The 68,983-nt window shown below is 28.4% G+C and overlaps 5 protein-coding genes across 8 annotated transcripts; 3 read left to right on the top strand and 2 right to left on the bottom strand.

Moving 5' to 3' along the window:
• Positions 1 to 9,174: 9,174 nt before the first annotated feature.
• On the bottom strand, positions 9,175 to 17,541 carry LOC127263073 (V-type proton ATPase subunit C). Its single transcript, XM_051292013.1, has 11 exons — positions 17,263 to 17,541; positions 17,065 to 17,133; positions 16,845 to 16,972; positions 16,645 to 16,744; positions 13,060 to 13,127; positions 12,073 to 12,214; positions 11,787 to 11,903; positions 11,486 to 11,611; positions 10,248 to 10,331; positions 10,059 to 10,138; positions 9,175 to 9,779 (listed from the first exon to the last, which is right to left on the bottom strand). The coding sequence occupies exons 1-11, from the start codon at positions 17,380 to 17,382 to the stop codon at positions 9,683 to 9,685; spliced, it is 1,131 nt and encodes a 376-aa protein (XP_051147970.1). The 5' UTR covers positions 17,383 to 17,541; the 3' UTR covers positions 9,175 to 9,682.
• A 4,843-nt stretch (positions 17,542 to 22,384) lies between these two features.
• On the top strand, positions 22,385 to 23,257 carry LOC127262896 (uncharacterized). The gene has a single exon (XM_051291761.1). It carries the CDS (start codon positions 22,385 to 22,387, stop codon positions 23,255 to 23,257), a length of 873 nt encoding a protein of 290 aa, XP_051147718.1.
• An 8,858-nt stretch (positions 23,258 to 32,115) lies between these two features.
• LOC127263172 (ARM REPEAT PROTEIN INTERACTING WITH ABF2-like) lies at positions 32,116 to 34,021 on the top strand. Its single transcript, XM_051292180.1, has one exon. It carries the CDS (start codon positions 32,253 to 32,255, stop codon positions 33,900 to 33,902), a length of 1,650 nt encoding a protein of 549 aa, XP_051148137.1. The 5' UTR covers positions 32,116 to 32,252; the 3' UTR covers positions 33,903 to 34,021.
• A 10,502-nt stretch (positions 34,022 to 44,523) lies between these two features.
• Positions 44,524 to 46,561, top strand: LOC127262787 (ubiquitin-conjugating enzyme E2 27-like). The gene is made up of 5 exons (XM_051291610.1): positions 44,524 to 44,782; positions 45,336 to 45,384; positions 45,790 to 45,949; positions 46,084 to 46,162; positions 46,292 to 46,561. The coding sequence occupies exons 1-5, from the start codon at positions 44,605 to 44,607 to the stop codon at positions 46,333 to 46,335; spliced, it is 510 nt and encodes a 169-aa protein (XP_051147567.1). The 5' UTR covers positions 44,524 to 44,604; the 3' UTR covers positions 46,336 to 46,561.
• A 4,915-nt stretch (positions 46,562 to 51,476) lies between these two features.
• LOC127263137 (pyruvate dehydrogenase E1 component subunit beta-1, mitochondrial-like) lies at positions 51,477 to 57,742 on the bottom strand. 4 transcript variants are annotated; one of them, XM_051292114.1, is made up of 15 exons: positions 57,594 to 57,742; positions 57,283 to 57,353; positions 57,127 to 57,186; positions 55,265 to 55,345; positions 55,142 to 55,168; positions 54,984 to 55,046; positions 54,816 to 54,902; positions 53,710 to 53,835; positions 53,483 to 53,616; positions 53,337 to 53,409; positions 53,190 to 53,255; positions 52,594 to 52,632; positions 52,383 to 52,507; positions 52,186 to 52,300; positions 51,477 to 51,821 (listed from the first exon to the last, which is right to left on the bottom strand). In XM_051292114.1, exons 2-15 carry the CDS (start codon positions 57,331 to 57,333, stop codon positions 51,744 to 51,746), a joined length of 1,125 nt encoding a protein of 374 aa, XP_051148071.1. In that variant the 5' UTR covers positions 57,334 to 57,353; positions 57,594 to 57,742; the 3' UTR covers positions 51,477 to 51,743. The 4 variants fall into 4 exon arrangements, with proteins under 4 accessions (XP_051148071.1, XP_051148068.1, XP_051148070.1 ...); XM_051292111.1 differs by having other exon boundaries at positions 54,816 to 55,046; XM_051292113.1 differs by having other exon boundaries at positions 54,816 to 55,046; positions 57,635 to 57,709.
• Positions 57,743 to 68,983: the final 11,241 nt, after the last annotated feature.

Genomic DNA, 68,983 nt, shown 5'->3' with positions numbered 1-68,983 from the left:
TAAGCTGAGTTTGCACATATTTATTTTTTGACTTACTCCAAAAAGTTTCAGACGGATAAAATTAGATATAAGATGTGAGTTCTATTAATCTTCCAATATGAAGCTTGATCTAAACCCAATATTTTTTTATATTATAGTTTTATCATTATAGATTTCAATTTTTTCCTTTTTTTCCCTTTTTTTTTTTTTTTTTGTCCTTTTTAAGTATTAAGATAACATTAGAATAGAGTGTTTAAAAATAAATAAATAAATAAATCGTTATATCCATAGGTGAGGAAGAGAAAAAGAAATTCATCTTCTCCACTATGATGTCGTTATTCTAGCAATAACTTCATCCACCTTGTCATTGTCAAAACAATATGTCCTTTTTTCCTTTATTACATATTCAAACAAATGATTTGCTCTCTTTTTTTAAAATATATATATATATATATTTATAAAATTAATTAATTTTTTGTTTAAATAAAGTATAGATATGATAATATATATCTACTATAAAATAATACTTTTTATTTTTCAATTTTTGTGCTATTATTTTTTATAATGATGTCCCAAAAATTTATATATATATTTTTTTGATTTAGATATGTTTTTCTTATATTATCATATTCTTATATAAAATTATACTCCCTCCCTCCGTAGAGAAGAAATGTCTTGTTGGGAGTTGGCACGGGAATTAAGGAATAATAGTATTTAATTGAAAGTATGTATAAAGTATGATGTAAAAGACTATAATGCCCTTACTTTTTGAAAGATTTTAAAAAATAGATTAGAGTAATAATTAGGGGTAGTTTGAAAAAGTAGGAATAATTTTGTTATAAAGTGGAGACCACAATTACTAAATAAGGAAACAAAACAATCATTTTGGGACGGACGAAAATGGAAAAACAAAACAATTCTTTTGGGACGGAGGGAGTATATTTTATGAAATTAAATGTGATTAAAGTGTATATTTATTTTTTTTAAAATAAATATTTTACGTGAGACGAAAGAAATGTATATATATATATATCAAAATTATACACAGGGCAGTGACGGATCTACATTAGAGCTTGGGGGGTCAACGGACTCTCCAAGCTCTTCCCAATTTTTTTTTAATCAATATTCTACATAAACTTCTATATTATTATTATTTTAATTTATAATGATATATAATATTTTTATTTATAACTTTATTATATAAAAAATAAAATTTTTATCTTAAATATTGTTTACGTTCATTTTTTTCTTCTTCGCAATCACATTATGGTGTTAATAAAAATTGAAAAAGATGACATCAAGTTGGTAGAATGAGTCGACGAGAAAGTTCTTATATTATTTTTTGTACACACAGAGACAACCGAATGTCTGTTTCAAATAAAAAAAAAAAAAACGGGCTCGAAATAGGTTGAAACTAAAAATAAACGGTAAAAAAATGAAACAAATAAACATAACAATTTTGCCCCCGCCCCCCACCCCCGAGCTGCAAAGCTGGTTCTGTCGCTGACACAGGGTGTATTTGTTTGGGGATTTGGATTTTGAGTTGGGATTTGAATAGTAAAAATTTTGAATTTGAATAATTGTATGATGTGATATAAATAGGTGTTGATGTGATGTTTTAAATGTAAAATTAATTTTTAATATAATATAAAAAATGAAAAATAAATGTTTGATTTAATATTTTTTGAAAAAAAAAATATAATGAATAATATATTTAAAATCTAATGCCCGTACAAACACACCCAAATTTAAAAACTATGTCAATAATAAACATAACAAAAACCATAAAAATGAAATAATATAATATTATTTTATGTACATAATTTGCATAATAATAATAACAACCAGGACCAAATATTAAAAGACATATACATATATGTACATATGACATTTAAAGCTCAAAACATTAGGCCCCTCAACTCAAATATTTATTGTGTCAATTGAATTCCTCAATAATATATATATAAATAAATAAATATTACAATAATCCAAGAAATGGGACATTCAAGTAGGGCCTATGTGCTACCATGTGTTGGTGCTTCTTCATACAAACTATTCAATCATAGAACACATCAATGAGATGCACATTTAATTATTTTTATAAATTCAATATATATATATACAAATATATACATATTTTTTATTTGATATTTTTTAAGTGAAATAATTTTTCGAAAAACATCGTCAAAGCCCGATTGAAGCATCTTGTACGCATACGATCATACATACGGTTACATCGATTAAATGTGCCATTGTTCCTCGTCGGGAATATATCGATTGGATTGCCCCATTATTTGTACTAAAAAAAAGAAATCGATCTCTTCGAACTTCTTTGTGCTAATATATTTCAATGTCCAATTAGTTATAATTAAGGATCTTGCGACAAATATACTGAATATATTCTATTTATGTAGTAAGAATTGCATAGTAAAAATAAAATAAAATAAAATAAAAACTAAAAGCATATTTATTTACATGTATTTTCATTTTTTTTATTAAAAAAAATATTATTTTTCGCTAAAAATACTATGTCAAACATTTATTTTCACTTTTAAAAAAAATTAAATTTTAAATAACTCAAAATATCACAATAAAGATAAAAGGAAAAAGAAATCTAGTAAATTATTATTATTATTATTAAGTTAAATTGTACAAAATTCACATGTGATTTTACGAAATTGCGCTAAATCCCTTATACTTTTAAAACTGCGTCAAAGTTTTTCGTAGTTTTATAAACTCCGCATCTAACCTCGTCGGCGGTCCTTATTTAACGGTATTTAACCTAAATGCGCCCAAACTGAGATTAAATTTTAGAATTTTAATTTCTAAACCCCTAAAATTACAAATATATTTATTTTTCTTATATTTAGCCTAAAAAACAGTAAAAATATATTCTTAAAACCTGAGAAAAATTATTATTTTTGAGTATATTTATTATTTTTTGAGGTTAAATATAAAAAATATATTTTTTTTTTAAATTTTAGGGGTTTGGAAATTCAGATTTTAAAATTTATTCGCAGTTTCGGCGCATTTAGATCAAATACCGTTAAATAAAGATCGTCTAGATGGTTAAACGCCGAGTTTATAAAACCACGAGTGAATTTAACACAGTTTTAGAAGAATAAGAATTTGACGCAATTTCATGAAATTACATGTAAATTTTGTACAATTTAACTTTTTTACTCCCTCCGTCCCAGATACCGTGTCTGCTACACCGTAGACACGGATGTAATTAGTAGATAATTAAGAATGTATTAGTGAAAATAATTATCCTATAATATAAATAATTATAAATTAATATTAAGATAACTAATTAATTTAATTAAAATTTATAAAAAATAAAATTAAAAAATTTATAATGAGATTAAAGTGTGTAATCATTTTCCAAAAAAAAAATAACATGGTATATAAAACGGAAAGAAACGGCAATATGGACATAGTATCTTGGGACGGAAGGAGTATTATTTAAGGGGTTGGGTAGGGTACCCTTTGGGCTTAGGTTGGACCAGCAATGACAGAAATAGGCATGATGATGAAGAGTTGCAGAGATTAGGTTTGTTATTTAAAGTTGAAGAAAAATAAAATAAAAGTAAAAATAAAAATAAAAATAAGGACCACTGGCATTAAAATGAAACAGACAAACCATCAACATGTCCTAACCAATCTTTCACCTCATATGCATATTTAATACTCCTCCATACAAATCCCCTATCGATTTGATTTATGACACAATATTTAGTATTATACTCCCTCCGTTCTAAATAAAATCCGCGCATTATTTTAAATACGAGAATTTAGGTAAAGTATAATTAATAAATAATTAAAAAGTGTATTAATAAAAATAATTATAAATTAATATTAAGATAATTAAATAGTTTAATTAAGATTAAAAAAATTAAATTTTAAATTTTAAAATATGATTAAAATGTATAATCAATTTTCTAAAATATGAAAGGACAAATTATACAGGGCAAACGAAAATAGAAAATAGAGACAAATTATGCGGCACGAAAAGAGTAATTTTTAATTGATTAATAATATTGAATTGCAATATTATTTTTATATGATTGATATTATTAGTAGTTTAAAAATAAAATTTAATATATAATTTTAAAAAATAGCATATATGTTTATATATATTTTTTTTTGTCTTAGATAATTTGAGTCAATTACTGTAAATATAAAAATTTATGTAAAGTATAATTAGTATATAATTAAAAAGTGTACTAGTAAAAATATTTATAATATAATAAAAATAATTATAGATTAAAATTAAGATAAATAAATCATTTAATTAATATTAAAAAAATTATAAATTATAATATTTAAAATATAATTAAAGTGTATAGTTATATTTTCAAAGAAAAAAAAGAACAAATTATATAGAATAGACGAAAATAGAAAATATGGATAAATTATGTTAGACGAATAGAGTATTTTAAAAATTGTATCTCAATAAAATATATTCCCTACATCTCATATCTATCTATTTATTTACTTTTTGCACATATTAGTATTATATTGATATATAGTAGAAATAAAAATAAAAAGACTAAACTAACCTTATTAATATTGTATAATACGAATGTAATGACAATTGTGTAATATATTGTAAATTGGAGGGTATTTTTAATGTTATGTAGACAGTACAATTACTAAAAAATGAAATTGATAGACAATTAAGCAACGGATCAAAATAAAAAAATAAATAGATTATTAAGGAACAAAAGGAGTATAATATAGTGTTTTGGTTACGGTGTTGATTGGGCCAGATCAATATTATTATGTTGATCTGACCCATTCGACACATATTTAGAAAAAATAATAATAAAAAAAGAGTAGAACATATAAATATCATATGTAATACTCCCACATATCATTTTCATATTGCCGTTTTTGTTCATCTCACATTCCATGTCACTTTCCTTTTTTGGAAAATAATTACACACTTTAATATCATTTTAAACTTTTTAGTTTATTTTCTTTTAATTTTAATTAAATTAATTAGTTACTTAATTTTCATTTATAATTATTTATATTATAGGATAATTACTTTCAAGTAATACATTCTTACTTATCTACTAATTACACCTCTCCTAAAATACTGTGTCTACAGTATAGCAGACACGATATGTGGGACGGAGGAAGTAGATATTTTGATAGTACATTATATAATTACATGTAGCATATATTGATTTGACTCAATCGGCACATATTTATATATATATATAAAATACACACATTAATATAATATATAACACATGTTTTAATAGCATATTATATAATTACACGTAACACAATATATTATAATTTTAACACAATAAGTAGATTGTACAGTACAACGCAATATATAACACACACAACAAATGCTGATATAATATATAGCATAACATATTATATATTTCCATGTAATACAATATATATCTCACATAACACATATTTTTATATAATACACAATATGTTATCTACTCCTTCCGTCCCATAACAAAGTATTTATTTTTCCATTTTAGTCTGTACTATAACAAAGTATCAATTTCTTTTTTTTTAAAAAAAAAGTAATTGTACTATTTACCTAACATTACAAATACTCTTACAACTTACAATATATTACACAAATGTCATTACCTTTCTATCACACAATACTAATTATGTTATTTTAGTCGTTTCAACTTTATTCTACTACATCCCAATATAATAATAATATTTCTAAAACTCCGTGCAAAAAGCAAACGGATACATAGTTATGGGACGGAGGGAGTAATTTGTAATAAAATATTAATTGCTTCAAATTAGTGTGTTAACTTAGTCATATGTTATATGTCTTGTGATAAAATATTAGGTATCTCATATTAATATGCTAACTCGATCAAATTAGTAGAACCGGCAATGGTTCGATTCGTGTCGGGTTGAATATTTTAAACGAGTTAAATTATTCAACTCTAACCCAGCTTGTTTATTATCGTGTCGGGTTCATGTTAACCCGTTTATTATCGTGTCGGGTTCGAGTTGACTCGTGTTGACCCGTATATATAATTAAGTCTAATTTCTTGATTCAAATTAAATAATTTTTTATTTTGTTGTCATGTTATGTTAGTTTTTATTGGTTCGAACGTAAATTAGGTTGAATTATTTAAATTTGAACTTAATTTAAATTAATTTATGAAAAAATTATTAAATTATGATTATTATATATATAATAAATATATTAATCAATATTAATATATTATAATCGGATTGTCGCGTCGGGTTCTTGTCAACCCATATACATAATTTGGTTGAAATCTTTGACCCAAATCCAATTATTTCGTATCAGGTTGTCGTGTCGGGTCAGTTTTTGCCGACTCTACAAATTAGTATGAATTTAAGTTTATGGTCAAATCTACTGTATGCAATAATATAATGTACCGTTAAAACATATATTCTATATTATATTGTATTATTTTATTTTTTTTATAAATATATACTGATTTGATCAAATCAATATGTATTATATACAATTATATAATTTATTATAATATATATTATATTAATGTGTATTATTTTCTTTATAAATATATGTTACATTAAGTAAAATCATTATAGTATTAATTTGAACAAAAAAACATATATTAATATAATGTAAATCTCGAGTAAACTTCCTTACCGTACTAATTCAACAACTCTTTTCGGTAGTATTTATTTGAATATATGTGCATGTTTTTTGTATGTTATTATTTTTATTTAAATTATTACTTATAAAAAATTGTTTCCAATCTTTTTTATTATATAATTTTGTTATTTTTCAATTAAAGTATACTTTCAATATAAAACACCATTAAATTATTATTTCATATAAAAAATAACAAAAATTAAAATCCATAAGATTTAAAAAAAAAAAAAAAAAAAAAAGGAACACACCCTTATTTTAGCGTATTGAAAATTCTCCACTTATGGCTACATTTATTCCCTTATTGTAATGTGTATTATTTTATTATTTATTTATTTAATATTTCTACTTAATGCATTATTTTGGATTTTTATAATAAATTAAAAAATATTTTATTGATTAGTAAAAATTTGTAAGATAATTTTAATATTTGTCTTTTGTACTTTATATATAAATTAATTGTACGTATAATAATATAATTTTAATTTATATAAAAATTAAAAATAATTTATTATTAATATATAATTAATTTTATTATAATAGAAAATTAATACTTTTGAATTATGTTAGGGTGTGTTTATTTGGGGGATTGGATTTAATTTCTACTATTTATTCTATTTTTTTTCCCCAAAAATATCAAATCAAACACCTATTTTTCATTTTTTATATTATACTAAGAATCAATTTTACATTCAAAACATCGCATCAACACCTATTTATATCACATCATACGACTATTCAAATTCAAAACTTTTAGTATTCAAATCTCAATTCAAAATCCTAACCCCCAGACAAACACACCCTTAATATATATATATATACTTTAGGTTGAGAGTATCTAATATTTATTTTTCAATCAAAATATAATATCCAATAATTATTTTACTTTAATGTAAATAATAATAACTCAAATGGGGAAAAAATAAGGTAAATAACCGTGAATTTATGGACTATGTGCCATGTGGTTTTTCAAATATATTAATCCTTTTTTTTTTCATAAAAATCACATTAAATATTATTTAAACATAAATTTTAAATGAAATATTCTTAAAGCAAATTCAAAGAACCACACAATTTTAATTAACCATGTCCCTGGAGCACAAAAATCAATATCCGATCTAATACTACCTTCGTCCGGCTTTAAGGATCTCATTTATTTTTTGCGTATTAATATTTGAATATTAATTATTATATCAAAATGTAATACAAATTAAGAAAAAATTGCAAAAATATTTTCATTAGTGTCTTATAATACTAATAAGAGGACTTTTTTAAAAAAAATTATGCAAATATACAGATTTTTTAATGTTAAATACAATAACGCAAAAAGTAAATGTGACCGTACGGATGGAGTATTAAAAATTTAATACTCTCTCTGTCCCGGCTACCGTATCCTATTTACTATAGACACGAAAATTTAAGATAAATATAATTAGTAAATAATTAAGAATGTATTAATGAAAATAATTATACCGTATAATAAAAATAATTTTAGATTAAAATTAACATAACTAATTAGTCTAATTAAAATTACAAAATCATAGTAATAAAAAAAATTAAATTAAATTAAAATGTATAATTTAAAAAAAAAAAAAAAACAAAAGTGGCAAAGGTAGTAAGTGAACCAGAGTTTATATATATATGATTTTATATATTCAGTGTTCAACAATATTTATCCACAAGTTACATACTCCCTCTTGACCTTTTATGTTATATTATTGTCAGGTGGCAACAAAATTTAAAAAATAATAATATTTTAATATAAAAATTAATAAATAAAAAACAACGTAAAATATTATAAAAATTTAATAAATTGTAAAAGTAAAAATAATAAATTGACTATTATTTGTTAAAATAGAATTAACTAAATTATAGACAATTTTTATCCGTTATCACTTTCCGTAACACAACATACAATTTTTTTATCATAAAACAAAAATGTCAAAACATTTTACATAGCTACACTAACTAATAATATACTGCTTTCTCCGTCCCACTTTTCATGTCCATCTTTCCATTTACATTCATCCGTCCCACTTATTTTGTCTCTTTTATTTTAATTATACTAATCGATTATCTTAATCTTAATTTATAATTATTTTTATTATATAATAATTATTTTCACTATACATTTTAAATTATTTACTAATTATACCTCTTGTAAATTCCAGTGTCGAAAAGAGTATATAAATTCAACAAAAAAAAAAAAAATGATATAGTTATCCGAAGTATTATCCCTCCTTCCCCCTAAATCAAAATTTCAATTATTTCATAGACAAATTATTCCAAGTCTTTTCTTCCTATGACAAGAAAACCTCCGAAAACTTGGCTTCGAATGGACAAGAGGACATCAAATTTTTAGAGCTCACAATCACAAGTTCATCGTCTATCGAACCAGTTTGGTCATTCTGCACCAAATTATTCTAAGTTGAACATAAGAGAGAAAGAGAGAGAGTAGAACATCAACATGTGCAGTGTAATTATAAGAACAAACCAACCAACTTTGTGCCACAAAAAGAAACATACACACACACACAGAGCAACTACACTAATATTATTAGAGTATTATTTCTGGCCCCAACTTGTTCTCTCTCAGACATACACTCCCAACATGTCTCATCACCCAATATATAACACACAATGTAAGAAAATAGGGATAGAAACATAAATTTAATCACTTTCAATGACCGCCGGGACACCATCCAACCCCCGCCAACAGGTGAAAGTGGTTTATTATTATTTAGGATGGAAAACAATAATAATAACAATAATACATTCAATGCCAATAGCCCAAACACAAGTAGACAATCAAAGTATGGAGCATAAATGAATCTTGCTAAGGCGCGGAAGAAGCCCGGCAAGGGTGTGACAAAAAAAGAGTTATCGATGAACTGAGAGTGTAGTAAGCACAGGCAGCAGAGCAGAGCAGCACATGTTTCCAAAAGAAGAAAACAATTTGGATAACTTAACTCTATTTATACAGTGGCAGAATGTCCTTATTTTCGAGGGGGCCATGAAAACATGTGCAACGCAGCAGAGAGAGCGACGCACCTGCTTTTAAATGAGGTTTATGGTGAAGCAGACGTAAGGATGAGCATCTGCCTCGCCTGCGAACCCGCCCACCCCTCCTTCGTCCTCAGTTTTCCAGTATGTGCTGCACCAACATAAACAGAAACTCATGAGGGATTCCGGGACTATACAAAGATGTGACCTACAATTTTTTAAACTTGCAAAGATCTGTAGACTTGTCTTTATATATATAATGTTAAAAATCAAGGGTTCGTAAGTTGGATTTAAGATCACATGACTTGCTAAATCAAATAGGAGTCTAAGTCGCAAAAAGGTCGAGCAGCATTCAATAACTTTATTGAAAGAATGATACACAAGCTTAACACGACGAATCAAATAGATCAGAAGCAACGGAATATTGTACCTGTTTGAATTTCCAGAAAGTCCCTCGAGAATGGATCGAACTTTCTTCTCACTTTTCACAGACGGTGACATTACAGTAGACTGAAAAGAGAACAAGTTTACACAATACCTCAGAAAACAAGTACTGTTGTGAATTGCAATCAAGGTGAAAATTCTCAACGGTAAGCAAGCAGACATATTTGAGGTATACCAGAAACGATGGTGGCAAACCATATCGCAGAATGCTTTCACTAAAGACACGAACAGCACAGAAATGCATCCAGGAGCTGAAAACCTGTATGAAAATAAAGGTCAATGCAGCTACAAATATATTCCAATTTATAGATGCAAAAGCCTATCCTTACTCTAACAATGATTTCCTTATCGATGAAATTTCTGTGTTTTTTCTAATTGTTTTTTGTTGAGGGTGAGAGGTTACTGATATAGGAACTTCATTGCAGTGCAGAACTGCACCGTGATTCAAGGATGATAACAAAATACTAAGCGTCCATGGAGAAAATTGTTGAAGGAAAACAGTGATTGGCTTATTGAATAAGTGATGCAAGAGAATCGATGCAAGGTGCTATAGGAATGATTGATCACACCCGAAATTGCAAATAAAATTGATCTTTACTAATTTATATGAAATGATCAAGTCATTATTATCAAAGTATAATAGTAATAGATGAACAAATCCAGATTAGATACTACCCGAGGAGCTAAAAAAATAAACTCCAACTGAAATATGAGTACTATGTGAACTTACAATCCTCCATTTGTATTTAAGATCCTAAAATGTCTTTTGTACATATATATGCACATCAACCAACTACAATCTATGGTCAAACTAATCGACATCTGTAATATTACCCTAAATTGATAACACATCCATCATTGGAGAAACGGCAATACAAAATATTAGAAAAGGCCAAAAAGGCCCTCCTTGCAAGAAATGCAATAGTTAACCAAGTAACTTTTATACCACCAAGGACATGTCATATGTTACACAACAATGGTCTCTATCTCCACGATATGCCACCCCTCAAGAAAAATAAAAAGAACAGAAATGTAATGAATACATGGGGCGAATTGTGCCTAATAAACTACTACTGATTCCTAAGCAGCCGTTTTCAATACTGATCGGGATTTAGGTAGGTGTCATGTAATGTGGCAAATCTATTCTTATATATAGGGAAAAGGTTTCTCATGAATTCCATAAAGGACAACATTTCCTTTGCTATTAGATTTTTAATTGCAGAGGCTTCAGCTATACTGACAAAGATTAGTCAAACATGGAGCACCTATGCGTGATTTCTGTACAACTTTTGTTAAGACCTTAGGGGCTGTACATATAGTAATATCACAAGTTAAATTTATTTGAAGTTTATTAACTAACCTCATGGGAATAAAGTTAGAAACTCAGATAAATATAAAGGTAAAAAGTGAGACCTCTCCGTAACTGGTGTAGCACCATTGCAGAAGAGAACTTCTGAATGTTTCCTGGTCTTGATTCAACTTGTCGAGTTCCTGCTTCCGGCTCTCTTGAGTTTCTGGATTGTATTCAAAATCACGAATCTAATACCACAGAACAATGGCGTATATTGTCAGATACTCTGCTAACATGCATTGTTCTAATTACAAAAAAAAAAAAAAAAGAGAGAGAGAGAGAGACAGAGTGAGAGAGAGTGAGAGACAGACACACAGAGAGACAAAAAAACAAACTGAATATGTAATGGGATGATCCACTCACTTGGAAACCTCTCTCTCGTGCCTTAGTTCTAAAATTGTCGGCATCACGATTGAATAATGTTACAGTATAAAGTGCATATTCATTATCCTCATGCAGTTTCTTGGATGATCTCGGGACCTGAAACAATTGATCAACAAATCAAAGGTGAACACACTAATCCAAAGAATATACAAAGCGTTTACATGCAGTATACCACATTTCAATGTTTACCGAGAAGTAAAAGTGATCCAACTTTTATAGATAAATAAGCCCAAATACACAAACAAGTAGTAAATGGAGTGCTTACCACGTATGCAGTCAAAGTCTCATAGCTTGATAGCCAATCTTTCTGAGAATATTTTGAGACAACAGCGAGGAGGGTTGTCAAGTGTTCTGAGCTAACAACATCTTGTGGTTTCACCAAACTGGAAAGATCACGAACAGCTAAACTGCAATGAAAATTCACTTGAATCAATTCAAAGTCAAACAGTATTTTACGAAGTGTGTGGGGGGGGGGGTTTTGTAGATTTTTCACTATTCATAAATTTTTTACCAGAAAAATCAAAACAAATACTTATTTTTCATTTTTGATATTACATTAAAAATCAATTTTACATTCAAAAACATCACATCAACACCTATTTATATCACATCAAAAAAACTATTCAAATTTAAAATTTTACTATTCAAAACCCAAACTAAATATTCAAACCCCTCAACAAACACGCCCATTGAATAATGAGTAAAAAGATACACACATATGAGCTGTTTTCCGTATTTATAGATGTATATAAGATTATATAATGATAAGTAACAATCAAGCTTTAGAAACATATTAACTTGATTGATTGTGTTACACACAGCTGTCAAACATTGGAAGAAAATAAAGATTGCATGCAAACTCTCAAAAGAGTACTCAGAAACACATGAATAAAAATACACCTTAGAAACACATGCCAATCCTAAAAATTTTGTTGGTAACAACAAATAGGCTTCCAGAAGACAAGGTCTGGGCGTTTACCCCTGATTTAGCAGGGCACCTGCCTAAAAATAATTTCAGTATACATCACACAGCTCCGACATATGAATGGAAGCAACTATGTAGGCCCACCCACCAGTCAGACACTTAATGAAGTGGGAAAGGGATTGATAGTTGCATTTCACAACTCATTCAAATTATGGTTTAAACTTAACAAGTTGTAATGCACTTTTGGAATGTATAATACCACATCAATCTTTATCTATTAACTTATCCTAAAGCAAGTATAATTCACCCTAATAATAAATCACATACCTTCCAGCCTGTTTTCTATTAATGGCATTAAGTTGGCTGCGCACATTGTTATACTCAGCAACGCGGACCTGTGAAAGAAAATCCAGACAGCAGAAATATGCTCAGCAGCTGAGGAAGTGATTTAGCACATGACACAAGCATGAAAGCTATGCATTGATTCTAGAGGCTCGTCTCCAGGATTATTTGAAATTCAGACCAAGTAAAAGTCAAGAAGAAAGTAACCAGCACAAACACAGCGATACAGAGTAACCCAAAAAAAAAAAAAAAAAAAAAAAAAAAAAAAGTATTTACTGACAAATTATGTTGTAAAACATGCATGGAGAAACATGATTCAACTTGTCAGTTACTAAACTCAGAACTTAACATCCACTCAAGAACATTTGCATCAAAAGAGGAGCTGTTTTCTTAAGCATTTCCTACTTTTAGCTATATATATATATATATATATATTATAACGGGAAACCTGCAGCCGCTATCCTTCGGGTGCGCTCTGGGCAATCCCGGCCGAACCTAATAGCTTGCAAATTAGGCCCAATAAGACAAGTCACACTAGGCGAACCATGTGTCATAAGCAAGACTTGGAGGTGTCGAGGTTTGAACCAATTCTTTTGCTCTTTTTCCCCTTTTTTCCTGTTCATTACCCACACTCCCCGATAAAAATTTATTATTTTCTCTCACAAAACATCGTATCAAACTACTATTTAAACCCAAAACACAAACACACACACACACACACACAAACCAAGGACAAGATTTTACTAGGCAGAAAACGTCAACTATTCTAGTTATTCCTTCTCTGATTGGGAATATGACAGATGATGCGTATTCTAATAGCTTAAACTTTTAGATGAGACGGTCATTTATATCATCTAACAAAGTGCACACCATAATGCACACCAAGCTATTAAACCACATTGCACCAACAATATGTTCCTTCCCCCATATAGATAGGCAAATTCCAGCTAACTCAAAGTGAGGACCCAAGGAGAAACTACCCACATTGAACCATGCAAGCACACACCACCACCCCTTCAATATATTTACTTGACACAAATGAACTTACCCTCTTAACAATCCCTACTAGCCTCTATGGCTCCTAGCTCCTCCACCTCAAACACGTCAAATTGAGCCTTTAACTTGGTGCCAAAAAATATTGAAGAAACACTGATTGAGGATGGATCTCAAACAAACTGATACCATGAACTCATTAAGCAAGAAATTCAAATAAATGTAGATTGAAGGAACGAACCAGAATTTCCACTAGAATCACCAACCAATGATAGAGAAGGATCTATCAATCACAACAAAGATTCAAAAGTATTCCCACCATTCCTCACACAATACATGTTTGCACTGCCCTAAGATCATTCTGTAGGCATAACTTTATGCAACACACCATTTATTAAACACAAGAAACTGTCAATGCAATCTGTTCAAGCAGTTCTTACCAACCATTCTTCTTTAGCTTACTTGGTTTCCTGTCTCACTTGGTTTTTCGTTGTTCATTTCTTCCACCAATCTTCATTACACCATAAATCCCTAATCCTTTGTTGAAAATCGATCACTTAAACTTTCCAACCCACATTTCTCCACAGAATTTGGCATCCCATTCCCATTGAGGCTCTAATGCTATTTATTTGGGATAGTCAATGCCAAAAAGTCAAAAAATTATGTACCCAATTATACAGAAAAACAAGAAAGGGCTAGGTAAAATAACAAAACAATATCGACAACTAAAACAAAAGAACAAACAAAAAAGCAACAAAGAATACTCGTGCCTCACTGTCTTTCCTCATCTAAAAATGAGGCCTCTTCATTTACTCCATAAGAATTTTATTACTATTTTTATTATTTACACTTTCTTTTAGACGTTAAATATTAAGTTAAAGTTTTGGACTGCTCATCCTAGGCAACAAAAGAAAAAACCCTCTTTTCAGGATAATGGACATTCAGGACCACCAAATGACCATCGTTTGTTGTTTTCTCCCTGTTGTGCGTCCAAACAGGTTACTATGTGGCTGTGCATCATTTAGCTGGTGTATCTCATGGTGAACTTGTTTCAAAGCCACTTTAAACACTTTCAAGCTGTACGCGGTCTTCTAAAAGCCTTTCAAGTCCAAAACACTGTCTAAACTGTGGCTCACTACACATAACACAATAACATATTTATTATAGTTAACAAAAAGCACTTGGGGTGAAATAAATCTATTGTATATAAAAAACCTCAAATTCTACTTCCCAAATTTACAATGCTTGTAGAACTCCAAGTCTCCAATGCATATATAACAAAAATGAACCATTTTATGTGGTATCTTCATCCACTTCTTGCTTTAATCGCCTAAACCATATACCATAAGTGAATACTATCAACATATGATATCTGAATGATACAACAATAGTATATTAACAAGTAATAGTGTAGCGTTATATCACATAAAACTCCAAATCCAATTCATTCAAGTGATCATCAAGCTCCTCTAGACACCATTATCGAAATCACCGTAATAGATGAGATCAAATTCCCCTTCATGCCAAGCAAATAAAATACCTTCATAATCATCCTACCGTCATCATTGTGCATAAGATTTTTGCACCAATGGAACCCCCACAATCCCATGAGGGAGTTTTTTTTTTCCAATCAACACTTCCTCACAATCAACTGCGACAAATATAATCAACCAATCCTCAATTAAACTAGAGTGGTACACATCCAAAGTTAAGGAACCATTATCCATTGCTCTCTTCCTACTAACAATCAATATTCACTTGCCCAGCCTTCTTATAGTAGTAATAGGTTAATTTTGATTTCCGACTTTCAACTTAGATTGATAGTTCTGGTCCCTGGCGCCGCCTTAGTCAAATTTGGTTACCTCAACCATTACCCCTCATCTTTATCCCCAAAATGAACCGCAAGATCGTAATTCTCCTCGGACAATCAGTATGGTTTAACATCATTGAATAATTGTGTTTATCGTTACCATAGAATAATATCTCCTCATGCTGCTTCAACAAAGGTAGGAGAGAGACCAACAACAGAATCACCTTATTCTTGAACTACTTACCACCAGTATCATCTAATAGATTTATGTTAACTGAAGCCATCATATTATAAGTAATCCAAATAACAGTTTTGAAATTACAAATAGAAACAACTAAAAAGTTATTATGCTCTTGCTGAATGTTCTCTCACCTAAATTTCCATTAAGAGTCGGATATAATAAAATCAAAAGATATATTTATTGAATTGTAAGTAGCAAAGGATATTTGATCTGACTTGTTAAGGAATAATCTCAACTGAAAATATCAAACCTTTCATTCATATTGTCTATAAAACAAAGCAACAAGTATTGTGTATCTTAGTTGATAAAAATTGATCTAGTGTTAGACCCAGAGCTCATCTTGCAGGTCGTATCTAGTTATCCAAAACAACGTATCTATCCAACCTACGCAGCACCAAAATAACTTATACAGCTTCATGTTGTAGCACAAAATTTTACAATTCAAACATATGATTCTCAGATGCACAATCGAAAGGATAGTATCATCTTTAAATACCATAATGAACAGATATTAACACAAAGTTACCTTGAGATCATCCTCAATCTTAGAAATTTGTACATGAATTCCATCAACGATCTCCCTTAGTGGTGACATTGTCGGATATTTTGCCTCATCCCACACAAACCTACAATATTATAGATCACTTACCAAATCTATATTCTCATACACAAAAAATTTAATCAGACAACGAACAAAGGGGAAACTCAAGAGCTGCAACTAATTACCTAGTGAGATAAGAATCGACAGGAACCCCATCTACAGTAAGAGAGCTAGTGACTACTCCCGAGACCCTCTCCAATTCTTCGATCTGCCGTCGAATTTTGTGCGACACACCTTCAATAAAGCTATTAGCCTGCAACAACCACAAAGTATAAATTGAAAATACTCGGATCCAAAGTAAATAGGCAATTAACAAAATCAGACGAAAATTCTGAACTAACTCGCCTTCAATAGGTCGTCGCTAAGAGCCAATAGCGAATCTAGGGTTCCCACTCGCAGATTCGGAATGTTGAACTGAATAATCCAGAAAAAAATCAAACAACAATCCCGATCGATTCTCAGATATATGAATAATTAAATAGCAGATCTTCCATGTACAACGAAGGGCATGATTCCATAAATGTGCGCATCGCATCGACTTACTCTGTATAGAGCTGTGTCGAAGGCCTGTTTGGAGATGGATTCCTGGAGACGACTCCAGAGGGAGGAGGCGGAGGAGCCTTCGCCGACGGGGAGAGACGCCACCCAATACCGAGTCGCCATTATTGCTGGTTCCGGATGCGGATTGGATCAAATTGCCAGGCGGGTTGCAGAATCTGGGAAAGGAATCGTGAAAATTGCTGGGCTAAATTAATGGCGTCCTCGACCCTACTGCGTGTTCTTGATCAGTTGTTTTCTCCTTTCGTTCTTTTCACTTCCACTCCCGGTTTGGCAGTTGAGATTTGCATTTTGATCCCTGGTTTTGTTATAAATTACAAATTATTGATTGGATTCTTTTGTTTTATATTTTTTTTATCGGAAATAAATTATTGATTGGGGGGTAAGGTTGGATGGCCTTGAAAAATATTGACTTATACTAAGGGTGTGTTTGTTTGGGGAATTGGATTTTCAATTCACTATTCTTCCCATTTTTTTTTCTCCAAAAACATCAAATCAAACATCTATTTTTTATTTTTTATATTATACTAAAAATCAATTTTACATTCAAAATATCACATCAACGGCCTATTTATATCACATCATACAACTATTCAAATTCAAATTTTTTACTATTCAAATCCCAACTCAAAATCCAAATCCCCAAACAAACAAGCCCTTAAAAGAATATTTATTATTTTTATTTGTATTGATTTTAATTTTTGCTCAAAAACAATAATTTTTTAACTTAAATTTTTTTTCAGAAATATCTTTAAAAAAATAGAAGTAGTTTTTAATTAGAATTAATATTTTATCCCTAATAAAAATTATTATTAAATAAATTTAAATTTAAAAGATATAATTGAAATATTAAATTTTAACTATAAATTTTAATTATATAATAAATAATTTAATATTTTTAAATATTTTTTTTAACTAAATTGTAGAGTTAATTATATTTTTATAAATAGAATTTAATAAATATATTGAACTTAGGCTAGATAAATTATAATTTTAAATAAACTTCAAAAAATTAATAAAATACTATTAGCATGTCTTATTTGGATTTTAGGATTGGTTTGTTTTGTCCAAAAAAATATATATATTTTTTTTAAAAAAAAATAATATATTACCTACATTCTTACATACAATTTTCTATATTTTATATAAAAATTTATTCCTTCAAACTATTTTAAAAAATAAAAACTCTTAATAATATAAAAGTAATTTTAATTTTATTATATTTAAACAGTTTTTTTTTATTTTTTTTTTATAGAAAACTGCTTTTATAAAATTCATCCAAACATAAAATCTAGTTGTTTTTTACTTTTGTTTTTGCTTATATTTTTGGCTTATACTTATTTTTTTAAGTCAATTCAATCGGTTTTGAACCACTTGTTTAGATAGTCTGTTTGTTTCGTTTTGAACCGGTAGTTTCGGTTCAAACTAAAGTTACCGTTGAACCCAAATCGAAGTTGTCTTCTCCTCTACATAGTTTGGTTTCGGTTCATATAATCTCCCAATCATATGAAGTAGTTTTTGTTCTAATTGGCAATCTATCATTTTTTTTCTTTTAAAGAAAATGTAATACTCAGACGAGAATTTAGGTAAAGTATGATTAGTAAATAATTAAAAAATATATTAGTAAAAATAATTATTATATAGTAAAAATAATTATAAATTAAGATTAAAATAACTAAATAATTTATTTAAGATTAAAAAATTATAAAATTTAAAATTTAAAATGTAATTAAAGTGTATAATTATATTTAAAAAAATAAATGAAAAATTAGGTGGGATTGATAAAAATAAAAATAAGGACTAATTATGTCGGACAGAGAGAGTAATAAGTAAGAATTTTACTATCATCTTGGCTGAGCAATTTTATAAATAAATGAGAAGAGACAAGTATTTATATTTAAATCCTATAATAAAAAGTACTTCATCCGTCTCAAAAGTATAATCTTATTGTGTTGGACACGGAATTTAAATAATATTGATATTATATCGATAATTGGTAAAAAATAATGATAAATTATTTTTTTGCCATTGTGAGTTTATTAGTATAAAAAGTACAATTGTATAATAATAATAAAAAAATAGGAATAATTTTACAGTGATATTCACTTTTTTTTTCAGTTATTAAAAATATCTTTCATTTTTTAGTAAAAATATATCACTTTTTTCTATTTTTTACTATAAAAGAAGGTTTTTTTTAAAAAAAAAAAAAAAAAAAAAAAAAGACACTCGTGTCTACCATAATTTTAGATGAGAAGTAGTATTAATTTCTTTTCTTTTTCATAAAATTATAAAATAAAAAAATAAAGAAAGAAAATGTAAATATCAATTAATTACTGTTTTTTCAGAACCTACCTTCTAGCCGTGCAGGTATTGTCCCATAAACTGAGTTCGGTGCACAAATGAAACCAAATAGTAGCATAACAGTAAAAAATTTCCAACCTTGTCAATCGAAACACGCCGTAACTTACACATTTTTACTTTGATATTCTCGTCCCAGAAAATATGGGACTATTACTGTAAATACGAGAATTTAGGTAAAATATAATTAGTAAATAATTAAGAAGTATATTAGTAAAAATAATTATAAATGAAGATTAAGATAAGTAAATAGTTTAATTAAAATTAAGAAAATTATAAAATTTAAAATGCGATTAAAATTCATAATTATATTTCCAAATGACAAGTTATGTGGGACGGACAAAAATAGAAAATAGTAACAAATTTAGTTGGACGGAGGGAAGGAGTATTATGGTACAATTCTTCTTTGAGCTATTTTAATTGAAAATCAATGAACCATATGTCTAGTTAAGAATATTAAAATAATTAAATCATCCATTCAATTTGAAAATATGAATTCTTATTGAAAAATTAGTATTCCAAATACTTTAGAAAATCTTTCAATTTCATATATATTTATGATAGACAAAATTTAGAAACATCAAAAGAATTTAAACTCATGACTTCAGAGTCACATGTTCACCCACAGTAATAATATTGTTTGATATTGTTATATGTATCACATGTCAAATATTATTTGTATGATTTCAATTTTATATATACTCAGAAAAAATTTAAATATAAAAGATGTCAATCTGGACACTGACAATCTTTTAGATTTTCTTTCAGAAAAAATTGTTAATCTGAACTATGACATTCTTTTAAATTTACTTTTCACCGACAATCTTTTAAAAAAAGTTAAAATATAACAAAATATCAATCTGGAGAATGTTAATCTGGACACTGACAATCTTTTAAATTTATTTTTCACTGACAATCTTTTAGATTTTATTTCAGAAAACGTTAAAATATAACATAATGTCAATGTGGACATTGATAATCTTTTAAATTTACTTTTCACTGACAATCTTTTAGATTTTATTTCAGAAAAAGTTAAAATATAACAGAATGTTAATCTGGACACTGACAATCTTTTATATTTATTTTTCACTGACGATTCTTTTAGATTTTCTTTCAGAAAAAGTTAAAATATAACAGAATGTCAATGAAACTGACAATCTTTTAAATTTACTTTTCACTGATAATCTTTTAGATTTTCTTTAAAAAAAAATTAAAATATAACAGAATGTCAATCTAGACACTGACAATCTTTTATATTTACTTTTCATTGACAATTTTTTAGAAAAAGTTAAAATATAATATAATGTTAATCTGGATACTGACAATTTTTTAGATTTATTTTTCACTGACAATCTTTTAGATTTTCTTTCATAAAAAGTTAAAATATAACAGAATGTCAATGTGGACATTAACAATCTTTTAAATTTACTTTTCACTGACAATCTTTTAGATTTTTCTTTCAAAAAAAAGTTAAAATATAACAGAATGTTAATTTGGAGACTGACAATCTTTTAAATTTACTTTTCACTAACAATCTTTTAGATTTTCTTTAAGAAGAAGTTAAAATATAACATAATGTTAATTTTGACATTGACAATCTTTTAGATTTACTTTTCACTTACAATCTTTTAGATTTTTTTCAGAAAAAGTTAAAATATAATATAATATTAATCTGGACACTGACAATCTTTTGGATTTACTTTTCACTAACAATCTTTTAGATTTTCTTTTAGAAAAATTAAAATATAACAGAATGTCAATGTGGACACCGACAATCTTTTAGATTTACTTTTCACTGACAATCTTTTAGATTTGTTTTCAGAAAAAGTTAAAATATAACATAATGTTAATATGGACACTGACAATCTTTTAGATTTACTGACAATCTTTTAGATTTTTTTTTAGAAAAAAGTTAAAATATAATAGAATGTTAATATCGACACTGATAATCTTTTCGATTTACTTTTCGCTAACAACTTTTTAGATTTTTTTTTCAGAAAAATTAAAATATAACAGAATGTCAATCTGGACACTAATCATTTTTTAAATTTACTTTTTAGTTTCAACTGTAATTAAAAACATTAAATATGATTTTTTTTTTTTATAATAAAAGTCAATGATCTATTTATTTAGGATGTATCTGTTTTGTAAATTTTGAAGGATTTTTACAATTACTTCAAATTTTTTATTTTAAAAAGACTAAATTAATTAATTATTTTTTTTTAACGTTATACTAAAAATTAATTTATATATCAATATTTATTTATATCATATTAAAAAAAATTTCAAATTTAAAATTTTACCATTAAAAAAATCAGATTCGACATTCAAACTTTAATTTTTTTTTTATTTTCTTAAAAAAAAAAAACTATGTATATATAAATATATTTAGTTTGCTAATTAGGAAAGCGAACGTCCTGTAAAAATACTAAAATTCAAAAAACGCTGAAGATTTCACCCGATTCATAAGTCGCTGAGATCGGAAAATGCGATTTTAGGTTATTTCAATTTGTCGTGATTCGAAAACGTGGCTTTTAGTTTTTGCCAAAAGAACCTCCTCGAACGGAAAAAGCACCTTTCTCGGAACTCCCTCCACTGCGGCCAGCAATTCACTGCTCTTCCGATCTCCGATTGTAATCTCCATTATTGTTCCTTGTTTTGTTGTTGATTTAATGCAGGAAAATTGCGAGTAATTACTGGCGTTTGAGCGGGGAGGGGGAGGGGGGTTGTAGTTTGGGGATTGTCGGAAATGCAGGACGGCGGAGGAGGGGAATGCGCCGGAGATGCGAACGCCGGGCCGGCGAAGCGGATGCGGCGGCCCAGCGTGAGGCTGCACCAGCCGTATTACGAGAATCCGGGGCACCGGAAGCTACAGCGTCAGTGGAAAGCGATGAAGAAGGATGCGGCGGAGGGGGGGAAGAAGGGGCGGGCGGCGGTTAGGACGGCGCAATCGAAGAGGAAGAAGAACGAGGGGGCGAGTGAGAGCAGCAAGGGCGAAATGGCGGAGGGTTTGAATTCCGACGACGACGTGGCGATTGGTAATTGGAAGAGTTTCAATGCGGCGAATCGGGATAGGGATTTCAAAAGGAAGAGGGTGAGGCCGTCGTCGAAGCCTCGAGGGAACGACGAGGATGCGGAAATCGGGAGGATTCCGGCGTCCAGCGACGGCGGTAGCGCGGCGGATGGTGTACGGAAAGAAGGGGGGGACGAAATTTTGGGGGCTAATGGGATCGATAGCAATTTAATAGTCGAAAATTCTGAACCATCTAGCCCTCGTTGCTCCTTCGGCAATGGCGGCACCGGAGATCGGAAAAATGATGGTAATGATGTAGGGATGAATTGGAGATCAATGAAGCAGTGCAAATTGATGATGAATTGTAGGAATTCGAATGAGATGAGGATTAGGAATGGGGTGAGTGATGAGGATAGGGATGGGGTTAGGGTTTGGTTGAATCAATTGGGGTTAGGGAAGTATTTCCCTTTGTTTAAAGTTCATGAGGTGGACGCCGAGGTTCTGCCATTCTTGACGCTCGAAGATCTTAAGGATATGGGGGTTAGTGCAGTAGGGTCCCGGAGGAAAATGTATGCTTCGATTGAGAAGCTTGGGAAGGGATTTGAGTGAGCTTTTAGGTGGATAATTTGAATGTAGGGAGGAATAATCGTTGTAGCGGAGGTTAATTTGGTAGAATTGGCGATTTTGGTGGGCTTAGGTGATTGGTGCTAGGAATTATGGTATCTATGGTTTGGTGTTTGTTAGAGAATGTTAATAACACACCTTTTGAAGCTGTTCTAGGATGACTAGTTTATAATGGTCTTTTGTTCTTGATGAATATCTATCTCTGTCGAACTTTGCTTAGTTTGTGCCTTTTTTGTTGGATTATATTTGCTTTTGTGTGACTATTTGATGTTTAATTTAGATTTTGAAGCTGCTTAGATATGTTTGCCGTTTGGTGAACTTGATATATTGCTTTTGTGTGACTATTTGACGTTTAATTTAGATTTTGAAGTTGCTCAGATAAAATTTTCATTTGATGAACTTGGCATATTGCTTTTGTGTGACTATTTGACGTTTAATTTAGATTTTGAAGTTGCTTAGATAAATTTTTCATTTGGTGAACTTGATATATTGCTTTTGTGCGACTATTTTGAAGCTGCTTAGATAAGTTTTCGGTTTGGTGAACTTGATAGATTGCTTTTGTGTGACTATTTGACGTTTAATTTAGATTTTGATGCTGCTTAGATAATTTTCCGTTTGGTGAACTTGGCATATTGCTTATGTGTGACTATTTGACGTTTAATTTAGATTTTGAAGCTACGTAGATAAATTTTTTGTTTGGTGAACTTGACGTTGCAGGCAACACATTTTAGATACCATGGTATCGTTTAAGTTATGGTGGCGAGATTGAATTCTTGGTTGAAGTGTTGTGACAGAAGATTTGATCGAGCTAGCGGCTGTTTTGTTTTCGTTTTAGTATTAAGAACTAAATGATCGAGTTGTAGGTTTGCATCTTGTCATTGGCTTTACTTTCTTGTTTGCACTATGATTGCTCGATGTCTGAGATTTGTTAACTTAGTCAGGGCTTTCTTTTATTGTCGGATAAATGTGGTTAAGTTCTTGTTCTTGAAGATAGACTTAGGGGATCGAATTCGAGGCTTGGATATTATTCGATTGGTTTGCAGTAGAGTGAGGCATGTTGTATGACATGGTTGTTCTATAGATCATTGAAACTTTCGATACTCTCGGGATGGTTACTATGTGCTGATTGGTGTTGATTTGTCTCGGACAACATCTGTCTGTGTGTTTATATTTATAACATGCGATGTATGCGACTATGTCATATGTTGTCAGATCGTGTATTTATATTATGTTTCGAATGTGTTGTCAGTATTGTGCTGAATTTTAGCTTTGTGTTAGAATTTTATATTTCATGTTTGAATGTAATACTACTATATGAATGAATATATATGTTTGTTGTTTGTGTGGTTTTTGTCATTTTTGTTGTACTTGGGCCTGTATTGAAATAATTATAGGCCCACGAGTTGATATGAGGAGGTTTTGGATTTTAGCTGAGAAAACAATGGTTTGGTTTGTACTCCCTGTTCATTTTTTTTTTTTTTTAAATATTTATTTTATTATTTTTTAAAAAAAATTATTTATTCCCTTCAATCCACCAGAATTGAACTCATTTAAGGTGATATGTTTAATTAATTCATAATAATTAGTTATGATATTATTATATTATTTTTTGTATAATTAATAATATTTATAGTTTTAAAGTAAATTTAATATATATATGATTAAAAAAATTAAAATATATGTTTAAATATTTAAAAATTATATAGCAATTAAAAAAGGGTTTTGAGTGGGTTATATTTTGATTTAATAACTTTTACTAAAAATAGAAAGATGTCAATTGTTACGGGACATATAAAAATAAAAATTATGTCAATTGTAGTGGAACGGAGGGAGTATATTTTAATTTTATGTTAAATTTTTAAATTTATAATTTTTTCAATTTTAATTAAATTAATTATTTATTTTAGTATTAATGTATAATTATTTTCATTATACTATAACTATTTTTATTAATATATTTTTAATTATTTATTAATTATATATTTCTTAAATTTTCGTATTTACGCGGAGATTGCATTTTTACCGAGGGAATAAATCAAAAAGTATGTAATACATGAATAAATAAATATTTTTTTAAAAAAATAAAATTACTACATTATTTAAAGTGTAATTTTCTACCTGCAAGACCTTCACCGTGTCAATTTCATATGATACCCACTAAATATCACCTTTTTCACTTTCCGCCCCATACTTTCCGATACTCAGCAGCAGCCACTCGCAGACGGCTTTTTATTCAGGAGCATTTTCTGCAGCTTGATAAAAGTTTTATTTTTATTTTCTTAGTTTGATAAAGCTACAGTAACAGTATTGAATAGTTCCCAGCGACGTCACGTGGGGGTTAGAATCCCAAGGGTGACAGTCTGTGAGGTTAGAATTACTTCCGAGTCCGGAAGAACCTTCGGAGTCCACCTGGCAAAAGGACCCAAAAAGTTTGTTAATTATTATTGGGCCCATTTATTTTCCTGTCCAATCCATTTCACACCTACGGTACGCACAGACTTCCCTTCACTCACCCGCCTTCAACTAGCGCGTGTTTCACACCTCCATTATACTCTCTGTATAACAAGTTTAATTAAGATTAAAAAATTTTAAAAATAAAATTTTAAAATATAATTAAAGTGTATAATAATTTTTTATAAAAAAGAAACAAATTATGTAACACATATGAAAATAAAAAATAAGAATAAATTATATAAGACATACGAAAATAAAAAATAAGAACAAATTATATAAAAAGAAGAGAGTAATATCTCATAATCCAATGATGAAAATAAAAAAAAATTTATGCTTAGAATAGAATACGTATAAAATTTACAATTTGTTTGTCTATTTTTTTTATATAATTTTTAATATACATTTTTTATCTTTTCATAAAAATTGATATTTAATATAAAATATTATTTTCTTTGTAATTAAAATTTATTATTTATTTTGTCCTATATTTATATATCCATTTGCATTTTATACAGAATTTTAAAAATATTAGTATTATATTTAATATAGTATAAATAAAGGTAAAAAGATTAAATTAACCTTATTAGTATTGTACAATAAAAAAGTAATGTTATTTGTGTAATATATTGTAAATTTGAAAGATTTTTGTAATGTTAGATGGATAGTACCATTACTAAAAAAAAGAAATTAATACTTTGTTATGGGACATACCAAAATAAAAAAATGTATAGATTGTTAAGGGACCGATGGAGTGTTATTTTCCGTTTTCCTGATGTCATCCAAATTTATTCTTGTTTATTTTTCTAGTAAAAGATATCATTTTTAATTTTTTTTATTCTAAAAAGAATTTATTTTATTTTTACCTTTTCTTTTTTAAATTCGTGTCCGATCAAATAGAGATACTTTTTTACAACGGAATGAATATCTTTTATATTACCGATGAAATTTCATATACCTAAGTAAAAAAAAAATTCAAATAAAAATACTAAAAAAACAAATCTTTAATATTTCAAATTAAATACTAGTTTCATTTCATAACATTCAAATAAAGATAAGTAAATAACAATTGAATTTAATGGAAATACATCACAAAAAAAATTGACTATTTGACGTCAAATTTGATTTGATCATTACACTCAATTATTTCATCAGTGTTATTTACTTGACTTTTATTAGTTACACTAAGACAATCTTTAGAATAATGACCTACTTCATCACAGCTACAACATTTCCAAAACTTTGATTTATTATTATTTTTTTTTTTATTTTTATTATTATTTGATGATTGATTATTTCTATTGCTGTTGTTTTCATTATTTCTTTTGAATGTTCTACATTTAACATGCATAACTTTGTCAATTTCGTTTTGAATTGATTTATTAGCTAATAAATCTAATTCTTTATTTTTTAAAGTCATTTATCATTACATTAAAGTAATGTAATTCATACTTTATTTAATTGCGAACTTAATATTACTATAGAAATCATGAATGACATTTAAAAGTACAATCGAATAATATTCATCAATTTATTAATATCCACTGAACTTTATATCTTGAATTAGTTTATAAAATACATTCATACTCTCATCCACACTCTTACTAGTGTCTAATTTGAATTGAATATTTTTTTTTTTTCAAATAAGAATAACATGTTTGAAAATGTTACTTCTGGATATAAAACATCTAACATATCTTACAATTGTTCTACACTAGAAAATTTACCTATTTTTTTAAACACATTATCAGTTAAATGCAGTACAACACAAGCACAAACACATTCATCAATTTCCAACATATTTTTCAGGAGGTGTAATATCATTGTATGTAATATCTATTGTTCGAGAAATTTTTTGAATAATTAATATACTTTTCATTTTTTATTTTAAAAATGCAAAATCTATTACCTACCAAACACAATTTTTCAACAATAACAAATTAGAACCATTAAGCAAATACCAATCAACAACCAACCAAAAAACATACGACTATATCAAGAATACAAAGAAAATAATCAATATGCAATCACCAAATTCACCAAGAAATATAAAAGAGAGTTTAGTCTTTTACCATAATTGATCTATTATTAACTATCGATTTACTCGAAGATTCTGCCCGAAATTTGATCTGACAAATTCTTATGCTTTGACATATTCCAGCTCTGATACTACTATTGTGTTTTTATTATATCTGTCAAGGAAAAAAAAGGATCTTCAACAAGAATATGACCTAAAATTGATATCTAACATAAACTAGGACAACGAATTTTAAGACAAAGTCATTGATACCCAATTTTAAGACAAAAATGATGACTACAACGAAATCGACTCCCGATTCAAGCGCCAACACAACTACACAACACAACATATGTTAATATAATATATAGTATATATTTTGAAAGTATATTATAGAATTTCATATAAAACAATATATTGTGATTTCAACCCAATAAATAAATTAGTACTCCCTCCGTCCAGCTATAAAGTATACACATTTCTATTTTGGGACGTCCAATTATAAAGTAAACATTTCATTAAATACCTCATTTTTTTCCACAAATACCCTTACTTTACATCACATCATTACTTTTATACCAAAAAGTAAGGGCAAAAATGTTATTACACTACTTCTAACTACCCACTATAATTAAAATACTATTATTTCTTAAACACTGTACCAAAAGTAAATGTATACTTTATCCGTGGACGGAGGGAGTATAACATAACACTAACGCTTTTATATAGCATAACACATGTTATATTCCTTGTGATTAGGCTTTAAGTTAGTGTCATAACTTGATCAAATTAGCACAAATGCTTATTTGATAGAACGAGCACCTTATCCGCCGCTATGGTCATAATATTTTTTTCATTCAAATCTTTTTTCAATTTTAGAAAAAAAAGATTATATACTAATATTAAATTACCATTTATTTTTACTTAAATTATAAATATACTATTAGATATAAAATTATTTTATATATAAAGTCAAGGTATGAAAATATCAAAATCTTTTGAACACTTCTATTAATTACTATTATTCAAATTTATTCTCGCATTTATTTTTTTGTTGTTATCTAAATTTATTACAGTTTCTTTTTTTTATTAAAAGATACAATTTTTTTACTATTTTTTTTACCCTGAAAAATAAAAATTTCTACTTATATATATATATTAAAACTAGTGTCCAATCAAATGAGCAAACAATTGGATGATGAAAAAATTATTACTTTTAAATTTAATACAAAATTTCAAGAGACCCATTTTAATTGGAAGGGAAGAAGTATCAATTTATTCTTTGTATAATGATGAGCTCTAATTAATACTTTCTTTCACTTCCAAAGTTCTCATTTATCTTTTACGTCATTGTACTTAATATTAAAAACATATTTATATTTTTATAATTTTTTACACAAATGTCATTATAATAGTATTATAAGATACTAATAAAAATATTTTTGTCATTTTCCTTTGATTTGTATTATATTTTTATATAATAATTAATATTTAAATATCAAAATGCAAAAAATAAATGAGACCCTTAAAACCTCGAACATTAATTAAGGCCGTGTTCTATGGCAATAGATACACATTTATGTTGTAAGTGCAATTTCTATAATTATCTATTAGCTATTGTTCTTATTAGTTCTTGTAACCAACCATTTTGGACAATTTTAGGGTGTGTTTGTTTGGAAAATTGGATTTTAAATTCACTATTTATCTTAATTTTTTTTTAAAAAAATATCAAATTAAATATTTTTTTTTTATTTTTTATATTATACTAAAAATCAATTTTACATTAAAATATCATATTAACACCTATTTATATCACATTATACAATTATTCAAATTCAAAATTTTTACTATTTAAATCTCAATTCAAAATCCAAACCCCGAACAAACACACCCTTAATTGTGTCTGCCTCTAAAATACAAAACATCATTACAATCAAGTATTGGCAACTTTTATCTCATTCAATTTTGTTTTTTTTTTTTTTTGCATTACTATTTTCAATAAACAGAAGTATATTTTATTTTCCATATAAAAAATTATCTAACAATTATTTATTTTTATAAAAAATTATACTCCTTTCTAAATCAAAATATTTATTTTTACTATTTTTTGTGCTGTCACACTAAAAAAATATTACTCCTTCCGTCCCATAACAAATTATCTATTTTTTCATTTTAGTCCGTCCTATAACAAAATATCTATTTTTTTTTAGTAATTGTACTATCTACCTAACATTACAAATACCTTTACAACTTACAATATATTACACAAATGTCATTACCTTTATATCACACAATAATAATAAAGTTATTTTAGTCATTTCTATTTTATTCTTACTATATTTCAATATAATACTAATATTTCTAAAACTCCCTACAAAAAGCAAATGGATATATAGTTATGAAACAAAGAGAATATTATTTTTAGTAAAAATAATCCTACATTAATACCAAAATACTATTAAATTTTGTTTAAATTATAAATATATCATTACACATATAATTACTTTTTAAGTTAAGTCAAAGAGCAAAAATGTCAAAACCTCTCGCACACTTCCACTAACTAATAAAATATTACTACCTATGTCCGGCTACAAGGGTCTCATTTATTTTTTACTTGTTCTTTTTTTAATATTAATTATTATATTAAAACGTAGTACAAATTAAGAAAAAATTGTAAAAATACTTTCATTAGTATCTTGTAATATTAATTGAATAACATTTGTACAAAAAAAATTATACAAATATAAAGACATTTTTAATGTTAAGTACAATGACGCAAAAGTTAAACGTGACCCTTAGAGGCGGACAGAAAAAATATTATTTCTTAATATATTATAAAACCTCAAACGATCACTTTCAAATGGTACCAAAAAAAGTAATATATTACAAAATATTTCATTCGTCCCAAAAGAGACGTCTTATTGAGTGTTGACACGGGAATTAAGGAATAATAATATTTAATTAAAAGTTTGTATAAAGTAGAATATAAAAAACTAAAATGCCCTTGCTTTTTGAAGGAATTTAAAAAGTAGATTAGAGTAATAACTATGGATAGTTTGGAAAAGTAGAAATAATTTTGTTATAAAATGGAGACCACGATTACTAAATAAGGAAACGAGACAATTGTTTTGAGACGGACGAAAATAAAAAAATAAGACAAACTCTTTTGAAATGAAGAGAGTATTTTTTATGGTATAAAATTTCATTGTATTTTTCTTTAAATATATTATGTGTATTTATATTGAGGTTCGGCAGTCCAAGGCCGGTAATCCCATGCCGTTTTGTACCTATTTTATTTATAGTAATTATAATATTCCTAATTTATTATTTTTTATATAAATAATGTTATTATTATTTTTTAAGTAATAATTAATATATATGATTAAAATTTTTAAAATAAATATTTAAATAGTATATCTCAATAAAATATAGTAATATATAATATGAATATTATATAATACAAATAAAAAATATATATTTATCTATTATTAATATTAACTAATTTTATAAGACCAGAGGATTTGTTTCTTCCTATTTTTATTTTACAAGTTTTTTCAAAAAACTAATACATTACATTCATTCATTATTATTATATTTTTTACACAATTTTTTATATTTTTCATAAATTCTTTTTATTTTCAACAATTTCACAAAACAAAAATATCCAGAGTAGTTTTAAATATAAATAATAATATTTATTTATGAAAAAAAGAAATAAAAATAAAATGACATACTCCCTCCGTCTAGATCACATTTATCTTTTTACTTGATTGTAATTAATATTAAAAATATTTTTATATTTTTATATTTTTTTTTACAAATATCTTTCTATCTGTATTATAAGATACTAATGCAAATATTTTTGCAATTTTTTTTTTAATTTGTATTACTTTTTTATATAATAATTACTCCATTCGTCCCACATAATTTGTCACTATTTTTTATTTTCGTCCGTCCCACATAATTTGTCATTTCTTTTTTGAAAAATTAATTATACACTTTAATCATATTTTAAAATTAATAATTAATTTTTTTAATCTTAATTAAACTATTTAGTTATCTTAATTTTAATCTATAATTATTTTTACTAAATAATAATTATTTTTACTAATACATTTCTTAATTGCTTATTAATTATACTTTACCTAAATTCCCGTGTCTACAGTAATAGACCCATATTGCATGATAATATTCAAATATCAACGCATATTAAAGATTTAAAATTAAATTATATTTATTAAATATATTTAAAATTATTAGAATTACAAACGCGTAATTTTATGGACGCACTATATTTTAAATTACTAATTTTTAACAAAAAATTTGATAATATATTTTAATTAACAATAATTTAGGCGTCTTACTGCACACTTAATATGCTCTACAGCAACCTTCAAGCGTGACTCCCTCAGTTCCGAGATTGTCCACCACGCGTCGTACCATTCCCAACGACGTCGTTTGCTCCTCCTCCTCCCTCTCACTTTCCGGTGCGGCGGCGCTGCTACTTCCGCCATGAAACAAGCTTCTTCTCCGGCGGCGGAGGAGGAAGATTCCGTCCGCCAATCACTCCGCACCCTCTCCGATTCCATTTCCCGCGTCCAAATCCTCAAAGGCAAGTGGTCACTCGCGGCGGCGAAGGTCAACACCCTCCTCGACCGCCTCTCCGACCTCTCCGCCGCCGCGGCGAACTCGCTTTCCGCCGATCTCCTCCGCGCTATCGCCGCCACGTCCTCCGCCGCCGCCGCCCTCGCCGACGCCTGCCGCTCCCCGAATCCCCCCGGCGGCAAGCTCAAAACTCAAAACGACGTCGATTCGATCTCCGCCAAGCTCGACGCTCACATCAACGACCTCCAAGTCCTCGTCCGGAGCGACGCCGCCGACGCTGCGACTGCCGCCGGTCGGCGCGAACCGGTCCGGTCCGAGGCGCGGAACCTGCTGACCCGGCTCCAGATCGGCTCGAACGAGTATAAAAGCTCCGTCCTCGACTCGCTCCTCGGCCTCCTCCAGGAAGACGATAAGCACATCTTCATCGCCGCCGCGTACGGCGTCGTTCCGATCCTCGTCAACCTCCTCGACTCCAGCTCCTCCTCTGAAATCAAGGAGAAAACCGTCACCGCCATAGCCAGGATCTCCGCCGTCGATTCGAACAACCATCTCCTCTCCGCCGAAGGTCTACTCCTCCTCAACAACCTCCTCCGCGTCCTCGAATCCGGCAGCGTCTTCGCCAAGGAGAAAGCGTGCGTCGCCATTAAAGCTCTGAGCAATTCCAAGGAGAACGCCAGAGCAATCGTCTCCCGCGGCGGAATCTCTTCGCTGCTCGAGATTTGCCTCCAGGGGACGCCTAATTCCCAAGCCCTAGCCGCCGGCGTCCTCCGCAGCCTCTCCGCATTCGAAGAAATCAAAAACTCCATAATCGAAGAAAACGCAGTTCCAGCCTTACTAATCCTCTGCAACTCCGGCACCGCCATGGCTCAGGAGAATTCCTACGGATGCTTCTGCAATCTACTCCCCGGAAACGACGAATTGAAGCTAACATTCGCAAGAGAAGGCGGAATCGAAAGCTTGACAAATTTCTGGGACTGCACAGCTCCCTCTGTTCATAGCCTCGAGGTCGCAGTTACCTTAATCCGCATCCTATCCACATCTCCGATCATCGCCGACGTCCTCCTCAGCCGCGCCTTCCTCGACAGAGTCGTCCGTTTATTAAGCTGCGGCGTATTAGGCGTTCGAATCGCAGCGGCGAGGGCATTACCGGAAATGGCATACAACAGTAAATTGAGGAAGGAACTCGGAGCAATGGGATGCATAAGTTTGCTCGTCGGAATGTTAGACGGGAAGGCCGTGGAGGAGCGGGAGGCGGCGGCAATGGCGCTATTGGAGCTAATATCCTACGCGCCGAACCGGAGGATCTTGAGGAAGGAGGAGAAGGGGATCATTTGCATAGTCCAATTGTTGGATCCATCGGTGAAGGATTTGAACAGGGAGTATCCGTTGTCAATATTATCGGCGATTGTGCACGACAAGAAGTGCCGGAAAATGGCGGTGGTGGCGGGGGCGCGGCTGCATTTGCAGAAGCTTGTCGACGCGAACGTCGCTGGCGCGAAGAAGGTTCTTGATGGGCTCCGGGGAGGGGGGCCGTGGGGGGTTTTTGGGAAGGGATGATCGAGGAAGAAGAGGTATGAATTTGGTTAAGGTACGTAACAATAATGTGTTTTCTGTACAGTGATGTTTGAATATGTGAATGGTGATTCTGTGATTATCAAATTGTGTTTCTTGCTTGAGATTTTTCCGCCATTGAAGAGTTCTTGACATTAGGAGCATGCAGTAGTTGTTAGTTGGAACATTGGGTAGATTTTATTTTATTTTATAATTTTATTTTTGTTGGGGATTTTGGTGTGATTGGGTGACCTAATTGATGGCACGGTTGGGAGATTGTGTTTATTGTGTATGATTTTATTTTTGTAATTTTGTTGATTTCTTGGGAAATGTATGTTTGTAATAAAATGAATGAGAGAATTGGCATGAAGAAAAAGTCATTGAATTGGATCGTGGATGTGGTTTGGTCTAGGAAATAAGGGATGTGTTTGACCTAGGTTTAAGTAGGATTTGGGACGAGATTCGGATATTTGCAAATATACGGATTTGATAATTGAACCAAATCGAATAAATATCCGAAACTACGAATTGTATCCGAATAAAAAATTTCAGGTTAACCGAAAATATTTGCAATATCTGCAGATATTCGAACCGAACCAAAAGTAAAAAAAGATATATTACAAAATAATTAAAATTCTAATTAAATAAAAAATATTTCAAATATTCGAACCGAAATCAAATCGAATATAATTATTAATATAAAATTTAAAAATCATAATATAAATATATTCGATTCGGATCGAACAAAAAAAAATATCAAAAATCAAAATTGAACCGAACAATATTAAATATGTAGTATTTGTATTCGAATCTAATTTGTACAGTTAACCGAAAATTCGATTTGATTCAGTTTGGTTCGATTTTTTTCACACCAATAGGGTTTAAGGGGTTGGTAACTTGCAAATCACAGCATCATATAGTTTACTACAACATTTCTATTTTTAGATAAAATTTATTAAATTAAAATATATTTATAAATATAAATCAATTTAATTAAATGTTTCTTTCGGTGTGATTTATAAAATTTTGGTTTGAGTTTTGTGTTAAAATAATGTATGATAAGATATTTTGTTAGATAAAAAAGTGTATTTTTTTTTTCATGAAGCAGAATCCAAATAATAAAAAGTTGGACTGTCGGAGTAGGAGGTTAAAGATAAAATATAGTCTTATTGTGTTAGACATGAGATTTAAAAAATATTCATATTATATGAGTTGTTGGTAAAAAATATGGATAAATGATTTTTTTGCCCTTGTGAGTATATTAGTGTAAAAAGTAGTGACAATTGTATAATAATAATGAAAAAATAGGGATAATTTTACGGTGATATGATTATTTATGGAAATGAGAATATTGTTTTGGGACGAACAAAAATGATAAACAAGACTATTGTATTGTAACGAAGGAAGTATTATTTACGTTTAAAATTGTACTTCTTTTGATAAAATTAGATTAATTTATTATAAATAAATAAATGTATTTTTTTATTTACTTATATTATAAAAAAATTTATTTTTTTCAAACTTATATATTTTTTTTTATTCTGTGTTCGTTTGTAGGATTTCATCCAAATTCTACTATTCATCCAAAATTTTCCCCCCAAAAATATCAAATCAAACTTTTATTTCTTATTTTTTATATTATAATAAAAAATCAATTTTACATTCAAAATATCACATCAACACCTAATTATACAACATCATACAACTATTCAAATTCAAAATTTTTACTATTCAAATCCCAACTCAAAATCCAAACCTCCAAACAAACAAATCATAAATAAAAATAATAAAATAATATTATAATTTATTATTATTAATTAACATTACTAATGAAATGCATCAATTCACGGGAGAAAAGAAGGAGGGAGTATTACGTTGTTCCGTCAATATATATTATATCTTATAAATACGAGTTTGTACGGATCTGCCACTTGAAAAGTCTATCTTGCCCCTCATTTCAAAAATGACAATTTAGCCCTTAACCTACCCTTGTACTGGCTTGAAAAGACGTTTTAGAACCGTCGTCAGCAACCGCCGTCAACCGCCCAAGATGAAACGTTTTGGAACGTCGTCTGGTTGGTTACATCAACCGCCTCGCCAAACGCCTCTACCAGTTCCAGAACTCAAATAGCCCAACCGACCAATCCAGAGACCAATCGGTAGACCAAAAGACTCCTTGGCCGCACCCACCAACCGACCTGTCTATCCGTCTGCGGACCAGCTGACTTGCCTATCCGACTGCAGACCACCATCAGACCTGTCTGTCCGACCGCTAACCATCCTACCGAGGACCAGCCGACCATACCAACCGACCGAGGACCTTCCGACCTGCCTATCCGACCGCTAACCAACCGACCTAATCATCCGACCGAGGACCTTCCAACCTGAGCGCAAATTTTTCTCCTTTTCCACCCGACTTCGTGTCTAACTTCCTTTAAGATCCTGCTATCCTTATTTTTATTTTTATTATTATTATTTTTTGTGCGTAACAATTATCAAAGTTGAAATATCCTTGCTATTTTTGACATTTCAAAACTCATAAATAGATGCAGGGTAACCCTTCTTATCTCAGTCTATCCGCCTACGGACCAGCTGACTTGCCTATCCGATTGCAAACCAGCCGACCTACTTTATCCGACCGCAGACCATGAGACCTGTCTGTCCGACCGCTAACCATCCGACCGATGACCAACCGACCAAGGACCTTCCGACCTGCCTATCCCACCGCTAAACAACCGACCTGATCATCCGACCGAGGACCTTCCGACCTGCCTATCCGACCGCTAACCAACCCATCTGACCATCCGACCAACCGACCTGACTAACCGACTTAAGCACAACTTTTTCTCCTTTTTCATCCGACTTCATGTCTAACTTCCTTTAAGATCCTGCTATCCTTATTTTTATTATTATTATTATTTTTTGTGCGTAACAATTATCAGAGTTAAAATATCCTTGCTATTTTTGACATTTCAAAACTCATAAAAGAAATGCAGGGTCACCCTTCTTATCTCAATCTATCCTTCTGCGGACCAGCTGACTTGCCTATCAGACCGCAGACCAGCCGACCTATTTTATCCGACCGCAGATCATCAGACCTGTCTGTCCGACCGTTAACCATCCGACCGAGGACCAACTGACCGAGGACCTTCCGACCTGCCTATCCCACCGCTAACCAACCGACCAGACCAACCGACCGAGGACCTTCCGACTTGCCTATCCGACCGCTAACCAACCCACCTGACCATCCGACCGACCAACCTGACCAACCGACCTGAGCGCAAATTTTTCTCCATTTCCACCCGACTTTGTATCTAACTTCCTTTAAGATCCTACTATCCTTATTATTATTATTATTATTATTTTTTGTGTGTAACAATTATCAAAGTTGAAATATCCTTGCTATTTTTGACATTTCAAAACTCATAGAGATGCAGGGTCACCCTTCTTATCTCAATCTATCTGCCTGCGGACCAGCTAACTTGCCTATCCGACCGCAGACCAGCCGACCTACTTTATCCGACCGCAGACCATCAGACCTGTCTGTCCGACCTACTGACCATCAAACCTGTCTGTCCGACCGCTAACCATCTGACCAGACCAACCGACCGAGGACCTTCCGACCTGTCTATCCCACCGCTAACCAACCGACCGAGGACCAACCGACCAGACCAACCGACCGAGGACCTTCCGACCTGCCTATCCGACAGCTAACCAACCCACCTGACCAACCGACCAGACCAACCGACCGAGGACCAACCGACAAATAGTTCAATTGTATTTTTGTTTTACAGTTTATATTTCAAATAAATAATGTTTCACTATATTACATTATAGAATAGTCGCGCGGTATACCGCGCAAGAGCGTGTTCTAGTGTATATATATATATATGAATTTTTTTAAAAAAATAAAAATAAAAATCGAAGGAATTTTTTTTATATAGTAAAGAAAAATATAGAAAACTAGTATTTTATATTAAAAAAAACATAATTATATTTTAAAAACAACCAAAAAAATAATAATAAATTTAAATTTAAATAACGGATGTATTATATTTACCTTCTACTTGATTAACTATGGGTGTGTTTGTTTGAGGGATTGGATTTAATATACATTATTTATTCCATTTTTTTTCTCTAAAAATATCAAATCAAACACATATTTTTGATTTTTTATATTATACTAAAAATCAATTTTACATTCAAAACATCACATCAACACTTATTTATATCACATCATACAACTATTTAAATTCAAAATTTTTACTATTCAAATCCCAACTCAAAATCCAAACCTTCAAACAAACACACCCATCCGTCCCAGATACCGTGTCTGCTACATTGTAGACACGGTATTTTAGGAGGGATGTAATTAGTAGATAATTAAGAATGTGTTAGTGAAAATAATTATTCTATAATATAAATAATTATAAATTAAAATTAAGATAACTAATTAGTTTAATTAAAATAAAAAAAATTAAAATTAAAAAATTTAAAATGAGATTAAAGTGTGTAATTATTTTCCAAAAAAGGAAAGTAACATAGTATGTGAAATGGACAGAAACAGCAACGTGGACATGATATGTGGAACGAATGGAGTATCTTTTAACTTTAGCTTAGTACATGAATTATTTAAGAAAATTAATTTCATCCATCTAAATAGGATTAATTATCTATAATTAGTGTATTATTACACAAGATTTTAATCAAGTATAAGTTTTAATAAATTACAGTAAAGGTTGATATATTCTTCTTCTTAATTACCTAAATTAAACATACCCATAATGTGCAAAAAATAAATGGTCATATTGATTTTTGAAAATTCAGCACCGTGCATATCGTATATTAACAAAAATCAATAAATTATTTATATTAATATAATACAAATATAACACATAAATTAACAACATATACAATAATTGATTTCAGTCTGCATGAACTATGTGAAATGCATGTAATCCCTCCGTTCCATAAAAATGTATTTATTTTTTTCGTTTTATTTCATCTCATAACAAAGTATCCATGTACTTTATTACACGAATGTCATTACCTTTATATCATACGTACTAATAAGGTTATTTTAGTCATTTCTACTTTATTCCTATTATATCCCAATATAATACTAATATTTCTAAAATTATATGAAAAAACAAATTAATATTTACTTATGGGATGGAGGGAGTATTATTTATATATATTGCATGATTTGAGAAATAATATAGCTATATTTTTATATAACATCTAACCAAAAAAAAAAAAGATAAAGAAAAAATTAAGAACATTAAAAAACACAATCGTAGTCAACTATAGTTTTTTTTTTCCTCCTATTTTAAAAGTAAATATTTAATTTGTCTTTTAATAAGATTTTTTTTTTTCCGATCGTTTCATAATAAAGTATTTATTTTTTAGTAATTGTACTATTTACCTAACATTACAAATATCATTTCAATTTATAATATATTATACAAATGTCATTACATTTATATTATATAATATTAATAAAAATAATTTAATTCTTTTACCTTTATTTCTATTACATCATAATATAATATTTAATATTCTTAAAATTTTGTGTAAAAAATAAATAAATAAATAAATATGAGACTGAAAAAATATTTATTTTGACTTGTAATTTAATAATAGTGGACGGTGCTTTTAGTACGAAAGACTAATATTTCCTTATAATTAAAAAAATGTTAGTTTAATGATATTTATATAATAAATGTCCAAATATAAAAGTAAAAGTACATGTAATGTGAGGTGATGTGATGTGATGTGATGTTCTCTGTTCATATTTATTAAAAAAAGTAATTACTCTATCGTAAATTTTTCATCCGTCCATTTACAGTGTTTACATATTTATATTATGAGACGTTCAATTACAAAGTTAACATTTTATTAAATACCTTACTTCTTTTCACAAATACCCTTACTTTACATCACATCATTACTTTTACACAAAAAAAGTAAGGGCAAAAATATCATTACACTACTTTTAACTACTCATTATAATTAAAATACTATTATTTCTTAAACACCGCGCCAAAAGTAAATGTAAACTTTGTAAATGAACGGAGGGAGTATTTATTTACTTTTGTACGTAGTTTTAAAAATATTATGATTATATTGGGATATAGTAGGAATAAAGTATAAATAACTAAAATAATCTTATTAGTATGTGTGATATAAATGTAATGAAATTTGTGTAATATATTGTAAGTTGTAAGGGTATTTGCAATGTTAAGTAGATAGTACGGTTACTAAAAAAGGAAATTATACTTTGTTATGGGATGAACTAAAATGAAAAAAATGATACTTTGTTATAGGACGGAGGCAATAGTAATTTTGTAATTGAAAATTTTAAAATAGAAATATATACCGTTTATAAGAGAGAAAATAATATTTTATATTACCTCAATCCCTTAACTAAATATTTATTTACTTTTGCGTGTAGTGCTTTAAATATTAATTTTATATTTATTCATATGACAAATTATGAAAAAAAAAATGTACATTTATTAGTATTGTACTCCCTCCGACCCACGTTGAAAGTTTGGGTTACCGTAGACACGAGAATTTAAGATAAGTAGTGAAAATAATTAACTTATAATATAAATTATTATAAATTAAGATTAAAATAACTAATTAGTTTAATTAAAATTTAAACAAAAAATAAATTAAAAAATTTAAAATGAGATTAAAATGCATAATTATTTTCCAAAAATAGAAAGTGACATGAGATGTGAGAGGGACAAAAACGGCAAGATCAATATGGTAGGTGGAAAGGAGAAAATATAATACTAATGTAATGAAATTTGTATAAAATATTATAAAAATATAAAAATATATTTAATGTTAAATACAATATTGTAAAAAATAAATAAATATACTTTGTTAAGAGACGACGAAACATATATACTCCCTCCGTCCCATAACAAAGTATCTATTTTTCTATTTTAGTCCATCTCGTAACAAAATATCAATTTCCTTTTTTAGTAACTATATTATCTGTCTAACATTGCAAATACTCTTATAATTTACAATATATTACACAAATGCCATTACTTTTATATCACACATACTAATAAGGTTTATTTTAGTTATTTTTACTTTATTCCTACTATATCCTAATATAATACTCCCTCCGTCCCAGATACCGTGTCTGCTACACTGTAGACACGGTATTTTAGGAGGAGTGTAATTAGTAGATAATTAAGAATGTATTAGTGAAAATAATTATTCAATAAAATAATTATAAATTAAGATTAAGATAACTAATTAGTTTAATTAAAATTAAAAAAAATAAAAAATTTAAAATGAGATTAAAGTGTGTAATTATTTTCCAAAAAAGGAAAGTGACATGGTATATGGGACGGACAGAAACGACAACGTGGACATGGTACATGGGACGGAGGGAGTATTAATATTTCTAAAATTATGTGCAAAAAGCAAATTGATATCTAGTTATAGGACTGAGGGAATATATCTTTTCTTTGTGACCGTTGTCTATACATATATTTGTTGTTTACATTCTGATTAAATAATAATAATAATGATAATAATAATTTTTAAAAATTAAAAATTCAATATTATTAAACTATTTAATTTTGATATAGCTGCTAACCGTTACGAATAAACATATGGGCTTAGTTAGTTGTGTGTTGCTGTTGGTTGTTTTTTTAATTGGTTAAGTAAGATATTATGTTATATGTACACTTATCTTTATATTTTAAAGAGAGAGGGTAAGTAGACCAAATACTATATATAGTATTTTGAGATATATAATTCCCTAGTTTATTTATTATTATTATTATTATTTTGAAATTATATGTAATTAAATTGTTATATATCAAAGCGCTGAATTTTAAAATTAAGCATTCGATTAGTTCAGATATATATAATCCAAATAATGTAAATGATGACATGATAGTATAGCGGTGGATTTGTAGCCTTGAGGTCTTGTATGTCCCACATAATTCGCCTAGTATAATTTAATTTGTTGGTTATTAGGTTCGACCAAAAGTTTATCAAAAATGTACTCGAAAAATAGCGGCTGCAACTGATCACATAAAAAAAAAATGTATTTATCATTTTTTTTATTGACATAAATGATATCAAATACTCATTGTACTTAATATTAAAAATATTCATATATTTGTATAATTTTTTTTTGTACAAATATCATTATATTAGTATTATAAAACACTAATTAAAGTATTTTTGCAATTTTTTCTTAATTTGTATAACATTTTGCTATAATAATTAATATTCAAATATTAACAACACAAAAAGTAAACGGAATCTTTAGAGTCGGACTGATGTAATAATTTTTTTAATATTAGTAAGTGAAAGTGTGTATGAATTTTTAATATTTTTAACCTTTGACGACTATATATATAAAGTAAGTATAATTGTATGTTTATAATTTAAATAAAAATTTAGGGTATTTTAGTATTAGTGTATAATTATTTTTTCTAAAATAAAAAAAATAATACATTGAAGTGGAATAGAATAAAATGATAAAAGTAATACTTTAAATTAGGACAATCATATTAATTTGAAGTTTGAACCTATAATTTTTACCATCATAAGTTTATCAATTGTCATTATTTTAGTTATCAAATTCTCCTATAAAAAATATTCTTCCTCCGTCTCATAACTATGTATCAATTTGCTTTTTGCACGGAATTTTAGAAATATTAATATTATATTGAGATATAGTATGAATAAAGTAGAAATGACTAAAATGACCTTATAAATATTGTGTTATATAAAAATAATGATATTTGTGTAATATATTGGAAGTTGTAAAAGCATTTGTAATATTAGGTAGATAGTAGATTTACTAAAAAAAAAAAAAAAAGAAAATGAATACTTTGTATGAGACATACTAAAATGAAAAAATGGATACTTTGTTATGGGACGGAGAGAGTATATTACTGGTAACAATTTAAGTTTGTGAAAAATTATAATCACGGATCAAGTGCTGATTGAATTTATTCAGCACCTGTGCTAATAAGTTAAAATATAATTATACTAATTTTTATTATTAAATTATATAATTAATATAATTAAACATAACAGATTTTTATGCATCAGCACACAGCCTGATCCGTGGGCAATTACAATATAAAAGAAGTTAGTAGAATTACTAATATCAAATTTTTGTAAATCAAACAGTGAAATAACCAATATTTTTAAGAGAATTTATGTCGGAAAAACCTGTAAATCCTACAATTTAATTTAATTTAATTTAATATAATATAATAATAATAATAGTTATTATTATTATTATTTTTCGGCCTTTTGGATCAGGAGATGGACCGGATCTATAGGCCACGATTTATGTAGAAAGTTTGGATAAAATTTTATTCGTATTGAATGAATATTATTATAATATTTATAAGTTTTTAATTATTATTACTCGCTCCGTGCCAATACAATAGTAGTTCTGTTTACTACTTTTGTCCTTCTTAAAACAATAGTCTTGTTTCCATAAATAACTATATCACCATAAAATTATCCATACTTTTTTATTTTTATTACACAATTGCCACTACTTTTTACATTAATACACTTACAAGGGCAAAAAAGCCTTTTATCTATACTTTTTATCGACTATCAAAATAATATCAATATTTCTTATATCTCGTGCTCAATCCAATCAAAATTATAGTTCTGATACGGAGGGAGTATTATAATTAAAATTTTCTGTATACAAAATCTTGATTATGGTCATTTTTTACAATTGTTTCCTTTTTCTCTAAAACTATAATTATGGAAGCTTTTCAATTTTTAATTGTGTGAAAATATCAATAAATAGAAAAAACTATTTAGGGCTGTTTGCCCTAGTCATTTTATTTTTAAAAATAATAAAAAATGTACCAAAGCACCACCAATAAAAAATTATACATAGCGTAGCAAAATTACTAGGGCAAAAAGTATATTAATTTACTTTTTAAAAATATATTTGTGTATATTTTGTTACCTGGCAATCTTCAAAATATATTGCAAGTGTTTTTGGATAATGTATTTTTTAAATTAAATATGAAAAATTATCTAATAATATAAAAACTAATATTTTATATTAAATTATTAATTTTTTGTGAATAGATAATATATGTAATATTTACATTTATCTTTTGTATCATGGTATTTAACATTAAAATATATTATATATAATTTGTTATACAAATATCCTTATTAAGATACTAATTAAAATATTTTTGTAATTTCTTTTTTAAATTTGAACTACGTTTTAATATAATAATTAATATTAAAAAATTAATTTAAAAAAATAAATCAGATCTTAGATTCTGACGAAGATAAAATTATATATATTTTATTAATATGTTTATATATTGTATTTCTCGATAATAATTGTACCACTGAAAAGTAGTACAATTATTTTTCATAAACACCTTAAATTAAATGATAGATCCGAAAAATAAGAATGAGAAAGAAAAACTTTTCAATTTATCGAAAAAATTCCAATTTAAAGATAAATATATAAAAAATAAAAATCGTACCTTAGTATCAGCTGGTTTTACTATCAAGTCCTCACAAAATCACAAAATGACACCGCTATCCTTCCCTTCAGTATAAAAGGCGGAGAATGAGGAGTAAAGCACGCGAAATTCTTCAGTCTCTCCGCCCCCAAAACTCTGCAGAAATTTCAGTTACCGAACCTTAAGAAGAGCACGGAACAATGGAGAGGCGAGTGCAGCGGGAGCTCTACGATCACAGAAATAGTTATGAACTGAAAACGGGGATCAAATTGGTCCTGTGCTGCGCAAATGATCTGTCTCGCTTGGTCGGCACTATCCCCGGCCCTTGTGGTACTCCCTACGAAGGCGGTTTCTATGAAATCGAAATCGTGTTGCCTGGTGATTCTATTCTGTTCTTATTTTAATTTTATTTTAATCTGTTTTTTATTTATTACTGTTTGTTTTTGGTGTTTATGCGTTTGGATGGATATTATATTTGATTAGCTTTCTGAATTACTGTTAACTTGCGAGGAATCCTGGAGCTAAAATTTCTGTTTGCTGTGGATTTAGTTAGAGATGATTTTGTGTTTTTGTAGGCCACTAAGCGGAGTTATTTGAATTTGTTTTGATTTGTTTGTTTGTAGATGAACTTGTTAATCAATTCACTGTAAGTTTGAGGAATGATTCCACGTTTGGTTATCATGCAATGGAGGAAACAAAATGTTTGAGATTTTCAATGTTAATTGTGCAGGAATTATTAACTGTGATGCTATTTCAATAGAACATTGCTAGAGAAATACCGCTCAGATCTTGTATTTGTAGTGCCTGCATTTTTCGTTCTTCTTCTGAATTGAATTCTAAACAATGAAACAATCTGATGTGATATGCTAATCTGATCGCTACGAGCTGTTATTTAGTTTTGGATCACTGAATTCCTTGTTAATCTTTGCAGGTGAATATCCTTACTTGCCTCCGAAAATGCGGTTTATCACCAAAGTTTGGTATGACTAAATTAACAATTTCTCCTGCAAAATTCTGCTCTGCACTTACATATATCTACATACACACACACACACACACACACACACATATATATATAGCTGTGAAATTAGAACTAGTTGGTTATCTAGAATGAATTATCTCCATTCCATCGGTTTCTTAAATCAACTAGAATTCTGTATTTATGCAGGAATTTCAATGTTCTGAGATATAATTTCATATCAACAATAGCTATATGGTTTTTCTTTTTAAGTTCTCCATCAACTCCAAACCATCAAAATTATTTGAACTCTGCAGAGACTGGAAAAACAATAGACTAGCATACTCCACGACATTCGAAACATCCTTTAACTATGGCAGATTGCTTACACTATACTACCATTTGATCTCTAATGATTCCTTTGTAGGCATCCTAATATAAGCAGCCAAACTGGAGCCATATGCTTGGATGTCCTGGGAAGAAACTGGAGCCCTGCCCAAACTATGGTCTCGACACTCATTTCACTCCAAGCATTACTCTCTACTCCTGAACCCAATGATCCTCAAGACGCCGAGGTAGCAAAACAGGTATAATCAAGCTCATATATTCTTCTTGCCATTGATAATCTGCATTGATCGACATGCCTCTGTTGTGATGCTCTTATTATCTCATTTCACCAAATGTATAGATCCTCACTATCCTTTTGTTGTCCCTCCTGCAGTACAAAGACAAACATGACGAATATGTGGAAACGGCTCGTTCCTGGGTGGCAACATTTGCCCAGCCATCAAAAGGAGAAGGTTCGCAACCCTAGGAACATTTACATTACTTTCGTCGACAATAGGAATGCTAAAACTCATCTCAGATCATAATTTTATGCATTTGCAAAGCTATTGTTTAATTTTGGTTGCTAACTATTGTGATTAAAGGTCCGAAGAATTCTACTCCTGTTGAGGATAGGATCATGGGTTGAAAAGCCTCTCTCTTGTTCGTTCATATTTGCTGAGATTGTCATAGAGGAGCTGAAATCAAGAGGTGACTTTATACTTTTCAGCATAAATAAATAATAAATAGATGAAAATAAAAACCTTTACATTACTATCTGCTGTTTTGTTGAGTCATTTTGAAATTTGAACTTCTCTACATGATCAATCACTTTTGGAATGCTTCTATCAATAAGAGTGTTCTTGTTCTGAATTTGTCCCATAGAGTTAATATTTGTTAATCATAAAAAAAACAAATAATAACAGAAAGAAAATAAAAAAGATAACTGGAATTAACATTCCCCTTTAAGGTGGGGCATGCACTTCATGCCCAACTTGCTAAGCAGAGACTCAAGTTATTGAGTTCTTAATGCTTTGATAAAAAGGCCTGCTAGCTGCTTTTTTGTGTCAATATGAAGTGGCTCTACCTTCCGATTTTCGACTGTTTCTTTGAATTTCAATTAGCATAGCGATATGCAACCGAATTGGTCCATTCTTGTTTAGTTAGAAAAATATCTTGTCATGGTGTCGTCTTTAGATATCTCAAAATCCTTATGGCTACATTCATATGCTTTAAATGTGGATCAGAACAATTTAGCTTAAGATGTTCACCGAGTATGTAAGATCTAATCTCGTGGCTTGAAGATATAGCGGCCTTCCTATAAGTCTTGTGTATTTTCTATACATGAACCTTTTCGAGTTTTGAGTTTTGCTCCATGGGAAAGAGCAAGATCGACATCCTTTGTTTGAACCACTTGTATCCAGCGAAAGTACTTGAAAGGGTCAAGATCTTTGATGCTAAACCTTTTGTCAAGGAAGATTTTCGTTTTTTGAATTTTGGTTCGATCGTTTCCCACATCATCCACATACATTAGAGCTGCTACAAACACTTTGATTGTTTGAATCCAAGTTGGAGAAAAGCTTTATTATACCAATTTTCAAAGCTCGTTTCAATTCATACATGGACTCTCTCAATCTACAAACTTCATTTTCAAAGTCCCCATGTAGAAACGCATCGTTTTCATTTGGTAAAAGGGGTATTTATGGTGTTATTCGGGTCTAAGTTGCTTACATGGATTGATTGATTGATTGATTCTTCACTAGTTTTTGTTGATTCACCATTACCATTTTCTTGGCCATCGATATGCGGAAACACGAGGGATTTCAAATATTTCTTCTCTGACATTTGTCTTGTTCGACATTGACAGCTAACGGGAAGATAGTTTCCGCAAATTGTACAATGATCTTATTGTGGATTGGATCATAAATCAATCTATCTTGTAGCCTTTCATCCCCTTTCCTTCCAACTTGTCATACTTGGTTTCTGTGCTTCGAAACATCCAAATATCCTCATGTGATCATATTCAAATTTCCGTCCAAACAATAACTCTCATATGGGGTTTTTCCTTCAATGGCCGTGGATGGTAATTGAAGGTTTGCTTCAATTTTTAAATGCTAGAGCCATCTCTAGCCAGTGTTTATCTTTTCGCTCAATCACTCCATTTTGTTGCGGCAAGTCGTTTCCAAAACTATTATTTGCTCAGTATTAAAATTCATCATTTGATTTTCTTAATTCGTATTTCAAATTGTGTTTTAACCTATGTAAGAAAGATAACTTCCCATTGTTTACCATTAATAAATAAAATCACATTATATTATATTTTAGATTAAAAATTACATTGAAAGGGTGTGTTTGTTTGGGGTTTAGATTTTTTAGCTTGGATTTGAAGAGTAAAAATTGTTGTTGATGTGATGTTTTGAATCTAAAATTAATTTTTAGTATAATATAAAAAATAAAAAATAAGTATTTGATTTCATATTTTTAAGAGAAAAAAAATTGATGAATAGTGAAATTTGGAGGATTTCTCCAACAAGAACACACCCTTTATATTTTCCAAATAAAAAAAATAAAAATAAAAGATTCAAAAGATCTTGGTGTAAAGATTTTGCATGTTTTAGAAAAAATTTAAAAATAATAAAAATTAAGTATTTGATTTAATAATTTATGAAAAAAAATATTTGATATATTATTTTTTAATATTAATATTAATAAATTGTGTTAATTTATTATTATTTAAATGTATATGTAAATAGAGCCACATTATATCTATACCCATACTAAAAAATTGGTTGCAGCGGACTCATTTGAATTTTATAATTTATTTGATTATAATTTTGAATTGATTTGAATATTAATTTAATTTTTTTATTGAAAAAATAATATTGTACTATGAGAAGGATCCTATTTTTTCATTTGGAAACATGATGTCTTCTTCTAACTTAGCAAATGGACGATTTATTTAACATAATAAATACTTTTATAATTTTATAATATATATTATCATTAATTTTATATTATACTATAATAATAATAATAATAATAATAGAAGTATTTTATTTTATTTTTTGCTAAATATTAAAAATCTATGTGAAAAAAAAATAAATTATAGTATTTTATGGAACGAAAGGGAGTATATTTTAATGTGACTTTCTGAACTGAATAGTCAACCAAACACACCCTTACTGTTGCGGACTTAATGGATTAAATGGTTTCTTAATTATCTAGAAGTGGCTACGAAAATTGCTGATATGCTGTTGAGATTTGATTGATATATTTTTATTTTTTATTTTTATTATTATTTTCTTATAGGAATTGATTGATAGTCTCTTTCACATAGTTTTTTGTTTATATATATATTTTTTTCATCTATTTTACCTAATTTGTCATCTTAGAAAATAATTATATATTTAATTTGTATTTTAAAATTTATAATTTATAATTTTTTTAATGTTAATGTTAATTAAATTAATTAATTATTTTAATTTTAATTTTAATTTATATTAATTATTTGAGAAGGATAGGACGGTGTTGATTTTTTAAAACAACACAGGTCTTTGTAGCATCTCTTTTACAAGAGTATATATGTGTTAAAATAAATTATGATATATATTGTATTTGTATTATATTAATATAAATATATTGTAGCATCTCGGAAGGATTGAATACTAATAAGTACTAATATTATATGGTTAGATTTATATTTACTTTTCTTTTTAAGTTCTGATAAAAAAAAAAAGTAAAAACAAATTATGTTTTTAGTAGTAAAAATACATTATTTATTTATTTATTTATATTTTTTATATTTTTAGCACACATTTAGATGGGGGGATTATTCTAACTCTACTCTTTCTGAATTTCTTCAGCTAGTCCTTTTTTAAACTATTTTTGCGATTTTTGAATTTCTTCTGCTACTCATTTTTTAAATTATTTTTGCGATTTTTGAATTTCTTCTGCTATTCATTTTTGCAATGAGACGCTCTAATATACTCTCTCCGTCTCACATACCATGTCCCACATACTATTTTTACGTTGGCGTTTCTGTCCGTCCCACATTTCATGTCACTTTTTTTTTTTGAAAAATGATTACACACTTTAATTTCATTTTAAATTTTTTAATTCATTTTTTTTAAATTTTAATTAAACTAATTAGTTATCTTAATGTTAATTTATAATTATTTATATTATAAGATACTTATTTTCACTATACATTTTTAATTATCTACTAATTACATTTATTCTAAAATGCCATGTTTATACAGTGTAGCAGACACGATATATGCGACGGATGGAGTAATATTTTTTGGTGTATCTATTATTTATTCACTTTGTTTCAAATATGTTTTTTTTTTATTCTTGTATCAGACTAAGAATTCTAAGTATAAATAAACATATATACTCCCACCGTCTAATTAGAAATGTGATATTTACTTTTTCTACGTAGATTTTTTAATATTAGTATTATATTAGATTGTATGAAAAAAAAAAACAAAAAAATACCCCTATTACTATGATGTAATATAAAAGTAATGATATTTGTGTAATATATTGTAAGTTGAAAAAGTATTTATTATGTTAGGTAGATAGTACAATTACTAAATTAGGAAATAGTAACTTTAGAATGAACAAAAATAAAAAATGATAATTTTTCGATGGGATAGACAAAGTATATATTTATATTTGTATATAGTTCATTAAAATTTGTTTTATGAAAAAATGAGAATTTTGAATATGTATTCATTAAAATTTGTTTTGTTAAAATATGAGAATTTTGAATTATATACTTTTATTAAAGATATCATTTTCTATTTGATAATTTTGAATTCAATATACATTAAAAGGAGTCCCTTTGCTGCCTAGCCCCTATATATACATTAATTTTATGTATATTTATATGTCATCTATATACGTACTGTGTCTATGTACACAACTATATTAGAGGGATTTCTTCCTATTTATTATGTATCCATAGGTATATTGGATTTGAATCCGATTTTGAATCAATCTTATATCGATTGAATATCTCTATTATGTTGTTGTTAACAAATACCTTTTCTTTTTAGTTTTGGATATTTCGAATCATTCCCGCACAAAATTCAAACTTTTTTTTTTTTTTTTTTTTTCTAATTCTTCAAAAAAGGATTCATTCTCTTCGTAAGAAATTGATATAAATAGAAAATATTGGGTATGTTTGATTTTGATTTGAATTTTAAAATTTGATTTGGATAATTTTTTGATATTATTTTATTAAACAAATAACACATTTTTATTAAAAATCATTCCCTGTAAGGTATGAGGTCATGAGTTCAAACCTGACCTCCTATGTTTTATCCCATTACCCCATTAGGAAAGATTGTTCATTATGTGCTTTTTATTTAATGTATTTTTTTTATTTTAAATATAAAGAATGATGCTGGTATATAAATAATAATATTTTATCTTAAATTACTAATTTTTTTAAAAGTAAATAATATATATTATATTGTGTTAATATGTAAAAAAATTATTGGTTTGTTTATTTAGTGTTTTTTATTTGAGTTCTTTTGATGTGAAATAAGATAATTGTATTAGAATTGTCTCAATAAAATATAAAAAAAAAAATTATTTTTTATATTGAATATTGACTTTTGTAAAAAATATATATATATAGGATCGAAAAAAAAAAAAAGACAAACAACCTTATATTTTTAAAATTATTTATAAAACTCGGTTCATCTAAAATCACTAAATAACAAACCTAGTGTTGATAAAAAAAAATATATATAAATAAATAAATAAAAATTGCACATGGTGTGATTTCATATCACATTTATTGTCTATATATTGTATTTTTTTAAAAAAATAATATTTATGAAAAATTATTTCATCTAAGAATATTGAATGAATAAGCCCAAAAAATTCCACTGTGTGGTTTCATATCACATTTATTGTCTAAAGAGTCATTTTCTTTCCTCTCATTTTATTTTTCTCCCTCAAATAATGTTTAACTTAGGCCAATGTTTTTCAAAACAAGCATGCCTTAAGTTAAACCAAAAATGAGTTACCTGGTCACATTAAAACTCACGCGGTCGCCGCCACCGGAGCCGCCGCAATCGACCGGTAACAGCTCCTCTTTGCCGCCCGGACAATGTCGTCCACCTGAGATAAAATCCCATTCGTAAGTTCCTTGAAAGAAGAACGGGCAAACGGATAACTGTTTCAAGACAAAATTGCAAAAAATATCTCGCACGTATACCTCATTATCACTTTTGTCATATATTTATCTCGCTTAAAAAATATATCATATATGTTTGCAAAATTCGTTATTTCTGTCATTTGGTCGCGTGACGTTCACACACGCGTTCACGCGCCAGCCAAATGATAGAAACAATGACTTTTGCAAACATGTGGGATATATTTTGTCAGCGAGATAAATACAGGATAAAAGTAATAATATGTAATTTTCTCAGTGTTTCAACGATAAAGACAACAAGTGTTTAAGCTTTAAAGTTTAAGATCGAACTTGTGGGACAGCCATTCTCTCGAGGTTTGAAGCATAGGGCATCGGCACATCAGTCCCCGTAATTCTCTCGACTGCAGCGTCAAGATACTCGAAGCTATCTTCGACAATGGATGCGCTGTAAAGAACGAACCTCAGAAAATGAAAATCCGTAAATGATGATCGACTGATAGGAGTAGCAAATTAAAGTGAGAGGGAACCAAATCTCAGCGCCAACTCCGTGTTGGGGGAATCCTTCTTCAACAGTGATGAGCCGGTTAGTTTTCCGAACGGAGGCATTTATTGTCGCTCGATCAAGAGGGCGGATTGAGCGAAGATTTATGACCTGTATAAACAGTTTAAGTCTGTTGAAACAAAAAGATTCCAATATCAAGTAAATATGAGAACACAAGGATTGACTCTTTGACTTACCTCGGCATTGATTCCGTCTTTTGCTAGAATATCAGCAGCCTGAAATACATTCACATGTAAATACACCAACACATAATTTATAGTAATAATAAAATATGAATGCAACATAGATAGTCATTACATAAAAGATAAACAAAATTGTCCATAACTCCATTGTGTAAATCCCCCAATCTTTTAAAAATTGCATAGCGTCCCTTTATACTTTTAAAAGGTTTGCATGTAACTTTTTATATTTTTATATGTGATTAGAAGATGATTTCATATCTATATTCTTTTGCATTTTTGAAATTATAAAGACGTCATACAATTTTAAAGTACAAGAAGAATTTATTCTAAATTTTACAACCATATGATAATTATGGGCAATTTTGCTTAAAAAATAAACAAAAAATACATAATTTATGTTAATAAAATATAATATAAATACAATATATTAACTGACAACACATGATAATAGTCCACAGAGCATGTCATTGATTTAAGCACGTATCACACGTCAACATTGACAACATTATGATATACACAATACATATTGTTCAAGTGCCAATATAGAAACTTATTCGACGATGAGTCAAAAAAGAAAAAAAATTAGATACCTTGAGAGCATAGCCGACCATCTTCGAGAATGCCGTGATGGTGATGTCCTTTCCTTCCCGTTCTATCTGTGCATATAGATAAAGTTTGTTAAACATTTCTATTTGAAGAGGAAGAAAGTATAGTGTACCGAAATAGAAAATCCGAACCTTGGCTTTCCCAATAGGAAGACAGAAATTGGAATCGAGGACTTCATCCGAGACTGGAAATGATTCGCCGTATCTGTACGAGCAAAAAAATAAAGCATAATTCAAAATCATACCCAAGTCATGAGTGCCGAGAAAGGATTACTCACAGCAATTCATTTTCGAGGAAAACGACGGGATCAGGATCTCTTATAGCAGCTTTGAGCAGGCCACGAGCATCTTCGGAAGAATATGGAGCCAGTACCTTTAATCCCGGGACCGAACCAAACCATGATGCATAACACTGAAATGAAAAAGTTTTTGAGTATCAACAAAAATGCAATGTGATGGCGAAAGGAGCCTCGGGTCATCATCTAAAAGCTCACGATGAACGCACCTGTGAATGTTGAGCACCGACACCAGCAGCTGCTCCATTTGGGCCTCTGAAGACAATAGGCACGGATATTTGACCAGCAGACATGTAATTCGACTTTGCAGCTGAATTAATAATGTGATCGATCGCCTGTAAAAATAAAATAATTCAACAGAAATGTTGTTGTACCATTCCTAAATTTTCCTCAATATTGATAGACATTAAATAAAACAATAAAAGTTGTAGAACACAAAAATGCAATAATTCAACAGAATATCGAAAGGAACCGTGACTTTGGCTGGAGATAATCGAGCCAATTTGAACTTTATCCTAAATGAGTCAAGCTCAGCCTAAAATTTTAAGATTGATAAAATGTATATATATATATATAATTTGAGCATGCTCGACTCTCTTCCTATACACAAAAAATTGATTTTTTCAATACTTTCTTATGAGTTGGCTGTCAAGCAATTACAAAATTGATAGCTTGTACTAAAAATTGTTAAAGGTCAGTGATAATAATGTAACAAGATAATGGGCAAGTCAAGGTTCTTCACCTCTCAAGCTAAAGGGTGTGTTTGTTTGTGTTTTCAATTTTATTGTCATCTATTATAAAATATTTTTCGTTCCAAAAAGATATCACATCTCAAACCTATTTTTGAGGAACTTTAAAATAAAAAGCACCCCCAAAACATCCAAGACACAAACAAACACAAGTTAAAGGAAATTTAGGCTTTGTACACTACCATTTTCAATACATTTTTCATAATATACAATTTAAAGTAAACAGTCCCAAACATCGCAACTTACAATTATTCTCCATTCCAATTTCAAAGAATCCAAATCGAAAACACCAAAATAAATCCAAAACATAAATTAACACACCCTGAAAGATTTCACCATATAATTTTTTCAAGTACTCAAGACCTTAGTTCCCACAGTCTCAATAAGCATAATGTAGAATGTATTTTTATGGCTTAAAATTTGTTTCACTTGATTGCTGATCATTTATATCACATTCTATTGCAGCTTCAAAGATGAAATATAGATATAAAATAGCACCATATAAAAAGAAGTTCGAAAAAATTATTTTTCTTGAAGACAATAACATTTAAGAGAAGAATCCTAACCTGCATCGAAAAGTTGAAAGTCATGAACTCGACTACAGGCCTTAGACCATGATATGCTGCACCAACTCCGATTCCAGCAAATCCAGCCTGAGGAAATAACAAGGCTAAGAGTGAGAAAGCAACTATTTTCATTTTAAACATGTTACAATGAACATAACAGAATCCTACTTCAGTAATGGGCGTGTCGAGCACCCTCTCCGGACCATACTTCTCCAGAAGCCCTTTAGAGATCTATTTCAGCATAATTGAACATAGTGAGTAATATATGGACTCAAAGAGTAATTTTTATTGAAAAATAAAATAAACATTTTTATATCACACCACACCTTATATGCTCCCTGGTACTCTCCAACCTATACAAGATTCCTAAATTAGTCAACGAATTCTCATAAACTGATAAAGAACAACGTTTCTTTGCATAACCAAACTACAACTTCCATAATTAATACCTCCTCTCCCATTAAAAACACTTTGGGATCAGCAGACATCTCCTCATCGAGAGCTGAATTCAAAGCTTCGCGCACCGTTAACTGTAAAAATGAATGCAAAGCTATATACCTTCCCCAATAGAAACTAACTGTATTTTTTCCATATTACTGAAAATACTCGTATATGACCAAAACTTCGTACAGAATTATGCTTTTGCAGAGACTCCACTAAAAGATAACATGGATTAATCATTTCTCCACCAGACAAAGAACATGGATTCCCCCAAACAGTCTCTAGCATGATTTTAGAATTTTAAACATAACATGAAGTTCCTGAAAGGATGATCGAGTTCTTTCTCTGCCTAGTATTAAAATTCTTTCAGGATAGGAGTTGCATAAGTTAAACATATGTAGTCGATGTATGTTGGAAGATAAGAAAATAGTGACTGGTGTCTAATTTAAGGTAGACATCATAAGATAGGAAAAAATGTATGCCTGTTTATAGTTTGGGGACATTTACAGTATCTGTTATGTAATTTTTTGACAATGTAAGATATCAGAAGTATTGTCAGTTGATGGCCATTGGTAAGCTTCGATGTTTCTTCTTGTGTTGTGTTTTGTCCATGATTCTTTCTACTTGTGGATCGAAATTCACTTTGGTCATGCTTGGTATGATAGATTTGGACTGTGAGAGTGGATTAATGACTAGTTTTCTTTTGATGCTTTTGAAATGAAAACAGTTTTTGACCCAATGCTTCATATAAAAATTTGACATTGGAAGAGATATTTATGGAGGAAAAATATATAAATAAAAAATAATACTAATAATAATAATAATAGTGAATTTAGAAACACATAAGAACAAAGCCTTGAATACATTGAAATATTGATCTATTTACTTAATTTGGGGAGAGTATTTGAACTAGAACTCATTGTTTAGATGTTGGTCCAAATGTATAAAAATAATATTTGTGCCATAAAAAAAAAAGAAAAGTTTGTTTTTGTGTGTGAACACATAATATATATATATATATATATAGAAAAGAAGATACACAATTTCCTATTAATATTACAAAAGAAATACAATACATACATACACTTATTCGATATATATAATATATATACTTTCACTCATTCACGAAGACTAAAGCAATTTAACACAAAATATTATTTCCTCCGTCCCAAAAAGTATAGTGTTATTGTGTTTGGCACAAAATATTGATATTATATTAGTAGTCGGTAAAAAGTAAAGATAAGTGACTTTTTTGTTTATTTATAAAAATGAGACTATTGTTTTGGAATGGACAAAAATAGTAAATAAGACTATTGTATTGAGACAAAAAATTCTCTAACTAAAAATACTAAATAGTAAATTTTCAATACTGATCATAAAACAAAAAAATCTCAAACTAAACATACTAAATAAATAACTCTGTGATGTTTTGTATGTATGAATTATATAAACATGGTTGTGTTTTCACTAATCTTTTTTATTTATTTATCTTGAAAAGCTTCATTCATTTGTATTTTATTTAATTTATTATATAAAAAAAAATATTTCAATTCAAAATAAAGCATTAAGAAACCTCTTTATATCACCAAAACACGATCAAACATTGAAAGGTCCTGTTTGGTTGAAGGTAAATTCATATGACTGTCAATTTCATTAGTTTCGTTTAACAACTATTTTGAGTCGGTTTCTTTTAAGATTTTAGAAAATCTTTAATACTATGTCATTCTAATACTTTCTAAAATTAAACAGTCGATTTACATTATAAAATATTTTCAAGTATGAACAGATTAAAATTCACATGCTCACAATGCATTTGGACTGGTATTTGAATTCGACTATACCCAAATCGGCCTTTGAGAAAGTAAATTACCTCTTTGTTCGCTGAAGAAAATGCTCGAGATGCAAATACTCGAATTCCTTGCTCCAAATGCTAATCAATAAAAATATCAACAATAACCGCTTCAACTTCCGATTAAGAACACTGATCAATCGTACTAATTCGATAACCACATATACCAAATCGTACCGAAGCAAAGTTGCCTTTGCAGATCAAATTGCGTTTTACAATTCCCAACATATCTTCAACTTTGCACTTCCCTAATTCAACAGCAACAAACTAAGTCACTAACCACAGATTAACCGCAAACAAGCAAAAAATAGTACATATATACATATATAGATATATACACCTAAAAATGGAGATTAAAAACCAAACCACAGATCGAATCTCACGCCGAAAAGCCAACTCGCAATTTACCAAAAAAAGCACGAACAAATTGACAAACGACGAAATAAACGTGTGCAATTGAAGTCAACAACGACAGAATTGGAAGAAACCTGTGTGGAGATCCGAGAACGCGACGAGAGAGAGAATCGACCTGATTGGGTTGGTTTCGGCGAGGTTTGAATTCTGATGCGACGGGAGAATGTCAGACCGGAGAAAGAAAGATTCGATGCGAATACTGGAGAATATATATATATAAGGCGAGGCGTACGGCGCTAGATATTCAACGCGAGACTCTACAGTTGGAAAGTGCCCCAACATGCTTCGTGAGTTGTACCTTGATGGGTAGATTTGGAAATTCGTAAAATGAGGCGGCGCTGGATGTACAACATTGCGATGCAGGATTGTAGAGACTGCAGGATAGCGAAATGTAGAGGAATAGTTGTTCGTTGTTGACTCAATAACTCATTACTTTGTGTGTTTTTTCTCTTTTTTTGGAAAGATTTAGAAAAATTGAGATTGTGTTACTATTTGAATTTTAAGATGGATTTGAATTTGTATATAAATTTTGGTTTGTAGTTTGGGGTTTTGATACATCAATATGGCTAATAAATATAATAATATAAATATATATATTTAATTTAATTTTTAAAATTAATAAAATATAATTTGATTATAATTATATTATATTTAAATATATTTATTTATTTATTTTTATTATATAAAATTTTTATTTTTTGCAAAAAAATCTATATATTGTATATATTTTATTAAATTATAATTATTATAATAATTAAATAATTAATTTGTTGGATTTTTGTCTGGTCATACAAATTTTATATGTTTTAAAAATTTGTTGGAGATTATGTCAATTGAGGAGGAATTTAGTCTCAAATTATTGTGAACCGTAACTATACAGTAATTTTGGTACTCTTTTCCGGAGAAACATACATTTAGCTATTTCACGATATAGTTAAAATTCTTTAAAATTCTCCGTAAAATTGAAACTTTTTTGTCATAGAAAATTATATTTAAATTACAAATAATTCAATATATATAATATTCCTCCTATCCCATCTATTTTGTCTCATTTAGTTTAGACACAAAGTTTAGTATTGTGTAATTAGTAAATAATTAAGAAGTGTATTAGTAAAAATAATTATAATTTAATAAAAATAATTATAGATTAAGATTAATATGATTAAATAGTTTAATTAAAATAAAAAAATTACAAATTATGAATTTTAAAATATGATTAGAGTGTATAATTATATTTTCAAAATAGTAAATGACAAATTACGTGGAACGAACGAAAATAGAATAAGTAGACAAATTAAATGGGACAAATATAGTATAATATAAGTAAACTATTGATAATCTTGGATTGTATTTTGTTTTTTGAATTTTAATTACTATTTACCGATAGATTTGTGATCTTAATCCCAACATAAAGAAGACAGCCAAATGATGATTTAATTAAATTTGATCATAAAATATCCGGTTGTATAAGGATTAGGATATATATATATATTAAAAAAAAAAAAAAAAAAAAAAAAGAATAAGAAGAAGAAGTTGATCCATCTATGTAGAATTCAATTGTAACAAAATTGAGAATTGAGTGTATAGGATAGTTTTTGTTTGTTGAGAATATTTCCAATGTGACTAAGGGAGCAAAGGTTAGACATATAAGAAAAATGAGAGTTGCTTAAGTGAATATCATAAAAGAATAAAAATACAGATGTTGAACGAAAAACTACTGAGCTTGTCATTTTATAACCAAAAAGGTATTCGAATGGTGATATAATCTTGTCTTTTCTGAGTGCAGATCAAATGATTGACAAACTGCAATGTTCATGAAGGTTTGATACTTGAAAATAAAGTCGAAATTCGTTTCATTCAACCTGCTGAGATGTTGACTCGAGACACGTACATCTAAAGAGTGGCAGACTTATTTGTTTATTTGTTGTCTTGGAACTGAATAATTGTAGAGATTAATTTTGGATATAAGTTGGTGTAATTATTGAGTGAATTTGAGTGATCTAATCTATGTTGAAACTCTCTAAATGTAGGCCAAATTGGATTAACAATTGTTATGCATTTTAAATTGAAGCAGATGCATACACTTTTACCATATATACCAGGCAAGACTCGGAGGCATCAGAGGTTTAAATCCATGAATCCATGGTCACGATTCTACCCATTCAAAATGTAGGGTAAAATTACAAAATTAACTTTATTTATTATTTATAATTAGATATTGAATTAAGGAGGTCCAATGGTGTTGATCTAATCAGTACAATCACCGAGGCGTAATCCACATTCATTGCATACCCAACCTGATAATCCAACTTTCCCCAAATATAATACGATCTGTTCATTCTAGTGTTGTAATCCTGGGCGTCCATTCATATATATATATATATATATGTGTGTGTGTGTTGCCCTTAATTTTGAAACATGAGCAACCACTACCGGTTAGTATTCTCTCGCTGACTCATGTTATTTCTTCTCCGTTTGTTGCGTTTTCGACGTTGTGATTTCTAGTGGATTTCTGAATTTTCGAGAGGCGATTCTCCTGTGGAATATTTGGGGAGTGATTAGTGAGTTCTCTATAGTGTGGTTTTTTCTATTTCGAAATATTTCACATCGAGGGATTAGGGTTCGATTCTTTAGGCAAGGGACAAGTGTCGCCAAAGTGTCGTTGGATGGCGCCAATTGTCCCTATTATTGTCTTATTTTGTTAATAAGGGCTAGCATTATAAATTTGAGTCCCACGTCGGTGTTCTTTGTTGGTGTTTGTTAATGTTTTGTGTGTTTCAATTTTCTACTTCTATTTAGTTCATTTAAGTATTTTTCATTGTTGATTTTGATCCGAAAACTTGCAGTGGTATCAAAACTTGGGTTTTTGAAAACTTTGTTTCTAAGCCTTCGATTTTAGTTTTTTTGTTGTGTTTCTTAAAAGCTTTTAAGAAATTAATTCGGTTTGCAAATCTATAGATGTTCTGTGTGTATCCGTAGTTTTTTCTCATTCTTTTTAAAATTTCATTCAATTATGGAAATCTTTCTTAACATGCATGGCCCTGCTCTTTTATCTAAATTGATTTACAGAATTTTGACGGTCTTCACTTTGAATCAGATTCATAAATACTAGACAACCTTGTTTGGTTATGAAATTTTCAAATCCAATCTGATTTTGAGTAATTTTGTTAAAATTCTTGTGGTTTGCTCTATTCTTACTACTAGAAAACTCTATTTGTGTTCTTTTGATTGGAAATTTAATTGTGTGGTAAATTATTTTCAAATCTTTAAAAGTTTTGTGTATAAAATCAGCTTCAAGTGTGTTTTTATTCTTTAAAAAAAATTAAAATTTTCTTCAATTGTTCTGAAGTACAATATTTTGATTTCTTTTTTTTTTTGAAAATTTTGTGACCGCAAAGACTATTTTGGGGAGTAAACAAACACTATAATTTCTGTTTTTTTAAAAAAAAATTTGTTTGTGTTGCGGGTTAGTTGAAAAATAATTTAAGTACATTGGTTGTAAACATTTTGTTTTTCACAAATGTGTGAAAAACTCAAGGTTAGTAAAAAAGATTCAAGTGTGTTTTTATTCTTTAAAAAAAAAAAAAAATTTCTTTAATTGTTCTGAAGTACAATATTTTGATTTCTTTTTTTTTTTGAAAATTTTGTGACCGCAAAGACTATTTTGGGGAGTAAACAAACACTATAATTTCTGTTTTTTTTTAAAAAAATTTGTTTGTGTTGCGGGTTAGTTGAAAAATAATTTAAGTACATTGGTTGTAAACATTTTGGTTTTCACAAATGTGTGAAAAACTCAAGGTTAGTAAAAAAGATTAAATCATATACTTTTAATTTTCATTTGGAGGGTCACCGATTGTTGTTTATTATTTTCGTGTGTGAAAATATTCTAAAATTGTTGATTAGTGTCTAATTTTTTTGTCTCTATACGGTAGATTAAAAGTCTTGTGTGATTTCTGTCTCTAAAGTGGTTATTTGATTTTTTATTTTTTTATTTTTTTGTGTATGATATGTTTTATTATATTTCTAAATAAGAAAATTTGTTTCTAAAAATTTCAAGAAAGCATGGCAAATTCTTCTTTCTTAGATTTAATACAATTTGATGGTAAAACAAATTTTGCAATATGGAAATAGAAAATGAAAATAATGTTGATAACTCAATTTCTTTTTATAATTGTAGATTAAAATTATAGAGCTTTTGTAATCGAAGAGAAAATTGTTGAAATAGATAAAATGATTTATTCGTTTATATTCTTAATTTGTCTGATTCAGTCATTAGAAAATTCAGTGAGGTTAAAACTGCAAAAAAGTTATAAGATAAATTAGATAAATTATATATTAAAATTTCTTTGCCAAATAAGTTGTATCTACTTGAATGATTTTTCTGAATTGAACTTGATTTGCATAAACACATTGATGAAAATTTGGATGTTTTTCAAAAGTTTATAAAAACACATAAAACTCACCGGTGATACAATTATAGCATATATAGTCCAATTGTTTTACTAAATGTTATCCCTAACGTAAAATCTGCAATTATGTATGAAAGAAATAATATAATATTGGATGTTGTTGTAAATAGTCTAAAAATTAAAGAATTAAAATTAGTCATTAATAAATCTCATAAGTCTTCGCACTACAAAAAAATTAAAATTTAGCTACAAGTAATGAATTTATAGCGAAAATATTTTTGCAATGAAATGAGTTTTGTTGTCTATACCACATTGGTAAATACCTTTAGCGACAAATTTGAGTTTCATAACAAAAGATAATTTTTTGCAATAAGAGTTAAGAAAAGAGATATAGCTACAAAAATATGATTCCGAAGTTAAAGCTCTTTTGCTATAAAAATAAATTTTACAACAAAAAAATAAAATATAGCAACAAAATATGCATGATTTTTTGGCCAAATGATTTTAGCTATGAAAGATGATTTTGTAGCTAAAACCCTTTTTATTATAAAAATAGAAATTTATAGCAAAAAAGTTTTAGCGATAAAATTAATTTTGTAGTATATAATTTATTTTTAGCGGTAAAATTAGATTTTGTTGCTGAATGATATATTTTAACTACAAAATATTTTGTAGTTAAAAATATTGTAACTAATTAATTTTTTTTTTGTAGTGTCGGGTGAGGTTATGTATACTAGGGGTAGATCACCTCGTAGAAAGAGTAATGCATATTAAAGTAACAATAACAATTCTAAAAATGATAAAAATATGAAGAAATTTAAGGAAAAAACTAGATTTAAGTCTAGAAACTAAGATATAAGGTGTTTTGCATGTGATGAAAATAGTTATTATGTAAAGAAAAATAAAAAATAGTTTAATATAATTTTAAAGTTTTTAATTCGTCACTTGTTTATCATTTTTATTTGAGTAAAAATCAGTGGTCCAAAACCGATTCTGATTTTACAATACATGAAAAATGTGTTATATTCGAATGTTATAAGTTCAGTCATGTATCTCATGATAGTACTAGACTTGACTTCCATATCTTGTGAGTTGCTTGAGTAAATATCTGTGTGATTTGGGGCTGGAACGTTGGATTGTTTTGAAATGATTATTGCATTATTTGTATAAGTCAAATAATTTGGAATTAGTGTATAAAAAATGTGATGAATGTGTTGTTTTAAAAAAACTATGTGGATTCTAACTATGCTATTCTTCTACTTCTTATGTGTTTACATTGTGTGGTTCTTGTGTGAGTTGGAAATTACAATTGTAACATATAGTTGTGTTGTCGACTACCGAGTCTGTATATATTGTTGTTACAAATGCAATTAAAGAAGCCTTATGGCTTAAAGGTTTTTTCACATAAATTGAGTTCTTGAAAGGTGGGGTACATGTTTTTTTTGGATAGTTAGTAATGTATTCAGTTGTGTAAAAATTCAATTTTTCACGATAGAACAAACATATTGATGTTAGATTCCATTTCATTCGTGATATTGTTGCTAAATGTCTTATAAAATTTGAAAAAAAGAATTCCTTCATAATTCAATCTGGCGCGCACTAAACTTTTATCTATTTCAAAATTTGAATCGTGTTTAAATTTCTTAAATTTTGATACTTTTGATTAGTTTGTCATATTTCCTTTTAAGATATTTATTTACTATTGTGGTTGAGTATGAGTTTGGCTATGATGATAGTTATGTCCGTCTATGTGAATCTCAGCCAAAAAGGTGGAAAGATGTTGAGTTTTGGCCATTCCGTGACCTACATCCGGTGCATACCCGACCCGATGACCCAATTTTATCCGGATGTGATCTGATCCGTTCATTCTATGGTTGTAATCCCATACGCCCATTCATTCATATATTTATGTTTGTTGTCCTTTATTATGAGATATTCGTAGTCACTATCAGTTCGTTTTTTATTTCTAAATCGCGTTCTCTCTTCTCTGTTTGTTGTATGTTCAACGTGGAGATTTTTTGTGGATTTTGAGTTTTTGAAAGACGATTCTTCTTTGGGATATTTGAGGAGTAATTAGTGAGTTCTCCACGGTGTATTTTTCTCTATTTAGAGTTATTTTACTTTGAGTGACTTCTTCAATTTTTAAAATTTTTATACCAAATTAAATTCAACCTAACATACATGAAAATTTATATATTTTATTTCAAAAAAATTATAATAAAATCATCATCATAAATAAATAAATAAAGTTCAACATAAATGTTTTACATTAATAGAAAATTACTTTTAATACATTATTATTAATCGGATCAAATTTTTTTTACTCGAAAGTACGTACTAGGTAAACCCGGCCGAACTTAATACCCTGCTATTAATCGGATCAATTTTGAATTTATGTTAGATTGACTCTTAAATCATACTATATCCGATCATGCACAAAAAATAATGTACTATCAAATTCATAAGTGACTCGATATCTAATGGTTTGTTTATTTGTAGTTTGAAATTAATATGAAATAAAATATTGATTTAAGTCTTTGTTTAAATAATATGTTATGTGATATTTTGTAAGATAAAATAATATATTTTTATTAAAAATTATGTCAAATAAATATTATTAATTTTGATTTGAAATTGTAAAAGAACGCATTCTTAGTAATTGAACCTAATCCACCACAATTGTGATGACTAGTCACTAGTTATTATATAAACATTGTTTTTGAATAAAACAAAAAGATTGAATCACATTAAAATTAATGGATTTGTTGACTTGGTGTTTTTTATGAATCTATTATTTTTTTATGTTTAATATGAGAAATTATATTAATAATAATAAAAAATAATATTTTGTATTAAAAAATCAATGTTTGTAAATAAATAAAATATATGTATATATTATATATTATGTTAATGTATGTATTTATTGTAATTTTTAAATAATATTTACGGGAAATTGTGACAAATAGAAATATAATGTGAGAAAATCAAATACTTCATCTATCGAGACAATATACTCATTTGAATTTTTGTGATAGATTAAAAAAATAATAATATTTTATTAATCGATAATATTTTTGACTTTGTATTTTTTATTTTTTATTTTTTTGATAATGTGGGAGCGGGAAACCCACAACCAAACCTGCCTGCAAATTAAGCTCGACAAGACAAATTATACTAGACGAACCATGTGTAATTAGTAACACCCGGAGACGGTCTTGGATCCATCCACACATTATCAGACAATTCCTTACAAGACTGTCTTTTACTTTATGTATATGTATAATTGTATGTATATAATTTATGTAAAAATGTATAATATTTTAGTGTTAATATGTGATTATTTTTATTACTTTCATCCGTCTCATAACAAAGTATTAATTTTTCCATTTTAGTCTATCCCATAATAAAGTATCTATTTTCTTCTTTAGTAATTGTACTATCTATTTAACGTTACAAATACCCTTAAAACTTATAATATATTACACAAATGTCATTACGTTTATATCACACATACTAATAAAAATATTTTAGTCATTTTTACTTTATTCCTACTACATCCCAATATAATACTAATATTTCTAAAATTACGTAAAAAAATATAAATAAATATTTAATTATGGAACGAAGGAAGTATAAAATAACATATTTATAAATGATATATAAAAATAATTAAAAATAATATTTTTGATTGGAACGAGGAAAGTATTTTATAAATTGAATAAAATAAAGGTAGTACTACAAACATAGTATAATTATTTAATTAGGGGAATGATGACAATGACGATTACTATTCATGATTTTATTTTTAAAAACTTTCTTTGAGATAGCCATAACAATCTTCACCCTTCCTCCACCTTTTTTCTTAAGTAATCCTTTTTTATTTTGCTCTTCCTGAAATAAATATATAAATAAATAAAATCATATTTTACCCTAACAAAATCAGAATAATTAAATAAATAGGTAAATTAAACTACTATTTTAAGGTAAATACATATAAATATATACATATATATACAGTTAATTTTACTATATATGTCAAATTCATGTAATTAGCAAAAATTGTTTACAAGTCTTTTTATTCACAAATGTTTTTTTTTTTTCAAAATATTATACAAAAATACGATGCATTATTTTATATTAAAATATTTTATTTTATTTTATAAAATATATAAAAGTTTTAGTAATAATTTCACAGTTCTCAATATTTTATATGTAGTAATACTTTTTAGCTAATACAAACTACATATATATATATAGTATTTTATTAATTTATATTTAAATAGTCAATTTAATATATATAGTGTTTTTTTTTTTTTTTTTTCACTCTCCCACAAAATATATGTTTATAAGAGTTACAATAAATTGATTATAACATAAAATGTTATAAAAATATTAAAAGAACCAATTACTAAGGTGAAATAAAAATACTAATAAGTTGAATATATGAATAAAACAATGAAACAATATATAGTAATTAAATGAAAAGTCAAATTTAAATATATATATTCTCGTAGAAAAAAAATAAATAAATAAACATATGAAGTATAATTAAATTTACCTTGGACGGTGAAAATCCTTCCAAGGTTGAATTTGCATCACCAAATACATCATCATATTTGTCTCCTGCATAAAAAAATGAAAAAAATTAGTGGAAAAAGATGTTACGATTTTTCCGTCGGGTCTAATTTGCAGGGTATTAGGTTCGATTGGAGGTTTATCTAGCGCGCACTTTCGAATAGCGACTACGGTTTTCTCGTCATAAAAAAACAAATGTACTTAATTTAGATGATTATAATAAATACTATTATTTAATTTAATTTAATAATATGTTTATTGTATATTATTATAATTCGAGATAAAATAATACTACCATCGTTCGGCTCTAAGAGTCCAATTTATTTTTTGTTTGTTAATTTTTGAATATTAATTATTATAACAAAATGTTATACAAATTAAAAAAAATGTAAAAATACTTCTATTGTGTCTTATAATACTAATAGAAGAATATTTGTAAAAAAAATTATACAAATATAATAATATTTTTAATGTTAAATACAATGAAGCAAAAAATAAATATGACTGTTAGAGGCAGACGGACGAATAGAATATATGATATAATTGTGGTATCATAATTAAAGATTATTAAGTCTTTTTTCTTTTTTTAATGGATTATTAGTTCTTCTTTTATTGGTTATATTAAATAATATATATTCGTTCTCTCGAACTTATATAATTATTTTTTTTAGTTCGTTAATTCATATATAATTATTTATAATAAATAACTTTATTTATTACAATTTTACTATTTTTATTTTAATAAATAATAATCAATTTGTTATTATTTTTTTACTTATCCCATTATTTTTTTCTTATCAATTTTTTAATAATTTTCTATAATATATTCATTTTATTTTTTTTTATCTATTCCACTTTAACAATTACATATGTGTTCTTTCTAATTTTTTCGTTTTTTTTTAAATTAATACACTATACACATTCGTTAATTTTATATTCCCTATACAATTTTTTATACGTTACGATAAAATTTTTTTACTTTTCTAACAAATCTCACAAAACAAACACACCATATTCATCAAATTCTTTTCCCAATCTCTCCGCCCAATTATATCTACATAGTTTTTACATCTCCCAATGTGTGTTTTTTTCAAAGATTTTGTCGCATTTTTACTATTTATCAATTTTTTTTTAAAAAAAATATCAAATCAAATACTTATTTTTAATTTTTTATATTATATTAAAAATCAATTTTACATACAAAATATCACATCAATATTTATTTATATCACATTATACAACTATTCAAATTCAAAATCTTTATTCCAACTCAAAATTCAAACATCCAAACAAACACATGTATTATTAATATTAATCCAAAAACTATTTTATCTTTTATAAGTACTAACTTCTTATTAATTTTATTATATAATAAAAGGTACTTTAGACAAAATTAATAATCTTATATAATAATTAATTAAAGTAAATAATGAATTATATAATCTATTAGAATAATAGTATGTATTATATCCTATCGTACAATACAACTCTAAAGAGCGTTAAATATAGAGAATGAAATTGCACAGAGATGAGAATAATGAATAAAATTACAGAGAAAAGAATTCAGTAGAGAATTCTATTGGGTAAAAACAAATAATTCAGTTAAAAAATATTTAAAAAATATCGTTATTTGGATGGATCGATCTAGAATAAAAGCAAAAGAGAGTTTTAACGAGTGAAAACTTATGAAAAATATTTTTGATGACTTTTTTTGTTTAAATAATAAATTAGATACGATATTTTGTATAGAATTTAAATGAGTTAATAAAAAAATATTTATTTCTCAACTTCATATTCTTTTGCTTAATCAAACATGAGAAATAAGATTCATTTCTCTAATCTCATTTTTACTGAAGTAAACACACCCTATTGTTCTTACAGTATCAAACATATATTTTAGAATATTAAAATTATTTTTTAAATAAAAAAAAAATTGAATGTAACATTTAAAAAAAAAAAATCGAATATAATATTTTTTTTTCAAACAAAAACATTATAGGACACCAACAATATTACCAAGAAAAAAAGTTTCTTACCATTAGGACTATCGTCACTTTCATTGTTGCTGAAATAATATCGAAAACTCGGAGATCTTTTATAACATATGACTCTCTCATCCTCGTCATTATCTTCATCCTCGTCATCTGTCAAAAAATCCAACATTTTCGACGAATTCTCATCCGACTCATTTCTCACGATCCGTTCATTGTCCTTCGACTTTTTGCCATCATTATTACAAATATTCTCGGAAAATTGTCTTGTCACAGGCAAATCCCGCGATAATTTGATGCTATATTGCAAGGAGGGATCTTCTTCATTTAGGAGATTTTTGCGATTTCGACGGATTATAGATATCGGCCCGATTTTCGTCGGCAAACCTATCGTGGTGGCGACGGCAGTGACAACGACGGTGTGGTTGGCTTCGATTCTTGAAGCATTGCATCCCATGGTTAGGGAAGATCATGCGTAGAGGGAATGAT

The sequence above is a fragment of the Andrographis paniculata genome, unplaced genomic scaffold, assembly GCF_009805555.1.
Source record: "Andrographis paniculata isolate CXL003 unplaced genomic scaffold, ASM980555v1 Contig66END, whole genome shotgun sequence".
NCBI lineage: Eukaryota > Viridiplantae > Streptophyta > Magnoliopsida > Lamiales > Acanthaceae > Andrographis > Andrographis paniculata.
Note: the sequence above shows the minus strand (reverse complement) of the source record. Positions and strands in the feature narration are given on the sequence as shown.

Coding starts and splice junctions, on each gene's coding strand:
- LOC127263073 (XM_051292013.1), bottom strand. CDS start 17,382: ATGGCGACTCGGTATTGGGTGGCGTCTCTCCCCGTCGGCGAAGGCTCC. Junction 12,215..13,059: donor AATAGAAAACAGGCTGGAAG/GTATGTGATTTA, acceptor TTTTCATTGCAG/TTTAGCTGTTCGTGATCTTT. Junction 11,612..11,786: donor CACGAGAGAGAGGTTTCCAA/GTGAGTGGATCA, acceptor CTGTGGTATTAG/ATTCGTGATTTTGAATACAA.
- LOC127262896 (XM_051291761.1), top strand. CDS start 22,385: ATGCAGGACGGCGGAGGAGGGGAATGCGCCGGAGATGCGAACGCCGGG.
- LOC127263172 (XM_051292180.1), top strand. CDS start 32,253: ATGAAACAAGCTTCTTCTCCGGCGGCGGAGGAGGAAGATTCCGTCCGC.
- LOC127262787 (XM_051291610.1), top strand. CDS start 44,605: ATGGAGAGGCGAGTGCAGCGGGAGCTCTACGATCACAGAAATAGTTAT. Junction 44,783..45,335: donor AATCGAAATCGTGTTGCCTG/GTGATTCTATTC, acceptor TAATCTTTGCAG/GTGAATATCCTTACTTGCCT. Junction 45,950..46,083: donor ACGCCGAGGTAGCAAAACAG/GTATAATCAAGC, acceptor TCCCTCCTGCAG/TACAAAGACAAACATGACGA.
- LOC127263137 (XM_051292111.1), bottom strand. CDS start 57,333: ATGTTGGGAATTGTAAAACGCAATTTGATCTGCAAAGGCAACTTTGCT. Junction 53,617..53,709: donor TCGGTGCTCAACATTCACAG/GTGCGTTCATCG, acceptor TTTTCATTTCAG/TGTTATGCATCATGGTTTGG. Junction 52,633..53,189: donor TGGTCGGCTATGCTCTCAAG/GTATCTAATTTT, acceptor AATGTATTTCAG/GCTGCTGATATTCTAGCAAA.